The sequence below is a fragment of the Podarcis erhardii genome, assembly GCF_964252035.2.
Source record: "Podarcis erhardii genome assembly, chromosome: 1".
In the NCBI taxonomy this organism is placed as follows: domain Eukaryota; kingdom Metazoa; phylum Chordata; class Lepidosauria; order Squamata; family Lacertidae; genus Podarcis; species Podarcis erhardii.
This window is the reverse complement of record NC_138497.1, coordinates 42218593-42290681: the sequence shown is the minus strand read 5'-3', so window position 1 is coordinate 42290681 and position 72089 is coordinate 42218593. Positions and strand designations below refer to the sequence as shown.

Here is a 72089-nt window from a genome sequence, read left to right as displayed (position 1 = left end):
CTCCAGGAAATTTTGAACTCTAAAAAGCCAGTTACTGCATGCTCCCCTTGGTAGGTAAAGGTGAGTTTGACTATAGAACACAACCTGTAAGTTAATCAAATTCATTTTGCTTCTGCTAAGAGAATAGGCTGCGTGTACATTCAAAATCTAACAGAGACGGGGGAAATATTTTCCGCCCAGTATGGTCTTCTGTATATTCCTCGTTGTGCAAGCTTTCTTGCTTGGACAAATCTGTTTACCAAACTCAAGTTCAGTGGGTTGCTTCTATGCATTGACCTGTAATTTGAGATGCCTCCCGGCTACAATTTAAAAAATGGGAGTGTTGCTTCAAACAGTCTGCTTCAAATAGTAATCCATATGATATATGTCAATAAGAGCACAGCATTTCCCTCTTTTAAACTGGATACAAAAACAACCAGAGGCAATGGTTTACCTGAAAGGAAAAGTATGGCCACTTCAGCAGTTTCTCTCGCTTTCATGCCAAATTGGATTCAGAGGTTAGGAAAAACATATAGTATGCGCCACATCAATGTGAGCAGGTTTGTAGTGGGAGCCTTTGATCCTCCCGGCAGAGAGCAATCCAAGGTTTTGCAATACGTGACATTTATCTTGGGATCAAATCTATGGTATCTACAAATACCTTCCTCCAGAAAGTCTTGTACTAAACATGCATTCAGTTCTGAAGCATGGCTGCCATCTACCACTACTACTACTACTAATGATAATATTTCTTTATCACCCTTCATCCAAGGATCACAGGGGATTTTACAATATAAAAATACATTACATACACAAATCCATTTATACATACAGTGGTACCTTGGTTCTCAAATGCCTTGGTACTCAAACAACTTGGAACCCAAACACTGCAAACCTGGAAGTAAGTGTTCCGGTTTGCAAACTTTTTTCGGAAGCTGAACGTGCTCCGTTTTGAGTGCTACACTTCCGTTTTTAGTGTTATGCTGAGGTCTGTCTGTTTTTGCTATTTATTTTGCATTTCTGTTTTTGATGCTTTTTTGGTTTTGTTTTTGTGACTGTGTGGAACCCAGTTCAGCTACTGATTGACTGAGTGTGTGACTGCAGTACATTGTTTATTGCTTTCATTTTATGGATCAATGGTCTCGTTAGATAGTAAAATTCATGTTAAATTGCTGTTTTAGGGGTTGGTTTTAAAAGTCTGGAATGGATTAATCCATTTTGCATTACTTTCTATAGGAAAGCGCGCCTTGGTTTTGGAATGCTTTGGTTTTGGAACAGACTCCCAGAACGGATTAAGTTTGAGAACCAAGGTACCACTGTAAATACAAAGCTTGCAGGTGTTCTTAGATTTTAAAATGTGCCCCTGGGTTGCAAAAGTTGGTTTGGGATAGAAAGTGGCTTACAAGCAGCCTTGTTGCCCTTTTACCCCCAAAAGCGAACTGCATGGTGTTGCTGTATTTTGTAAGGTCTTTGCTCCTATAAATCAGTGCCAATGGTTGCTTCCACTTTGGTTCAGGGTAGGGATGGAAGGAGCTGTCAGTTTCAGTTCTCTCTGTTTCTCATTCTTTCCTATCTTAATTCAAGCCCTCCACATTTCTGCAGCAATTTGCTTAAAAACAACAACATCCTCATGAAAATTCAACAGCATTTTAATATGAATTTTCCCCAATAAACACATTTTTTTGTAAGCAGGTTGGACTAATATACAAGTTTCTCTATTGTAATTCACTTTTGTAAGCACTGTGTATGTTATTTTCACTAACATTCATTTTTATGCATTTCTCCCTAATAGATGTATTTTTGTAAACATTGCTTAGTTGGAGAACTGCATTACAAAATTCAGATAAGTGCAAATTTTGGCCGATGACTGTGTTTTGATTCTCATATTGTTTCAGAAAGGGTGAACTTGATAGATTCACCTGTGAATGCGAACTGGGAAATTGAATTCCTTCCACAATTCCTAGGGTAGTGCCAGCTCCCAGATTTGGAACAAGGGAAAGGGAAAGGCAGGGAGAATGCTTGCCTTAGTTTTGAGAGCCCTGAGAAGATGCTCTGGGAAGATGCAATGTGGGCACAGGAAATACAACTTTCAAACTGTTCAAATTAGAAAAATAATAATCAGGAAATAATTGGGAGGGGGAAAAAAACCAAAACACTTTTAAGAATGAGCACTATAAATAGCAGAGAAAAATAAATACTGATGGTAACTGTATGTGGGAATTTTTTTTTTATTATATTAATTCCAATCAAGAAGCAAAGAGCAAAGAAAATAACCATTAACCACAAGCAGTAATGGTTCCTTACAGATGGTTTCAGAATGTCATAATGAGCCACTGTAAGTTGCGGGAAATGTCTAAAGGAAAAGGAAATATTTCTCAAAGAAAAACATTTGCCAAACACTGTAATAGAGAGAAGTTAAAAACAGAGGTTTGTCTCTTGCAATTGAAAGAATGCACTTTTGGAACCTTTAATTAGTTGTGAAGTAATAAAAACAATAAATGGCACCCAAGGGAAGAGATTGATAACTACTTGAAATTATGGAAGGGAAGAAGGCGCCGGAATCGTGGAAGGAAGCCTTTATCACATTGATACCAAAATCTGAAGCTGAAAAGACACAACTCAAAAACTATCGTCCCATCTCCCTTTTGAATGTGGATTACAAAATATTTGCAGACATTTTGGCAAGTAGATTCAAAAGAGTGCTTAATGAAGTAATTCATAAAGACCAGGCAGGCTTTCTCCCAGGTAGACATATGTTTGCAAATACTAGGAACATTATTGACGTTTTGGAACTTTTGCAAACAGACATAAATACAAAAGCAGTGTTAATTTTCATAGATGCGGAGAAGGCCTTTGACAATATTTCTTGGAAATTTATGAAGGGAAATTTGAATGAAATGGGAGTGGGACGGGGGTTTGAGAATGGGATTGACGCAATATATTCAGAACAAAAGGCCAAACTGATAGTTAACAATGTGGTTACAGAAGAGTTCAAAATTGAAAAAGGAACACGACAAGGCTGCCCGATTTCCCCTTTGTTATTCATTTCGGTTCTGGAGGTGCTCTTGAACTTGATCAGAGGGGACCGGTTGGTGGAAGGGATTCAGGTCGGAGCGAAACAATACAAATTGAAAGCTTTTGCAGATGACCTAGTTTTGACTCTGCAGGAGCCAGAATCTAGTACGAAAAGAGTATTACAATTGATACAGGATTTTGGTCGGGTGGCAGGATTTAAATTAAATAAACAGAAAACTAAAGTGTTGGGGAAAAATTTGACAGATACAGAGTCGGAAAGGTTTCAGAGAGAAACAGAACTAACTATGGTTAAAAAAGTAAAATACCTAGGGGTAAACATAACAGCAAAAAACCTGAGTCTATTTAAGGACAATTATGAAAAATGTTGGTCTGAAATTAAGAGAGACTTGGATAGTTGGACAAAATTGAAGCTTTCTTTGTTAGGCCGAATTGCTGCTATTAAGATGAATGTATTGCCAAAAATGTTGTTTTTGTTTCAAACATTACAGATTGTGGACAAAACGGAGTGCTTCCGGAAGTGGCAGAAAGATATATCTAAATTTGTCTGGCAGGGCAAAAAGCCCAGAATTAAGTTTAAGATATTAACAGATGCGAAAGAAAGAGGTGGCTTTGCCCTGCCAGACTTAAAGTTGTACTATGAAGCCGCAGCTTTCCGTTGGCTAAAAGATTGGCTACTTCTCGAAGACACTGACGTGCTGGACTTGGAAGGTTTTAACAATGCTTTTGGTTGGCATGCATACTTATGGTATGACAAAGTTAAGATCAATAAGGCCTTTAAGAACCATATTGTCAGGAAAGCACTGTTCAATGTCTGGACGAAATATAAAGACTTATTGGAAAACAAAACTCCAAGGTGGCTCTCACCTCTGGAGGCTAAGGCCCTAAAAAGACCCAATATGGAGGCCAAATGGCCAAAATATTGGGAATTATTAGAAAAAGATGGAGACAATTGGAAATTGCAGAGTTTGGAGAAAATGAAGGATAAGGTGCGAGACTGGTTACATTATGCTCAGATTAAAGAAGTTTTTAAAAATGATAAAAAGTTAGGGTTCCAGGTGGAGAAATCGAAGTTAGAAACAGAATTGTTAGAACCCAAAACCAAGGTACTATCTAGAATGTATAACTTGCTGCTAAAATGGAACACACAAGACGAAATGGTTAAATCGGCTATGATAAAATGGGCACAGGATATTGGGCATAACATTATGTTCGAGGACTGGGAAAGGTTGTGGACCACTGGGTTGAACTTCACTGCATGTAATGCTCTGAAGGAAAATGTTATGAAAATGATATACAGATGGTACATGACCCCAGTTAAACTTGCCAAAATATACCATTCGTCTGACAATAAATGTTGGAAATGTAAAGAAAATGAAGGAACATTCTTCCACCTCTGGTGGACATGCCCTAAGGTGAAGGCCTTCTGGGAAATGATATACAATGAGCTGAAAAAGGTATTTAAGTATACCTTCACTAAGAAACCAGAGGCCTTCCTTCTGGGTATTGTCGGCCAGAAGGTGTTAAAGAAGGATCGAACATTTTTCATGTATGCAACAACGGCAGCAAGGATTCTCATCGCAAAAAATTGGAAAACTCAAGATTTACCCACACTGGAAGAGTGGCAGATGCAGCTGATGGACTATATGCAACTGGCCGAGATGACTGGCAGAATCCGAGACCTGGGAGAAGAAAAGATGGAGGAAGACTGGGAGAAATTCAAGATGTATCTACAAAAACATTGTAATTTGTTTGAATGTTAAGAAGGATGCTAGATTATAAAAAACTGGCCACCACTAAACTAGATTTAAATTTGATGATAAGTGAGACTAAAGAAAATATAAAAACTTTATTGGAAAAAGTGTTAAATTATATTGGAATGTGTGGACATGAGATTGTAAACAAGTTGATAATTTGTTTGGAAAAATTCTTTTTTTAATGATGTAAATGGGAGAGGGGGACGTGAGGGAGTCCAAAGAAGTGAAGAATTTGTTGTTATAAAAGTAAGATTGTTTGATGTGTGCATTTATATTTTAAAAAAAACCTTAATAAATATTTATAAAAAAAAAAAAGAGATTGATAACTACTGTGGGTCTAAAATGATCTAATGGTCGGAGGCAAGTTACTATGTTTAGACACTGCACTAGTCCTTCTGGCCACCATTAAATATTATAGGCTTTATGGTATGCAGCTGAGAAAAACAAAGTGAGGATTTCAGCATTCTCTGTCTGGACTGAAGCAAAGCACTCAAAAATGTAGCATCTATTCAAGAAAATCCTAGATCACTTTTCATCCTTTATTGCTTAGTACCATGCACAGAAGTCACCTCAACACAGACAGAATATGTGCACTTTGGCTTTCAAATATACTTCTTGTGGATTCATGGGGACATTCTATAATTATAAAGTAACTCAGTGATTACCCCCTTGTCTCATCCAGGTCAGATGCAATGGGACACCTTGGGCTCTCAGTCTCCCTGCTCCCTTCTGCTCTTTGGCATGCTGGAGGAGGAGGAGGCAGGTATCTACTTCTGCTTTTAACCAAACCCAGGACACATCCTCACCATATGTGTGGTTTCCCTCAAAGAATCCTGGGAAGTGTAGTTTATCCTCACAGAGCTACAGTTGACAGCATCCTTAACAAACTATGGGTCCCATAGTTCTTGGGGGGTGGGGAGCCACATGCTTTAAATGTACTTTGATTGTATGGTGTGGATGTGACACTGGTTACCTCAGATAAAAGTGGTTTTGCACAATGGGTGGTGAGAATGAGCAAGGCTCCAACCATTGTTTTAAATGTTCAGTTCTAAAACCGTAAGTGGTCATATCTTGTGGTGATAGATTCTGGTCAATTATGTATTTATGAAGTTCTTTTTGTCTTCAGTGTAGTGCAAATGAATCTACTTGCCTCCAGATGCTAGTTCTAGAATTTCTAGACATGTCTAATAGAGGAAGAGAACAACTGTTTCTTCACACTGTTCATTATTTTGTAGACTTCTATCATATCCGCCCCTTAGTCTCCCCCATTTATTCTAAAGTAAACAAGCCTTTGGGTTGTATCTGACTAAGTCACACTGTGTTCAGAACAGCAGATGCAGGATTGGATTGGTGGGTTATTTTTATTTTATTAAGGATTTTCTTGTTTTACAGAAGTGTAGTGCCTCGTATTTTTTTTTCCCTTCTTCTTCCATGTAACATTTTTACAAATCCGTTTCATTTGTTGAGGCATTAGGGGGAGAAGAAAACAGAAAGAAAAAAGAAAGGGGGGGTGGGGAGAGGGAGGATGGATGGGGGTGGGGTCGGGTGGCGGTGTTTCTATTATGCTTAATGTATGTAGTTTGGTGACAGCGTTGCTTGTGTTGTTCACTTGTGTTCCTTTGGTGGTGAGAGAGGTTGGGGTTGGCTTAGGGTGTGATTGTTTGCTTGTGATTGGCTGTGGTGATCTTTGTTTTCGTGTGTGAGTGAGGTGGGTGGGTGTTTTGGATCAGGTTAGCCATATTGATTTGTATGCTGTTGGTGGATTATTGTCATTGTCCTGTTGGGCTGTGTATGTGATAAAGGGGAGCCATACCGGGGTGAAGGCGTCTTCTTCTGTTTGTCCCCGTGTCAGTTTCAGTTTATTAGTTAATTTTTCTAGTAGGGCTGTTTCCCATACTATTTGGTACCATTGGTCCATGCTTACTCCTGACAGGTCTCTCCAGTGTCTGGTTATGATTGGTGGGTTATGAAAAGTGACTGGATTGCGCCCCTAGTGTGCAAGTGTACTTAATTGTTTACAGGAATAGTAACTCCGTGTGCAGAACCAATAAGGTTGCCAGAGTGGGAAGTGCTCCTGGAAAAGAACTACAAATGTGGACTGAAGTCCAGCGCCGAGGGCCTTCTGGCAGTTCCCTCACTGTGAGAAGTGAGGTTACAGGGAACAAAGCAGAGGGTCTTCTCAGTAGTGGCCATCAGATGTCAAGGAAATAAACAAATACCTGACTTTTAGAAGATATATGAAGGCAGCCCTGTTTAGGGAAGTTTTTAATGTTTGATGTTTTTTCGTGTTTTTAATATTCTGTTGGGAGCCACCCAGAGTGGCTGGGGAAACTGATGTGGAGAACTGATGTGCCACCAATGGACTTTGGCTAGCTCCTGGAATGTTCAAGTTGGAACGATCAAGCTCCTGGAATGTTCAGGCTTATCCCAGTATACCTGAAGGAGTGTCTCCACCCCAACACGCGGCTCAGACACTGAGCCAAGGGTGCCAAGGGTCTTCTGGCGGTTTCCTCACTGTGAGAATTGAGGTTACAGGGAACCAGACAGAGGTCCTTCTCGGTAGTGGCGCCGACCCTGTGGAACACCCTCCCATCAGATGTCAAGGAAATAAACAACTATCTGACTTTTAGAAGACATCTGAAGGCAGCACTGTTTAGGGAAGTTTTTAATGTATGATGTTTTAGCGTGTTTTTAATATTCTGTTGGGAGCCACCCAGAGTGGCTGGGGAAACCCAGCCAGATGGGTGGAGAATGAATGAATGAATGAATAAAATTATCATCATCATCAACAACAACTGGTATATGTGAAAATAAATGAAAACTTTACAAAACACCTTCGGCTTTCCAAAGGGAACCAAACCTGAATAAATGCTGTACTCCTGGAACGTCTCACCACATTGAGATCTGGAGTGAGTGTTACAATTATATACAACTGACCGTCATAAGGAAAGCACTTTCCATTTAAATTATTGCTTCTTGAAGTTCCGTATTAGTGAAACTCATCCGAGACAAATTGGTACTGCAATGAGCGTCACAGGAAATATGCTGAATGACCTCAGAAATTTATCTTAAACAAAGGACTTCCAAGAACCATCAGTCAGAATAAGTCTCTTCAATCTCAACATGGAACCGGGTACAGAAAGCTCCTAACCCTTCCTTTTCAAGTAGATATAACGCTGTGTGGAGCAAAGTTTGCAAACCACACTGAAGCAACATCGTAAAACTATGTGAGAAAACAGCTTGCTTTGCTCCCTCAGTCTGTGTCAACTGTCACTTGGGGGAGTGCAGCTGTTTTACGATTGCCCAGCTGAAGCTTTTAATACTGATCCCATACAAAGTCAGATTTTGTTCTGTACACATTGGTAGACGCTTAACTCTTTTAAAAGCATATTAAAAATTCTTGGCCTGGCGACATAAACATTTTGGGATTCAGAAACATATCAGGATAAGCAAGGCTATGGGCCTTCCTTGAACTTTTCTTCAGTTTTCCCTTTCCTAGACTAAAACAAACACATTTGGGCTTGTCTAAAAAAAATAAAACAGAGAATTCTGGCTTTCCATTTGGTGAGAATGTTCTCAGGGGAGGGAAAAACCACCCTGATTCTTTCTGGATTAAAAAACAACAACTACCTAAGCAAGTTCACTTTGTGTGTAATATAATAATCATAATCATCATGATTGCTCTTTAAGCCCACCTTTGCCAGCCATGTGCCCTTCAGATGCTTTGGGCAACAACTCACACCCAGAACCTGGACTCTTTAGGGTGCTTATTGTCTTCTTGAAGATCGGATGTGGTCACAACAGACTCTGGCTGTCTGTGCTGTCTGTAGGAATGCTTAGAGTGGTGCTAAAACCTATCCTAGCAGAGTCCAGACTTAGTTTTCTTTGTCTTCCTTTGCCTCTGCCTGAATCAAAAACTGCCATTTCACTTTGGAAGTACATCAGGATTGCAACATTCTTAGCGGCAGAGTTGCAAGGGAGAGTCTGCCTCCTTCTCCAATGGTTCTCCCTATTCAGAACATTCTTCAAAGGGCCTCCAGCAGTTTGTGAGTATTTTGCCGGATTCAGGGACATACCGGAACATTCTGTTTGCACATTTAAACTGGATTAAAGTGCTGTGCTGCCCTATCAAAACAAATCCACTTTTCCCCCTTTTCCTTTTTTCTCAAATGGACCCCTTGTGGTTTGGAAAGTAACGGCAAATGCATTGAAAAATGTGGGATGAACAAATGTTTAACAGGAAGGCATGAAGACACCCCACAGCAAATCAGAATGAATGTATGGTGAGTGTTGACATCCGTTTGTCTGGAAAGACTATGGAGTGTGTCTCTGGGGGTGAAGTCAAACTGCTGCATTGGTAGCACTGAAGTGATTTTCCATGGTGGGCAAGACTGGGCAGTGTGTATGGAGGTCCTGGGCTGCCCAGATGACAATGCCACACTCTCGGCCTTGCTGATGTGGTCCAAAGGAAAGCAGAGCAATATGGTTTGCACCAACTTGGCTATAGGAGTTGTTGGAAGGAGGTGTACAAAGCTCCATCCAACCATCTTAGGGACTCCACTCCGGATTTGTGTGGGGTTCACTCCATAGCCTTTTCTTATCCCAAAGATATCCCAAAAGGCAGCAGAGCCTTAGGATAGAATTTTCCATCTCCTATATGTGCTACCTTCCCAGTCTGATGAGCCCCCCCGCCCCCCCTACAGCACATGCAGAAACTATCTTCTTGACCATTGGGCCCACTATTGGTTCATCTGCTCAGTTTTCCAGAGCCTATATTTGCATGTAGGGGAAGTCCCTAACCCATTGGCTACCATCATCTGGTTTAGCCAGCCAGGTGAAGCTGTTCCCAAGGGATGCGGGTGGCGCTGTGGGTAAAACCTCAGCGCCCAGGACTTGCCGATCGCATGGTCGGCGGTTCGAATCCCCGTGGCGGGGTGCGCTCCCGTCGTTCGGTCCCAGCGCCTGCCAACCTAGCAGTTCGAAAGCACCCCCGGGTGCAAATAGATAAATAGGGACTGCTTACCAGAGGGAAGGTAAATGGCGTTCCGTGTGCTGCGCTGGCTCGCCAGATGCAGCTTGTCACGCTAGCCATGTGACCCGGAAGTGTCTGCGGACAGCGCTGGCTCCCGGCCTATAGAGTGAGATGAGCGCACAACCCTAGAGTCTGGCAAGACTGGCCCGTACGGGCAGGGGTACCTTTACCTTTACCTTGAAGCTGTTCCCAGGGTGTGTCCACTGTCGCATGCTGACAGTTTCTAGGAGCCACAGGTGAGAGCTGACTGCTGGGTGGGGACCAAAAATGGAGAAACTACCCCAGAAGGAGCATTATGTGTCCCCCAGCAGAGGTACTACCCCTCCCGTAACACCCCATACAACCCATATGATGAATATTCATTGTCATATAACTGTGACCCGTAAACAAGTCAGAATGAATGCCCAATAATGAATGGACATAGTCTAACCACTGCAGAAGCAAATTGAGATGCATGCTGAAATACAAGTCACTTGAAGAGCCCTCAATCTAGTACCAATTGGCTAATCCCCATGTCAATATATCACCTGTATCTTTGTCCAACAGAGGGATGTACCACTAACTTGGCTGTCCTGGGTTTGACAGCACGAGCTCACCAATAAGTGGCCACTTGCCTAAATTGATTTTTTTGCATTGATTTTTTTCTAACTCTTGTCTCACGTCTTGATCTCAACAAGAAATGAGTTGCTTCTCCACAATTCTCATACACTATATGCAGTTCCACTATTCTCAGATAGGCATTATTATATGCAGGATTATACTACTATACCATATTAAAAGGATATACACTCCAGGTTTCCTAAACAAGACATACATACACAAACACATACCACAGTGTATAATTATACAAAAACATATGTATTTATAAAACTATGCATATGATACATAAAATATATCCTTTCCCCAAAAATGCATTATATTATGGAAAATTTATTGAAAGCAGTGTGTATCTTTATCAAACCTCTCCTAAAATGCAAAATTATATGCCAAATTCTGCTACTGAAATATAGTACCAAGTGGGGCTTGACTCTTTTATACATATTGTAACTTGACATCGAGATTTTCATAAAACTCCATCCATGCTTAGGCTTTTAAAAACAGTGCCGCTGAACACAGGGATTTTTTTTACTAAGTCCCATAGCTCAGCTGAGCTCACAATCCTTCCACATAAAATTCCATTCCTGGGTACTCCCAAGCTTTCTTCATTACAGCAGAATGGAAGTCAGAAATGGTTGCTGATCTACCGAAAGTCACCCAAAGATCTACCAGCAGATAGGAGCACATCCTTCAAGGCAGGACAGGCTGGGTGCCTTGCAGATCCTAGTTCTAGTTTGTTTATTAGCTCCAAGAGTCTAGACTTCTGCATTTCTAAGCACCTCTGGGCCGAGCAGGTTTTCCGATTGTTCAATGCAATCTGATTGTGATCATCTCTGCTATTTCCAGCCTAATGCTGAACTGTGTGCAGACACAAACGGGCTGGAGCCACCTCCAAAGTAAATGAAGGGCCACCCAAGTGATAATCAAGTTAGCATGTTGACATGCAGTCAGCAGAGAAATCATTGGGGGTTGGGAAATTGGTGGCCTGTGCTGCATTTAAACACAAAGATGTCTGATGACTCATGCTTAGTTATTAATGCGAACCCAGAGATAAGGTATTTGACAAGAACACACGGTTGTGTGCACAGAAACGAAGAATGTTATTTAATACCAGGAATATCAGATGGGCCTTTTAAAAGGCTCGCTGAAATCATTCAAGGGTGGGAATTGAATGCCGGCTGCATTATCACTGACAAGGAGTCAAACAATGAAGCATTGTAGGCATGCTGTACAGCAAAGGTTAGTGTGTGAGGAAGACATCAGTTAAAGTCAGCCGAGTTAAATCTTTTCCACCGTGGCCGACTCTGTTCAGCACAATCTGATTTTAAAATAGTCATGTAGAAAATAATAATAATGTGATATTCATGCGGGAGAACGAAGCAAGTTACAAAGAGCAGTAAATGACATCTAAGTTGAGGCACACCCATATGGCAGGTTAGAAAGGTGTGGGTAGTCCGGAAGAGGGTACAGGGAACACCTTTCTTTCTACAAACAGCTTAGACACAGAACAGTTTTAGACTGCACTGGTCCTCCCAGAAAATGAAGGCAGACTTGAAAAGGTTGACTTCAAGGAACAGTGCCTGAAATACATCAGGGTTGATAGTGACGTTCTCCTAAGCCAGGCATGGACATATATTTTGGGGGCTCATAAAAGCCCACATCCAACAGATGACAAGCTTCTCCTCCCACAGAACAAAATCTCAGTGTAGGCTTCCACAATCCACAAATCTCAATGTAGGCCTCCACAATTCACAAACTGGCTGGGCTGTGGGAGAGCCAGCATCATATTTGTTGTTGTTTAGTCGTTTAGTCGTGTCCGACTCTTCGTGACCCCATGGACACCAGGCACCAGACTCTTTGTGACCCCATGGACACCCCATGGAGCACACCAGGCACTCATGTCTTCCACTGCCTCCCACAGTTTGGTCAAACTCATGCTGGTAGCTTTGAGACACTGTCCAGCCATCTTGTCCTCTGACGTCCCCTTCTCCTTGTGCCCTCCATCTTTCCCAACATCAGGGTCTTTTCCAGGGAGTCTTCTCTTCCCATGAGGTGGCCAAAGTACTAGAGTCTCAGCTTCAGGATCTGTCCTTACAGTGAGCACTCAGGGCTGATTTCCTTAAGAATGGAGAGGTTTGATCTTCTTGCAGTCCATGGGACTCTCAAGAGTCTCCTTCAGCACCATAATTCAAAAGCATCAATTCTTCGGTGATCATCCTTCTTAATGGTCCATCTCTCACTTCCATACATCACTACTGGGAAAACCATAGCTTTTACTATACGGACCTTTCTTGGCAAGGTGATGTCTCTACTTTTTAAGATGCTGTCTAGGTTTGTCATTGCTTTTAGAAGAATAGAATTATAGAACTGGAAAGCACACCAAGGGTCAAGTCTAAGCTCCTGCCATGGAGGAATCACAGGTGAATGGTGGGAAAAGAGAGACTGATCAAACTCTTGCTAATCCACTATATGTGACGGACCTGAGGAAATGCACACATGCTTTCAGCATGGTGGGTCACAAGATGTGTGCTGGCTTTTTACAGTTAACAATGGCTGATTTGCCATCAACAAACATCCACCACCCTAGGAATCTAAAGTGGGACATTTATGTACATTGGTTATTACTGGTGCTTCTTTTGGTTAAAAAAATGAGGTATGAGTACTCACATATTGACAACAGTGTTTTGGGTGCCAGTACAAAGTGTCTGCCAAGGGCAGCAAAAAAAGAGAGAGGTGCTGGCACTGCATATTGGTGAGTACTATCACACACACAAAAGCTTCCATTATAATGATATGCTTCAGAAATTTTGGGGAGATTGTGGACTGAACAATACTTGCCTGAAAACAGCCAGGGCTGCATTTGATTTTTGGAATACATATATCACACGGCTTGGCTGCTCAGATTGTTGTGTAATCAACCCCAAACCTATTACGTAGTTTTCCCCTCTTCCAGTTGTAACTTTGGAATGGCACAGTAGGGCGTGATGACAGATTTAATGCATTCTTGTCCTCCATCTGCTCCCCAGTATGTCAGTGATTCAGACATTCCAGTTCCAGCACGGCTCTCTATGCGCATGCATTATTAGAGGTTCTCCTGACCCAAACTCAGAGATTTTCCCTGCTGGAGAGCATCCACGTTGTTTTCAGTGACACATTGAAACAGTCAGACTTCGTGAGCTGATATCAACTTAGTTGGGAAATCCTCAGAATTAAGTTCCAAACTACAATACAGAAATGACGGGTGTGCAGCAAACTTGCACTCGGGATGTGATGTCAGGTTTAAATTTAACCTGTCTTACTTTGCTAGTTGGAGAGGGATCATCGTTTCCCGGAATATTAGTTAGGGATGCCAGTGAAGTTCTCGGTACTCTGAAGATCGCTTCAAAGGAGATGCATGTTTTATGAGCCCACTCAACGTGTAGCCAGCTCAGATTATCCAAACCCCTGTTTCTCACCTATCCAGCCCCCTCAGTAATCATTGTTCATGTACTATGATATTGTAGTTGAGGTGCATAAGGTCAGCTTGTATTCAGTTGAGCTTACTCCCAGGTTAGTGTGTACGTCGCTTGATTCCTAAGGAATTATTTTAGGCCTGCAGCTGCTGTGAGGGGACTGTGGAAAGGAAAGTCATCGGATTTCATTTTCAAAATGATTTCTTCATTTCTTGTTCAGGTAAAATAGTAAGGTAAAGCATAGTTACTATTTTTCCTAAGTGCTTAGTAAAAACACTCATCAACCCATTCCCACTTTCCAGCTTTCTGCTACAACAGCAAAAGCAGTAAAAATGTTATTTTATTTTATTATTAATAAATTCATTGTTTTAAAATTATTTGATTTTATACCCCTCTTGGATAAAATAACTTTGTGCCTGAATTTAAGTTTTGCCACTTCCTCACAGGAGAACCAAGGCTACAATCCTGTACCCACTTACCCTGGAGTAAGACCTATTGATCTCAAATATGTGTGCTTCTGAGTGGCTACTGTTATGTATAGCATTTTACTGTAATTTAATTATGCAGTGAATTCTTAATGCGTGTCTAGAATTCAACTCCTGTACAGCAGGAGACTTGCCTAAGCCTCTGTGTAACGTTTTCACATTTTGCATTTATTGTACATTTGCATTGTTTCTGTATTTGCAGAAAGTAACTTGTGAAGAGTACCTGATCTCAAGTGAAACCACCACAGGAAAGATGCAACCTGGTTGCTGGGATGAAAGGAAGGGCAAACTCAGGGCTGACTCCAGATTTTTGTGGGCACTTGGGAAACAAACTATTAGTAGACTCTCTTTGGTACTGTCCCTTGCTGGTCGAGATTCCGAATCTAAGTGTGGATGAAGGGTGGTATATAAATTTTATAAATAATGACGATGCTGAGGCTGAAGAAGGTGAGACAAACTTTTCTGGGGGGTCAGAAAAGGTCCGTTTTGAAAAGTCAAAACCCCAAGGGTGGGAAAGCAGGTAGCTCCAGTCATGTTGGGTTCAAGAATGAAATAGGTTAAGATGCCAGACTGAAGGAACCAAATTAAATGAAGAAAGAATTCAGTGTTTGGAGTAACATGAATTTTGCCATTTGTACACTATGCTGGTTTCTACATATACTCACCTCCCTCTCTATCCTCCATTCAGACAAGCAAGCGACATTATCAAAGCTTAAGGACACGTTCTAGCCAGGCAAAAATACTTGGGGTGCAAAGCAGGGAGAGTGAGGGGTGTGGCCAAAGGAAAGTTTCAAGAGGCACATTTGGCCCACGGTCTTGAGGTTCCCTACCTCTGCCCTACAGGCAGTTTGAGCATGTGTAGGCCTGGCCTTTTTGCCTCTTGCTGCCCTCAAGCAATGGGTTCCACCCCCAGACAGGCTGGATGCTTCAAAGGGAGAGCCCAGTTTTCTAAGCACACACTCTGTTTCTCTGTATAATGGCAACGCATGCTCTCCCAAAACAAATCTCCTAGAGAAGGCTATTTTCTTTTAAACTTCATGCCAAAACATGTTGCAACAGGTCACATTTGGGAAGAACGTGACAAACTGTTACTGGAAATAGTCTAATATATATCCTGCAAATGAAATATTCAGGATTTAAGCTCTTGACTATTAACGTGAAATGAAATGTGTGATTGGGAAAGTACAGGGATGGTTTGACATTTTTTGAACATGTCATTTAGTCAGGTTCTTCACTTTCCTCTACAGCATGAGTATGGATGGCTAAGAGGAAAAGAAAAACTGGGATTCTTTGTGCACGTCTGTCTGTTTAATATTTAATTTTTCAAGAGCCACATGTTCCCCATCTGGAAGGAAATGTCTTTCTAGAGTCTCTTCTGAGTCTGACTTGTTCCAAAACCAGTGGAAGCTTTAGATTTGGTTTTCTTCAAACAGCAGCCATCTACAAACTGCTTTTGAAACTTAGGGAGGTTTGAAACACAATTTGGGATATGATAGGGGAATATGGTGTTCACAGGAAATAAAACATAGCTTTGAAATCAACTAGACTAGTGCAGCTCCTTTGTACGAGACTCATGACACAATCGATTTGCTCTGAAGAAAGTCCCATGCCTATGCCTATTCATTTTTACACAGAAGTGAGGTCCAGGACTTCCTCCTGATTATGTGTCTGTATACAGTTGCAGTCTTAGATAAAATTTATATACATTTAAAGCAGTATCATACCAATTTAAACTTGGGATTCTCCCAAAGAATCTAGGAACTGTAGTTTCTTAAGGGGGCTAAGATAATGTTAGGAGATCCTAATTCTCCTCAAAGTCACAATTCTCAGAGTTCCTTGGGAAGATGGATTGATTCTTTAAACCACTCTGAGATCTGTAACTCTGGGAGAGGAATAGGGAATGCAGCATGCTGATGCACTCAGGGGCATCTTACCCATAGGTGCTAGGGGTGCGGGGCACCTGGGCACCAGGCTCTCAGGGGTGTCAGGCCAAGAGTCCAGGGCCTGAGAGTTGAGTCTGGGAAAGAGCCCGTCCGTTGGTTGGAGTGCCACGGCAGGCTCTTCTGTTGCAGGCGGCTCTGCGCCGTGAGTTTGGGGGCGACCGAGCCAGCGAGACGCTGAGGCAGCCAGCTGGCTCCACCCCCTGCATGCCTGGGACTGGGCAACCGGGGGGGGGGGGAGTCAGGCAGATCTTTGCACTCCGGCACCGTATATGCTTAAGACAGCCCTGGATTCACTGGCAATGCTCCTGTGGACTGCTGTACAATTTATTTTAAATGGTGGCAGCTGTTTTCTGAGTTGCAGTGCTGTCTGTCACTGCTGAGCTGCACAGTGATGACTTGTGCTGTTAACTGTTTTTTCACATCCTAATTTTATTATACGATCGCTTATTCATTTGCATTCGTTGACCTGTTTTAAATAGTTATTATCAGGTTGCATGCTTGTCTTCATTTTGGAAAATGGTAGAAGAGCTGGGTAAATTAGATCTGTATGAGTGAGAAAGAACCCTATGCATGAACACAAGACTCAACCTTCCCACCAGGAGCCCCGATTGGCCCATGGTCTTGGTCACATGGAGGAACCCTCAAAGTGTACAGCTGTATGTTCACAGGACCCTTTCTCAATATCACCAAGCATTTAGCCACCAGGGGGCACATCAGTATCAGGGGTCGGGCCAGTGGATGTGATCCTGCTCCCCTTCACACATTCACTGTACCTGAAGGAGCGTCTCCACCCACATTGGTCTGCCCGGACACTAAGGTCCAGGTCCGAGGGCCTTCTGGCGGTTACCTCACTGTGAGAAGTGAGGTTACAGGGAACCAGGCAGAGGGCCTTCTCAGTGGTGGCACCCGCTCTGTGGAACGCTCTCCCATCAGATGTCAAGGAAATAAACAGCTATCTGACTTTTAGAAGACATCTGAAGGCAGCCCTGTTTAGGGAAGTTTGTAACATTTGATGCTTTTCTCTGTTTTAATATTCTGTTGGGAGCCGCCCAGAGTGTCTGGGGAAACCTAGCCAGATGGGTGCGGTATAAACAAACAAACAAACAAACAAACAAACAAACAATAGCAGGTGCCAGATAGGCAGGGTTTTTTTTCAGCTGGAGCTCACTGGAGCTCACCTCTCAGGTGGGCACTATTGCCATTCTAAGAGAACAAGGTCTTGACCCCTTTCTAGCAGTGCTAGGGACCCAACCCATTCTAGACCTGATATGGGCTTTATAATGCTGACATTGCGACAGAGGCTGGAGTAGAGAGCCTGTGTTCATTTTAAAAGAGATAACAAATATCAATACCTGGGCACTGTCTCCAAATCGGTAACACAGCATGTGTGAATTTTCAGTTCCAAAAGCCTTACATTCTAAATGTTGCGGTAAATTATCCAGTCATCCCCCCAAAATCCTTGACCATGTTCTCTTATCCATCACACCAGTTTTATATGGCCATGTTGCCCTGACATCAATGGAATGCACCCTTCCTCACATCTGTATTTGAGTGAGATCAGCCTCATGCTACGAATGAGTGGGACAGGGTGAAACATTCAGATTGCAAAAGTAAATGTAATTGTTTCAGGATGCCTCTGTCAGTTGTAACAAGGCACTTCATTTGTCTTGCTAATAGTGGTAGGAAGTAAGAGAGATTTTTCTCCCATTTCACCATTGGTGCTTTCTGCAACATGTCAATAATGAAGTAGTAGGTGAAAAGAAAAGGTCATCGTGCACAAAATTTTTTGAAACCCACAATTTTCCCCCACTTGAAAATGGGCAGGATATTTTAAATAATATCCAGTAATAGAGTATATTCATCATTTTTGTATTTTCCCTTTAATGTCTCACCAGTTCCCATATTTCCTCAGCAAAGCATTCCAGTGTAACTATGGAATGCTGACATTTTCCTAAATGAATAGTTAAAATGTTTTGCATAGCATGGCAACAAGTCACAAACTTATGATACAGTGGGGGGATGGGGAGGTCCATGGTTGAAATCAAGGCAATATGTACGTACTGCCAGATGTGTGTGTGTGTGTGTGTGTGTGTGTGTGTGTGTGTAAAAGCAAGTCCAACATCATTTTATGTGTGTGAGGTAGCGTCTAATAGTTAAAAATGACACAAGGCAAGGAACTAGCACTTTAGAAAACTAACATAAATGTGAAGCATCCTTCTTATTGGGTCATTTGTACCTGCCCTTCTTCCAAGAAGCTGAAAGTGGTGATTACAGTGTAATCCTTTACATGTATTTTCTCAGAAGTAAGCATCGCTTGGTTTAATGAGACTTATTTCCAGGTGAGTGTGTAAGCACACTATCCTGAGGGTAAATCCCATTGAACCCAATGGCACTTGAACTCAGTGGGGCTTACTCCTGATTAGATATGCATAGTATTGCGCTGTTAGCCTCATAGCAACATTATAAAATTGGTTAGGTTGAAAGGTACTGAAAAGTCTTGCGACGTGATAAGACTAACACATTTATTATGGCATAAGCTTTCATGGACTACAGATAATTTGTCAGATACATGAAGTGTCCTGAGTGACATGGTCATTCCAGTGGTGAGGGAGTCAGAGGCAAAATATTGGTGGGGCCTAAAGATGGAAAGATCTGTCAGTTTTGGTCCTCTTAATTTCTCTTTTTTCTTGTCTTACATTCAGTTCTCCACATTTCCCAGCAATTTGCTTTTTTTTTTTAATCCTCATGAAAATTCATCAGCATCTTAGTGCAAATTTCTCCTAGTAGACACAGTTTTGAGTAATGTACACATTTCCCCAAGCAATTTCCCCTAACATAATGCATTTGTGTATGCTATTTTCACTAATATATTGATGCACACTTTCCCCTGATACATTTTTTTTGTTTGTAAACAAGGCTTGGTTGGGGAACTGTATTGTGAAATCTGGAGCAGTGCAAATTTCAAAGAATGGCCGTGTTCCAGTTCTCATACTGTTTTGAAAGTGTGGATTTGATAAAATCGCCTTTAAATTCAAACTGAAGCATATTTCTGCTCCATCTCTAGTGAGGCTGGAGGCAAAAGTGGGCAGAGTATGGCTGTGGCTTTGTACAACAGGCTGCATTCCAGTCAGGGAAAAGAAAGAGGCCTCTAGACACGAAACTCTCCTGTCAGATAAGCAGGAGGCATGATTACAGTTTCAACCTGGCACAACTCACGAGGAGGATGTGAAACAGGACCAGGCAGGGGTGTTGCCTGTGGTGAATCCAAAGGGTTAGACAGATGGGGTTGGAGGGCTGAATTCTGCCCCTGGGTCTAGACTTAAGGTGCCATAAGTCCCTTTGTTGTTTTTGTTTGAACAGATGACACAAGGGCCCCATTTATTAGCTGGTACTGAGTGTCTTTCCAGGTTGCTTCTTTGTAAATGGTCTGCATGTGTCTCAAATGATACTTCTGTTCAGCTGGATTTAGGTAAACTCACTTATCTGGTAAGCTACCCAGTGGTATTATATGTTGGGAGTTAAGAAACAATTGAACAGTTACTTGCTAATAAAATGATGGTAATTTCTGCCACCCTTTTTACAGCAGAACCAAGAAACCTCAAAAATGTGAAGCGAAACATGGAATCGATCATTTTTACATTGCATGATACAGCAATTTATTGAATCGTAAACTTGTTTTCTTTTAAAGATTTGATGACATGGACTTGACAAAATTACTGACTCACTGAGACGTGGAGGGAGCCTGTTTGCAACAAGAAGCAAGTGTTCCCTGACATTTTGAAAGCTTTGATGTCTTTATTTGGATTTTTAGCAGTGGGTGTGAAATGTGTTTGCTGTCCTTGAAAACACATGGATTCGGGAACTCATGCCATGTGTTATGCCTTAATTCCTAAATTAGAGACGGTGCTCAATGGTATTTGAAAGTTAATGCTCCTGTCCTCTCAGATGGCAGCCCTTTCCATTAACCATGGAGATGTTTGTTTTTCTTAGAGAGAAAACAGTGGCAGCATGCACAAGCTGAAACTCCCCATTGCAACAGCACTCCCCTCAGCAGCTGGTGTTCATGATCATGCTGCCTCTGGCAGTGGAGGCCAGGGATAATGGGAGGTCAGAGATAAGGGGCTGTGTAGTCCAACAACATGTATAGGACACACCATTGGCTACCCCAGGCTTAGATGAACTAATATTTTCTCCCGTTCATCCCTGATGATTGTTCATGCTGGCTGAAGCTGATGGGATTTGGAGTCTAACACCAGCAGGAAGGTGCTATATTGCCTTCACCTGAATTAAATAGACTAGGCTCAGTGATTGATGCAACTTGGGGAGGGGGGAATACTAGATGCTTTTATTACAAGATACAGTGGTACCTCTGGTTACATACGCTTCAGGTTACAGACTCTGTTAACCCAGAAATAGTGCTTCAGGTTAAGCACTTTGCTTCAGGATGAGAACAGAAATCGTGCTCCGGCGGGGTGGCAGCAGCAGGAGGCCCCATTAGCTAAAGTGGTGCTTCAGGTTAAGAACAGTTTCAGGTTAAGTACAGACCTCCAGAATGAATTAAGTACTTAACCTGAGGTACCACTGTAAATGTTTCATATTGCTGAAGAGAGGCTTTATTGATGTCATTATGAGTGATAACATTGTATGCTTTCCTTATTGCTTGGGAACCTGAATAATTCTAGATGCCTTTTCTAATAAGATGCCTTTTCTAATAGCTTGTCCTTGGAGTTCTTATTTATAAAGAGGTCCTGAAGATCAAGGAAGAGAGAGGTCCCACCATCAAAGGAGGTAAGTAGTAAGAGGGAGGTAAGTAGAAGGAATCAGAAGGAAAAAGAGAATGAATGGCACCTTTGGGGCAGATTCATACCATACCTTTAAAAGCGTGTCCAACACATTTTCCCCACAGAGAGCTACACTTCCCAGCACCCTTAAGAAACTACAGTTCGAAGGATTCTTGGGAGGGCAGTCATGGGCTTCCTTTCATGGATGCTTCTGCTGGATTGATGCCCGTTCCATGACTTGGAAGAGCATCCAAAAAGAATGTTCCTTGTATTTATTTATGCAACATTCTAGGCGTTTCCGCTTGCGCCACGTCTCTGTCCTGATTTGACATCGACCACAGATGAATGATAAATTTAGTGGTCTGTCCTCCTAATGGAAAGTGTACCCAGAAAAGAAAACACAGGAGTTAGACAAATATGAATAACATCACACAAGCAGGACCTTCTCTTCACATGAAAATCACTTAGCACAAGCGACGCAGGAACAAATGCCTCAGCCTCAGCGAGCTGGAATTTCCTTCATAGTGGACATACCGTGCTCAAAATTCGAATGATGGCCTGGTCATGTTTTTCTACTTAAAAAGAAGCCTGCCCTATGTGCTTGTGATTGAAATACCCTCGCTTCAAGGTAAACCGGCCGAAGTGTCAAATATATTTTTGACCTGAAATTTTTCATTCTGACTCTTTTTGAAATAATGGCTTCATTTCTTGTTATGGTTCTGCCTGCAGAATCTGTTTGCTTAAGAAGTAAATTCCAGGGTGAGCATTGGGACTCAATTGTCTCGCTCCACGTTAAAGAGAAGAAAGTGTATCTTCATTTAACGGCAACACAACAGTAAATAGTGGAAACATGCACAAATGAGCCACATAATAATTATTAGCTCTTTGAGACTATGGTATATCTTGAAGTTGTATATATTTTGAAATTAGGAAAGGAGGTTCCTCAGAGAAGGAGATGTGGGCTTTGGTGTCGGCGGTTCCACATAGCATGGAGTGGATCCATCTTCTCAGGGTTGCTGTTGAATAACTCTGCTTCTGTGGACTTCTGGCCTGGGCCCATGAAGATCTTCTAATTTCAATTTACCACAGTTTATCATTTCATCTGAACCACAGATGTGGTTGGCTCTAACTATGGTTTATTCAAGCAAGCCAGAGTCAAAATTCATTTGGAAGCGTTCTTTTCTATTTTCAACTAATTGCTCATCGTTTCCTCCAGTCTCCTCACAACTGTGTCAGAGGAAGAGAGGGGAGGAGTTAACACATGAGCCTGAGACTTGTTCATGTAGCACTAAATTATGTTTCAGTCCAAACACAACCAGTGCATCTATAAAATGGAGTCTCTGTGTGGGTTTGGCTTACTGAATAGCTCCCCCAACCCAATAAATAAATAAATAAATAAATAAATAAATAAATAAAGTTTGTATTTGTTTTTAAAATGTTTTGAAATGTGGTGAGCTTTTACATAACTCAGGTAAAGAATTTCACTTACTGCTGCAATTTCTTGTATAAGAACAGCAAGGTGCCTCATGTAAATACAAACCTTGCAGTGCAAGTCCAAAACATTTAGACTCAACAAAGTCTCTTTCTCTCTTAAGAAAGGTCTTTTCCAATGTCAATTCATGTAATGTGGAAATCTGGCCTCTAAGTTAATACTGTCCAGTTTCTGAAAAGCAAAGTCTCATTAGGAATATATGACTCCAGCATTTTTTTTCTGAATAGTTTTTGAATGGTAAAGTTGAGGTAAAAAAATGTAGTGCCTGGAAAGTGTACTGAAGTTCAATCAATCCATTTTCTTGCTAGAAATGTATTTTCAGCAGGATATATTAAAATAAGCACCATAAAAAACAGTCCATTGCTATTGAAGGATAACATTCCTAGAACTGGTACATCACACGGCTAATTTGTGGTGCTTTACTGGAAAAGACACACTTGTTTTCCTTCCCTTTTCCATAATTTGATAATTTGAATGGTCATAAAAGTTCAAAAGAGTGATATATTTTGCACAGTGTATCAAAGCATCTAGGTCCATTGCTTTTAAACAATTGCTCTTAAATTTAGACAGGGGTTTCCCAACTTTTTCAGGCTAAGGGGTCCAGCTGCAGTATTTTGCACCAGCTGGAGCCTCCAGACTAGGCACAAGGATAGGCCCAGAGAGAGCACATTGCAATAATCAAGTCTTGAGGTTACCAATGCACGAATCACTATCCCTGTTCAAGAACAGCCTTAGTTGACGTACCATCTGTAGCTGGTAAAAGGCACTCGTAGGCCCTGAGGCTACATGAGCCTCCAGTGAAAAAGATGAATTTAGGAGCACCCCAAACTCTGAACCTGTTCTTCCAGAGAGAGTGCAACCCTATCCAGAACACACAACTGGCCAGTCTCGTGTACACAGGAACCACCAACCCACAGACGTCTTCCCAGGATTCAAGCATAGTTTATTGGCCTTCATCAACTCCACCACTGCGCGCAGACAATTGTCCAGATCATGCACTGCATGTTCTGACTCATGTTATGGGGAAGTTGTGCTGCATATCATCAGTATACTGTTGAGACTTTGCCCCAAAACTCTGAATGATCACAGCCAGCCACCAAGAAGCAGAAGCAGATACAAATTCCCCCAGTCACTCTGGACGGCTCCCAACAAAATATTCAGTTCCCAAACTGCGTCTGAACCCAGCTTTAAATGGAACTAGATAACCAGATAGTCTGTATCCTCCAAAAATTCCACATAATTATTGATCAATTTGTGCCTGCCCTCAGTGCCACTGGGTTACTCTCCCAGTCTGCTGCCCCAACTTTCCTACCTAGTTTCCCATTGACAAAGAAGATGCAATTGCACCTTGATTTATCTTAATGATAAGTTGAGCCTCCAACAACTACTATAAACTTTTGAATGAAAAGAGAAATGTAGCTAGTTTTAAGTATACAGTAGTTTCATTCATCTGAAGTTGTTCGAGCTGGAGCAGAGAGCTGGAGCAAATATAATTATAATCATAACACGTTGTTTTACATTGCCAGGAAGGTTTTCCATAGAATCATAGAATTCAGGAGCCCTATGGAAATAAATGGGGTCTGCTTGGTTCCCATTCACTTCAATGGGGCTTGTGCAAGAGAACCAACGAGTGAATTGTGCCCGTGGCTGTTGTGTTTATTTCTTAAATATGTTAGGACACTGATTTGGACATATTTTGACTAATGGAAATGAAGCATTCAAACATTATACCTATAACTCTTGTTCAAAAATTACATCACATATTAAAGCTCACTGCTAAAACAAAACATAACAATCCATATTTGGGTGAAGCCAAACCTACTATAAATTAAATTTACAAAAATTATTTCAGTATAATTTATTGCCCTAGTACTGGGGAACAAAGCCAGTGACTTATCATATCACATGTATTGCAGAATGAAAACAAGGATTCTATGAACCAAGACCAGAAAATTGAGTTAGGGCCCATTAGATATTGCAAATACTATTTCCATTGCTTTCTTGCCATGAGAACAATTCACATGATATCAATTTAATTCTCTCTTTTTTATTCTTTAGGCAAAGAACCTGAAAAAGGTTTGGCAGAAAAAGGTTCCTGATGTAGATCTTCACTCACCCCATCTTCCCTGGTGGGGTACGGGGTGCAATTTTATGGTTCACTCCAGGTGCCCAAATGTCTTGGACCGGTCCTGTATGCTGCATTAATAAACTATTTCCTCCCAGTTTCATCCAAGCTTAAAATTAATAATAGTAATAAAATACAATCTGTTAACAGGGTAGGTTTATGACTGAGAAGCAAAATAGTGGCAGAAGCTTGGCAGGCATAAATGGCAGGCGTTGTTAAAACAGTGTTTGCTGTTGTTTTTCAGCTCTAGGAAAAAGTCCCTTAATTTCACCTCAGCTTTTTAGAATTCTGTTTCAACGTGGGTTTTAGCTGGTCAAGCTGTTGTTTCCCTAGAATTTGTCTATGTCTACATTGGAAGCTGCTCTGAGAACTTGTGCTGAAAGGTGGGGAACTTAAATGCCTAAACCAATTAGCCCTCTCACTTAATCTGCCTGTGAGTAAGACAGAAGGGCTGGTGCATGTCATGCATCATTTGGGCAAAAAGGTATTTTACAAACCCTGAATGTTTAGGCCAAAAAGTGTGGATCTGTCGCAGACCTCCCTACTTTGCGACCTTAAATCTGTCCATTTTGCAGAGCTGGAGTTGTACAGCGGTACCTCTAGTTAGGAACCTAATTCGTTCCAGTGGTCTGTTCTTAACCTGAAACTGTTCTTAACTAGAGGCCTGCTTTCGCTAATGGGGCCACTTGCTCCCACTGTGCCGCTGGCACACGATTTCCGTTCTCATCCCGGGGCAAAGTTCTCAACTTGAGGTAACTCTTCTGGGTTAGCGGAGTTTGTAACCAGAAATGTTTGTAACCTGAGGCGTTTGTAACTCAAGGTACCACTGTACCACACATCTCCTTGAAGTTTGTATGTTGTGACTCTGGCCAAGAGTGGACTGTGTGTGATGTGTGTTGTTCTGTCAGTTGCATTCACTTAGACAATATTCTTCACATTAATGGTATGGGAGGGACTTCTGCCCATGACAGCACCCTTTACAAACTGTCCATTTGTAAAGTTACGTGCATTTCTAGAGATGAACCCCACCTTTGTATCTCAGAAGCAAATCCAGCTGTTCTGCTTAATTCACCTCACGCTCTGAAAATGAGCTTGCCACCGACTTACCCCCATGTCTTTGATGCCAAACGGCTTGAAAGAAGAAGGATGCTGGCATTTTTAAAGCATCTTTTTTTTGGTCAGATTATCTTAGTAAGAAGCAGCGGGATTTTGCCAGACTTCTTTGTGGCTTTCATGGATGATAACCATAGATTTAACAGCAACCAGACATCACACTTCATTTAGATGGCCCAACTGTGTGTTTTTCCCCAAGCCTCCTGATCCAAAATGCATCAAGACATTTACAGTTTCTCCTCCATGCTGACCTTTTGGATTTTGTAAATAATAGGGGCTGTAATTTGCCTATGTCTTTTTTTTTTTAATCCCTCTCTATTTCTCAACAGTTTGCGGGTTCCATTCTCATAGGATTCCATCATCGACTTCAATATCACAGAAAACATTATGTCAGCCTGCCACAATATCAGTGAGAATCAGCCAGATCGTTGACGCATAATTTGGCCTATGTGGTAGCAGAGTGTTTCAAGAAACTCTCTATGGGATAAAGAGTAAATTATAATAAGTCTTTCTGCTTCTGCATGGCAGCCCTCATTCTTCTATGGCCAAACCTCCAAGTTAACCTCATTTGGAAGACTCTGCTATAATATGCTCATGATCTCTGATCTGGATTTGCTCATATCCTCGCTCTAATGCAAGATGAGTAGCTGACGAAAGACACTTGGCAAAGGAGATGTCCAGTCATAATTATTTTCCTTACACGTGCATAATCCCATATCTGCCTATAATCCACCTTCCTGCTACTTAATTCTGAATGTCATAGCGTCTCAGCTATTTATCCTCTTCAGGGCTCTCTTCCGAACACTTTCTATATTGACTAAGGTTACAGCAAAGATCAATGGGATTACATTACAGGAAGCGGGTTCCAATTAAATGGTCGGAAAGACCTTCCCCATTTTAAGGCTATTTAGGTAGTAGAATAAATTGACTTTGGATGTTTTGTCTAAGCTGGAGATTTAACAGAAAAGGCTGAATTAGCCTATGGATGGGACATTAAAAATGGCACAGCAAAGACACTTGACTAGTATGAATAGGCAGGGAATTCCAGAGAGTATTGCATGGACATTTATCATTTAAAAGATGCCAAATATGGGTGCATTCAGACACAGGGAATATTGCATTAGTTTTCTTTATTATAACGTTAGTGCTTCTATCCTGGTTTCTAACACTCATTTCATGCTGCGGTGCATGTTGCATTGTGGAGGTGTGGCTTTTATACCAATATACCGTCACTTCTGCTACTTGGGAGAAAAGCAATGACAAACCTAGATAGCATCTTAAAAAGCAGAGACATCACCTTGCCGACAAAGGTCCGTATAGTTAACGCTATAGTTTTCCCACTAGTGATGCATGGAAGTGAGAGCTGGACCATAAAGAAGGCTGATTGCCGAAGAATTGGTGCTTTTGAAGTATGGTGCTGGAGGAGACTCTTGAGAGTCCCATGGACTGCAAGAAGATCAAACCTATCCATTCTTAAGGAAATCAGCCCTGAGTGCTCACTGGAAGGACAGATCCTGAAGCTGAGACTCCAATACTGTGGCCACCTCATGAGAAGAGAAGACTCTCTGGAAAAGACCCTGATGTTGGGAAAGATTGATGCTGGGAAAGATGGAGGGCACAAGGAGAAGAGGATGACAGAGGATGAGATGGTTGGAAATTAACAGAGGGGTATGTTGGTGGCACTGTGGGTTAAACCACAGAGCCTAGGACTTGCCGATCAGAAGATCGGCGGTTCGAATCCCCATGACGGGGTGAGCTCCCATTGCTCTGTCCCTGCTCCTGTCAACCTAGCAGTTCGAAATCACGTCAAAGTGCAAGTAGACAATAGGTACCGCTCTGGCGGGAAGGTAAACGGCGTTTCTGTGTGCTGCTCTGGTTCGCCAGAAGTGGCTTAGTCATGCTGGCCACATGACCAGGAAGCTATACGCTGGCTCCCTCAGCCATTAAAGCGAGATGAGCGCCGCAACCCCAGAGTCGGCCACGACTGGACCTAATGGTCAGGGGTCCCTTTACCCTTTACCTATGTTGGGGAAACAAAATAAATGGCCATGTGAATGAAGCCTATATGACTAACATGCAAGTAGAAATCTAGCAGGCAGATACAGGCAAGACTATGAACACTGAAAACACTGAACAGTAAAAAAAAAAAAAGTCTTTATCCTCATTGTTGAAAGTAGCAGACATTAAAATTAATGTACCATCTCATTTGCCTTTCAATTTCAGTAACTTTCAGCAGTGGTCATTCTGTAAAAGGGGTATATGTGGATAAGACACATTGTTCCCAGGAAAGAATTTTGGATAATTAAGTTTTATGAAATAGAGATTCTAGTCTTTAAGCTCTTTCCCTGGCTATTTTGAGCAAATAATCAAATTATACAAGAACAGATTAACCCACTGAAAAGGGCAGACTAAGGCAACAATTTACTTATACAGAATGTAATAAATGAATGACAAGTATAAACTTATTACACATAGTAAATTCCCAGGAAAACCTTATGCTTATTTCTGGGGATCTAAAGTTTATGGACTTGGTTTTTCTATTTAGAAATGAGTGATTCAACTGGTTCAACATCATAAAATCATATCAACAAAAATTCCCCAGAGTCCAAACCAGTGACTATGCTTGGGAACTATCTGAGCATCTACTATTATAAATCACTAAGGAAGTTTGGTCTGGTAAATATTTCAGCCTATTTTCAGAGAAAGGCGAAACATCAAAGGTTCAGCCTTTTATATTCTAATTATTTGAGGATGCAGATCAATTTATAGATGGCATTGGCTGATAAACTATGTCCCTCTGGCAGCCTTTATTTGCATAAAGACTTTGAATCATCTTCTACTCCTGCATTTACTTTCCTAGACTTAGAATTGCTTAGGTGGGCCTATAGATTTCAGTCATGGATTAGCAATCTGGATTGCCTCTCAGCAAACTCCAATACTGTCCTTTCTGTCATGATTGACACACAGAGCATCAGTAAAGTGGCACCAGTTGTTCCTACACAGTTGTGGGCATATGGAGCTTGTTCATTGGCCTCATCAGATTGCAGCTAGCTCTGCTTAACACAAAGAGAGATAACCGGCTTATTTGATCCAGTTGGGTCAGTATGGAAAAAAGAACTGGAAAGTGTTTCTGCAACAAAAAGTGAGGTGGGGCGGGGGAGTAATTTTTATGTTATGGAAATTGAGATTGCAATGTTACGTAGGAATTCCACACATGGTATTTTTCTTTTTAAAACATTGTGAAATTTCCCGCAGCTCTTTTGTATTGATATTATACAGCTTTGTTAATGAACTGCCAATGACAGTGTTAAGTTGCTAAACTTGGGTAGAAACAAGAGAAGGAGCTAACACTGAAGTGAAATCTCCAACTGAGGAAAAACACCACAGTAAATTCTACAAAACCACATGCATTTTGTCCTTTCTTTGATAGCAATAGAACTGCATAGGCCTTCAAAAAGAAGGCAAATGAGGCATTTATCCATGTTTTGCATGAGGAAGAGAGTTGGCAGTTGTTTGGGGTGACAATTTCTTTTCTGCATGCTAAATAACAATGGGCACAGTTAGGGATGGATGAATCTCTCAGTTTCAACCTCTTACTGGTTCTCATTTTTCCTGTCTTAAGTTCAGTTCCACATCATTTTGCATTTAGAAAAAAAGCCCTCATGAAAATTAATCAGCATTTAATATGAATTTCTTCTACTATACACATTTTTCTATCCAATTTTGCCTAATATACATGTTTCCAAACCAAGTTTCCATATTTTGCATGTTGTTCTCTAACTCACACATTCATGTTGCCTTAGTAAATACAATTCTGTATACATTAGTTGCCTGAAGAACTGCATTGAAAAATTTGAAAAAAGTGTAAACCACGAAGAATCACTATGTTTTAGTTCACATATCATTTCAGAAAGTATGAATTAGGAAGGTTCACCTTTAAATGTGAACTGAAATAAAATTCTTCTCCATTCTTGGCACAACCCCATTGTCATGAAAGACCTCTTCCTTGCACTGGTATTTGTGCAAATAACCTTCCAGTGTTTTACTGCACCTGGCATATGATAGCAGCAGCCACAGAAACAAGACTAACATTGACAAAAATAACCTCATGAATTTGGAAAAAAAATAATCAAAGAGCTGTTGTAAAGTCATTCATAAACCACAAAACACTAAGTAGGAAGGAAAATGAGGAAAACAAGCAGAATAATGCACCATTAGGCACTTGATACAAACTTGTGCTAGATGCTTCGAGCACTCATGCTGCAAAATAGTTACTGAACTGGTCAGGAGGGAGAATGACATAGATTTATAGAGCTGAAAGAAAAGGAAGACCACCCCGTCTACGTTACTTTCACAAAGGTAATGTCTGCCACACATTATGTGAAATCATGTGGTTAGCGTTGTTTTTGACGGTAAGTGTTGCAATGAAGTACTGCCTAACTGACCAAACTATCACATCATTGCGGTCACAGTGCAAGGGTGCCCTTTCAGAAAAGTGCTTGCAGAGTAGATAGCTGTAGATTGTTCATGACCCAAGAAAGATGCTGTAGGAAAAGCCAAGCAAACAATACCAGAGTCAATGGGGAATCTGTACTGAACTCCCGCCTTAATTTTATAACATTAAATTAAGTCTCTCTTCATTGCTCAACAAAACCATGTTACTGATGCATTGTGTTTCAGAGAGCCCATTCGGATGCAGTTTCATTTGCCAGCAAGTTTAATGTCTCACTTAAGGCTGAATTTAGCAACATACAGGGTTGTGTAGAAAGTGCGGTTGATGGTACATCTACTTTCAGTGGCTGCGGCAAGATTTTCCACATCTTTCTCCAATTTAAGCCACAACTCAGTAGAGGCAATCTGCATCCAGAAACAGATTTCAAAATATATTTGCCTACCCGGGCAAAAGGTAGGTGGGTGAGGAGGAGACTTGTAAGAAGCAACCAGGGGCTTTGGTCCCATCAGAAAATGGTTGGCCACATTCTGCACAAGATGAAATTTTCCTTGGTTGTACAGTTAAAAGCACAACGTGCAAAAAGACATTGCAGGGTATCACTGGAGAATGGTCCATTACCTCCTAGAAATTCAGGTTTGTGTCAAGCCATTTTGGAGTTATTTTTTTCACCTATTGATTTACAGACATATGCTTCTCCTTACTTAGCAAGTCCCCTAAGTAAAATGAAGAAACTACTGTTTTGTTTTTGTGTGGTCCCATTTCACTTCCAAACTGATTGTCACTCAGTTGGCTGTTGGACGGAACAGTGATTCAGACTTACATTCTCCCAAATGTGAAGCCTACCTTGTCTATAGTTATCAGCGTTCTCTCCGGTATGAACTTGAATGGCATTTTGTTGATGGTGAGTCAGTGTCTGAAATATGAGGCACATATTCAAATCAGCTACTAGAATTTATTAAAAAGAAAATTGCCCAAGTAGGCTGTAGCCAAATACCTAATGATTAACAATTATTATAGCACATGATCCTTCTTTGGCAGAAAACATATCCCTTGGATTTCCTAAGAAATGCCTAAATGCGGCTATGGTTGCCACAGCTAAATGCTGGCAATCTTGTCTTTGCCTCAAAACATGGGAGGAGTGCCAGATGGCTTGCTTGCTTTCTATTTTGAAGCTTCAGCATTCACAACCTTTGTATTACATGTCTGTGTAAAGAAAATGTTCTGTAACCTTCAAGCAAATATTTATAACTGAAAATTCAAGAAAGGGCAGTGTCCCTTGCTCAACTATGAGGTTAAGATGGTAAAGCTATTATTTGAAAATGAAAACTCTTTAATGAATATTTACCACACACAAATTGCTTTAGCATTCTTTGGCGTTGATCACCTTCCTTTTTTTAAAGGGATGATCTTATTTGAATGTCAAAACAACTTGAAGACAAGGGAACAGGACGTCCCATGAAGAATACTGAAGCTCAGCAATCGTGATCGCGATCCCTTTGTGTTGACTTTAGCCTTTTGCATTGAATGTAATGAAGGATAGTTTGAAATAGTTGAACGACTGGAAGCCCAAACAATTACCTGTTATGCAGATAATCTGCAATGGCACTTTAGACAAATGTTAAGTTGCTCCAGCACTCCAGGGGATGGACCTAAGGATCTGAATCTCATATTCGGTACATTTTCAGAAGCCCCCAGGCTTCTGAAACTTGAGCACCAAAATATCAGGGAATAATAATAATAATAATAATAATAATAATAATAATAATAATATTTATTATTTATACCCCGCCCATCTGGCTGGGTTTCCCCAGCCACTCTGGGCGGCTTCCAACAGAACACCAAAATACAATAACCTATTAAACATTAAAAGCTTCCCTAAACAGGGCTGCCTTCAGATGTCTTCTAAAAGTCTGGTATTTAGTGTATTTTTCATCTCTGTTGGAAGCCGCCCAGAGTGGCTGGGGAAACCCAGCCAGATGGGCGGGGTACAAATAATAAATTATTATTATTATTATTATTATTATATGGTAGTTGTTTTTCTCTTTGACATCTGGTGGGAGGGCCTTCCACAAGGCGGGTGCCATTACCGAGAAGGCCCTCTGCCTGGTTCTCTGTAACTTGGCTTCTCGCAGCAAGGGAACCATCAGAAGGCCCTCGGCACTGGACTTCATGCTTTTTCCAGCATGTTTTCATTCCAGTTATTCAGATCAGTGAATAAGACTCTGTCTTTCTGTTCCTTCCTTGTGGAGTTGCACCTACAATTACAACAGCACAACATCACTTTAGAGTTTGGAAAGAATCATTAACACACTTTCATTTCAGCAGAAGTATTTGATTGGTTCTGATGGTTTGTTCTGATGGCTTATGTTTCTTTGAGGATTTCTTGACACTTCATTTTGATCTGGCAGAGCAAACACATTAATATCATTCAGGCATTCTGAAGTAAACATTTCCTTTCATAAGAATTTACTGATGTAATAGGTACCACATAGCTACTATAATAAATTTAAACTGTCAAATATATTTATGTGTGCTTTGGGTCTCCCTTTCCTGCCTATATCAGAGACAAAATTCCTATGAACTTTAGCAGTAGAGACATCCATAGTTTTTGACATCTGTGTGGCTGTCTTACAGATATAAATACTTCTTTGCTTGTAGCTAAGGCCAGCTAATGTTATATTTTAAAAAAACAGTTGAAAGTATAAAATTATTCATCAAGTGTTGCTTTTATTATTGCAACAGTCGGAAGATATAATGGCCTAGTGCCATTATTAACAACATCCACTGGAAGTCGTTCATAATGGCACTTGCTTTGTTTAACGATTTTCCTTAAACATCCCTAAACAAGAAGTCTGAGTGACACTTCCAATTCTGAAAAATAATGTATGTTCTGAAAGTATTGTCAGCATTTAACTGACACCACATTTTGCATTGTTATTATGACCAGAGTTACTGCTGGACAGTGTAACGTTCAGAATAAAATAAACAGAGCCCTTCTACATAGAACATTTCTTTGAACATCTATGATTGAAAATTGTGAATGTATTTTCTATCCACAAATATACTTCAGGCTAGTTCATCCTGAAAGTCATCTTTTCAATGTTAAATATTAATATTAATATTAAACTCAAACTTGGACCTAAAAGATACCATGGAATCTAGGATAGGCAGGTGGTACTTCAGAAATTGATGTATTCTGCAAGATTTCCAGAAGTGGATTTTACATGATGTGTGAAAGATCACATAAAATGTGAAAATTAACAGGTATGGGAATGCTGGGAAGACAGAATAAAATGCTTGGTGAATGCAGCCAGAGCCTTAATTTAACATTCTGACCTGACAAGGGCCAGTCATCTCTGTCAGCATCTGTGGTCACCCTTCTGCTATGTTTTGCTCAGAGGTTGCAAAATATAGGGAATACACAGACATTCTGAGGTTGAGAGGCCTGGGGAAATCTCTTCCTTTCTTCTCACCTGGGGTTTACTGCTTGTTAGTAGTTCATGTGCCCCCTTCATGTGTGAACACTCTATGACAAACAGAGCCTGCCTCCTAGATTTGCAATTTATCATCTGGGCTAGGAGTTCCGAGGGCAGACATCCTGTCAAACTTTGCAGCCTTTCACATCAATCTCACATTACTCCAAATGTGGCGCCTTCCAGTAAGGACAGTCATATTTTCAGAATCTGAATGAAGAATTTTGTTTTCAATCCCAGATTTTGTATCATTTTCATCTGAACAGATAGAATAACCTGTCCGTTTCTCTCTGGGGCATCAGATATTTGTAATTCCTGAATCTAATATTCTGCTCTCATTACCTTCCTGTTTTCGAGCAGACTGTCTGGGTTTTCCAGTTGTCTGAAATCTGCCCATTACAAGTCATTTTAACATGAGGTTGGAAGCTGCTTGCTTAAACTGGACAAAACTGTGCCTCTGTTTCCCCCTTTTGCCTCTCTTTATCCTGCTCAGGTTGCAAATTCTGGCAGAGAGCAATGCCACAGTTTGACAGCTGCTTCAATAGCTTTTCTTAAGAATTTGCTCAGTTGCTTTGAGCATCCTCAAGACAGGTACCAAAATCTGGCACTGAAGCAAATCCTTGCACAATAGTGTCATTCAAGTGCTTGATGATTGACAGAGTCCCTCAAGAGGTGTCTGAAGGATTGCAGAAATCCTGCTGGTGCATCAGAAATGAAATCTAGAAGCATCACAGGACACAAGTTTGTATGTGATTCCAGTAGAGGAAAATTTAAAATTTATTTTATTATTTCTCCATTTGAATATCATTCTGATACACAGCCTAGAAATAAGTCATTGGTACTGTAGCAAATCACTTATTCTCTATAATCTAGTTTGTTCCCATTTTTAAAGACACACGACTGTTCAACCTGTGATTATTAAAAGTAACTGTACTTTTAAAAAAAGAAATGAATCCAAATCAACTTATCACCAGGAATGTGCTTTCAACCAGCCTTTGGGGAAGTTTTTGCTGAGTTCTACACAGGAATGGTTAAATATTGTTTCCTCGGTCTCCTAATGTTCTTAATTTAGTTCTGGCGTTTATCGTTTTCCTCAGGCAGACAATTCGGCTTCCCTTGGGGATGAACCAAGCAGTCACACTCACAAGTAGACATATCCCAGAGCCACTTCTATTGAGCTGTTCCTGCTTTCATGTGACAGTCCCTGTGTCTATGTTTGCGTACTCTGGATTCCCTAGTAACAACCTCTCCCTCATTTTTGAAGAGGCATACAAAAATGCCAGAGGACGGCTGTCAGGGAACTGCCATCAGGGCCGGAGGGAGAGAGCAAGCTCCAGAGGGATTCCAGAGAGCGTCCCGGGATGGGGAGAGGCAGCCCATCTTCTGGGGAAGAGAATCAGCGTAGCACCAGTGGAGAAGGGGGGTAGATGGGGGAATCAGTGAGGCGGTCCCATGATTCCTTGCCAGGGACCAGCGGGGAGAGTAAGGGTCCTCCGCTGCCTACGTCCTCCTTGCGCAGAAGGCTTCCGCGCAGGGAGAGTAGGAGGAGACTAGGCGTCAAAGAGATTCTTTGCTAGAAGAAGTTTAAGAAACGCCCACTGACGGATTCTGCCAGCGATTGAGACAGCCACGGGTGAGTGGCTGTCCGGACAGAAAAGGTTCACTCAGGATACCCAGCCAGGTGTTGCACCGGCTTACGCATGAGCAACCCCTAGAACCATTACAACGGCTTTAATTTTCCCACATGATAACTTGGTGTTCCCTGCAGAATAACAACCGCTTGGTTAAGGGAAAATAAATTGAGAAAATTTTGATAAGGAGATATAGTAAACTACAGTACTGGCTGCTTCTGCATGTCTCGTGTCAAATATTGATCATTGTTTGGATATCTTCAAATCCACTGTAAAGCAGATACTTTCAAATCTGACTGCTACTAAATGTTTACTATCAGATACTGTCGGATACAAAAAAAGGTAAAGGTAAAGGACCTCTGGACGGTTAAGGACAGTAAAAGGCGACTATGTGGTGTGGCGTTCATCTAGCTTTCAGGCTGAGAGAGCCGGCGTTTGTCCACAGACAGCTTTCCGGGTCATGTGGCCAGCAGGACTATGCTTATGGAGCAATGGAAAACCATGACAGAAGCCAGAGCTCACAGAAACACCGTTTACCTTCCAACCAATGTCAGATATAGATGGTTGTAGGTATGATAATGTCAAACTCCTGCTGTTGAAAGAAACTTCTCCTCAAACTCTGTCTTAAATTTCCCCTGTGAGCCTATACCCTCTGAACCTCTTGGGACTGTGCCAGTCTCTCTGAATAGTCTCTTACAGGTAGGTAGCTGTGTTGGTCTGCCGTAGTTGAAACAAAATAAAATACATAAAATTTTTTAAAAATAAAAATCCTTCCAGTAGCACCTTAGAGACCAACTAAGTTAGTTATTAGTATGAGCTTTCGTCTGAAGAGGTGTGCATGCAAACAAAAGCTCATACCAAAAACTAACTTAGTTGGTCTCTAAGGTGCTACTGGAAGGAATTTTTTTATTATTTTATTTTATTTTATTTATTTTGTTTTGAATATCCTCTGTCACCTATGATCCGACACCAATCAGCTCCTGCAAATTTTATGCCTTCATTGCCAGTGGTCATCCAGGGTCATTATAGTTCAGGGGCCAGGAACCTGCTTCAATCCAACTCTCTTCTGGGCAAGCTTCCAAGGGCCGCATATCAGTTGTGGGCTGGACCAGACATGAAAGTGAGCAGAGCAACAACTGTAAATTTGACCACTGTGCAGTAGGCTGGTTCCTACATACACTTATGTACTCTGCTCCAGGCAAGCATTATCAAAGACAAATTCCAGTCTGGAAACAAGAGCATTTGGGAGTTCAAAGCAGATCCAGTGAGGGGGTGTGGTCTGGAGAGAGTTCAAAGGGCCACATTTTACCTCCAGGCCGGAGCTTTCCCACCTCTGTTATAGATATTGCTAGCTTGGACCACCCCTAATATATGTCAGTATTTAAAATCTCAAACAGTTTTGGGGAAGGAAAATCCTGCCTTGCTCTCTGTATGGCAGATCTTCCAATGGTCATCAGCTGCAAAGGATCTCTAAGTTGTAATTATTACCACTGTTACTATCCTGATTGATAGGAGCTCTGTTTTTCAGACAGGCATTTCCCAGACTTACTTGGCAATGCGAGGGATTGAACATGGGAACTTCTGTATGCAAAGCATTACTGATCTACAGCACTCCCACTAATTGTTTGGAATTGCAGGGAGCTAGGGAGGCTCCCCTAAGAAAGCAAAGTATTGAAATGAGAGAAAAATTCTAAGGTATATTGCAGGGGTCAGCAAACATTTTTAGCAGGGGGCCAGCCCACAATCTCTCAGACCTTGTGGGGGGCCGGACTATATTTTTTTGGGGGAAATGAACGAATTCCTATGCCCCACAAATAACCCAGAGATGCATTTTAAATAAAAGGACACATTCTACTCATGTAAAAACACGCTGATTCCCCAACCATCCATGGACTGGATTTAGAAGGTGATTGGGATGGATCTGGCCCTCGGGCCTTAGTTTGCCTACCCATGGTATATTGGTTTGGGAGAGAGAGACATGCACCTCTAACAACCTGAAGCACTCTTTGCTTGTCTGTGTAGAGGGTTGCTCATCATTGGGGCAGCTGCAGTTTCTCCTGTTTATATTTTGTCTCTTCTTTTGGCAAAGAGTTCAAGGCCACTCAGTACACTTTGAGGTTGAGAAGGAATTTGAACCCAGGTCTCCCTGGTCCTAGTCCAACACCAACACACAATCCTCTGTTGCACAACGGCTCTCAGATAAGATCCCAATCCTCCTCTTTCTTTAAGAAAAAGTCTTGGGGGAAGGGGGTTGCCAGATGTTTTCTCAAAGTAGCCCAGCTGCCTTTTATAGCATCCTTATGCCAGCATTTATGACACAGGATCCGTCACATGGAGAGTTGCAGCTGAAAGAAAGACAACAAGTGAGGGAAAGTTCAGAGAGGCCAATTTTCTCTCTCTCCTGAATTCTTTCTGAAGAGGGTGGATAAGACAACAATGCTCTACAGACAACGATTGGCAAGGAACAAAGAGCAATTTTATGTGCAATACTTGGAACTGTTTCCCCTAAAAAATGTAATAATTCTTAATAGACTTCAATATATTTCCTTTGTTGCTATTCCCCCCCCCCAATCAAGGAGTGTGCCAATGTAAATTTAAAATTGAATTCGCCCTGTAGGCAGAAAATGCACAGTAACTATTTTTATTAGGATACTGTGCTTATTACAAAAACGCAGACCAGGAATAGGGAACCCTCCAGAAGTTATTGGACTCAACTGCCCTAATCGCTGACCATTGGCCATGCTGGCTGGGGCTGATGGGAGATGACATTAACAGCATCCAGAGGACCACGGGTTTCTCATCCTTCCTGCAGACAGACAAATGCGAAGGAATCTGGGTGGCATCTTTTTAAGATGGGAGAATTGTCTTCTTCTTCAGCATTTCAAAATGTAATAACATAGACCTTTAGGCGGGCTTTAACTTTTAGAACATTCCTGTATCAGGAAGACTTTCAGTCATTATCGAATAAGAGCAGATGCCAAAAGACTGTTACAAGTCAAATAACACGTCAGAATCCGGAAAGGGTAATCAGCACACCAGAAGAGATTTCTGCACCCATCACTCATTTAGACCGTGTCACCATTCCTTAATGTATGAAGGTGTTTTTACACAGGGAAAGCCTCCAGCATGCCGCACAAAAATTCATGGAGGAGAAGGCTAGTGGTGGATACTATCCGCGATGGCTATGCCCTACCTCTGCAGTTGGAGGCTGCAATGCTTGTGCTCTTGTGCTCACATCCTTTATAGAGGACTGTCACAGTTCTTTATGGAGGCCTGACCTGCTGGGAGCCTGAAGGGCCCTGCCCTGCTTCTCTCCACCTGACAGGCTCCATAAAGGACTGCTGCTGGGCAGAGAGTGTCAGGAGCTCGTCCTACACTCGAGTAGGACCCTGGCAGAGACACATGCCCAACTGGCATGTTCTTTTCCTCCTGGTCTTTCGTTCAGGAGCTTCAGGAGCTTTCTTCAGCCCGAACATCACAGCGACCGGTGCCAACAGACATCGGCACACTTAGGGATTGGCAGAGTCTTCGCAGCTTGTGTGACAGAACTCAGCAACTCAGCATTTTGGCTAATCTACTTTATTTATTTACGTATAAACACACACGGAGCACTGCAACATGGCTCCCTCTCTCTCCAGCATCAGACAGCAAAGAGAGAAAGAACAAAGGACAATAGTCCCACTTCACGGAAAACAGTAACACAAACATCCTGTCTCCGTCACTTCCCACTCTGTGGAGTCAAAACATACACCGCCATGTGATAGACAACAATCCCATGACTGCAATCATGGAGCAGGAATTCTAACACAGAGGGCTCTGTTTTTGTTTTCTTTTTGTTTTTAAATTGCTTTTATTTTTTATCTAAGTCATTTTAAATTGTGATTGATATTAATGCTGTATTCTTAGTTTTCGATTTTATGATTTATGTGGAAATTGTTTTTAATTTGGTTGTGTACTTTTTGATGTGTTTTATTGTTTATGACTTTTGTTATGTTGATAATTATGTAAATCTTGTCATGTTGTAAGCTGCCTTGAGCACTGTTTTAACTATGGAAATGCGCCATACAAATAAAATGATGATGATGATGATGATGATCCTGCTTGTGTTTCCCGCAGACATCTGGTTGGCCACTGTTAGTACAGGATGCCATTGGACTGATTCAGCAGAGCCCTTCTGCTGTTCTTATGAATGTGCCAGAAACAGATGTCATTTCGGGAGTGCAGAGGGCAGTCCCCCTGTTTCACATTACCTGGATGCCCACAGAAGCATCAGTTTAACAGGGTGGTGCATGGCCCAGCTGCACAAGGGCTGGGGAGGGAACTATCGTCCCTCATTCTTTTATGGGGAACCTGTGGCCCTCTAGTCATCGTCTCTGACTTTGGGCCATGCTGGCTGGGGCTAATTGGAGCAAGACCCTCTGGAGAACCACAGACTCCTCATCCCTCTATGTTGCTATGGTAATGTATTCCGAGGTGCATGATTTGGAGGCCAAATCCATTATCGGAAGTGAGATATTACTCATGAAAGGGGTTGTAAATTAGACTAATAATAATAATAATAATAATAATAATAATAATAAATTATTTATACCCCTCCCTTCCTGGTTTAAAAACTGGGCTTAGGGCGGCTAACAGCAAATATAAAACATTAATTAAAATACGACTTAAAAGCAGCATAAAACAGCATAAAATAAAACATAAAATGCAGAATCAATATCAATAAAATTCAAAAATTCAGGGGTCATTTTTTTGGGAGTGGTAAAGGTATTAGGGTGACGCGGGCGGCGCTGTGGGTAAAACCTCAGTGCCTAGGACTTGCTGATCATAAGGTCGGCGGTTCAAATCCCCGCGGCGGGGTGAGCTCCCGCCGTTCGGTCCCAGCTCCTGCCCACCTAGCAGTTCAAAAGCACCCCTAAGTGCAAGTAGATAAATAGGTACCGCTTTATACGGGAAGGTAAACGGCGTTTCTGTGTGTGGCACTGGTGCTGGCTCGCCAGTTGCAGCTTCGTCACGCTGGCCACGTGACCCGGAAGTGTCTTCGAATGGCGCCGGCTCCCAGCCTCTTGAGCGAAATGAGCGCCAACCCTAGAGTCGGTCATGACTGGCCCATACGGGCAGGGGTACCTTTACCTTTACCTTTTTAAAGGTATTAGGTAATGTGTAAAATAATGAATTGTTGCAAATATATATGACAGAGGTTTGGTGTATTTTGTCAAGGGAATGGTAATCCAGAAGTAGTGCTGCTGATGGCCTGGGCTGTGGCATTTGGTATCTACATGCTCTGTTTTCATTTATCTTTCATTTACCCTGAATTGTAGGCTAAGAAGAATGCCATAGTACAGTACTGTAAGCAAAAAGTTATGATAAGAGTCTAGTCAACTGTTATAGGCGGGGAAAGAAGTGCTTTTTGCTGAATTTCCTTCTGACTCCCGTAATTTCTACAGACTACAGATTAGGAGGCAAACAACAGCATTGTGCCAACTGGAAAGCCAGAAACTGCGCTTTCATAAAGTGGCAGAAGAAACTTTTCAATTTGTGTTTGGAAACCTATCAAGTTTCACGTGCCGCAGAGAAAATAAAATAATCGACGTGATCAGGCCAGAGCACGTAGTTCCAAATTTACCTTGGCATATATGGATAAACCATGCTATACAGTCATTCAGTGATTCACTGCATAATATTGTACTGTACAATTAAACACTATTAAAATACATCAAGATAAGCCCTTTTAGTAATGATCACATGTTAAGCAAATAAACATCCTAGTATTTCTGCTACTTCTACTGTTGCTGCTACAACAACCAGTACTTTATTGAATGGTTCTCCACTCACACCATAGGCCTGGAAGAGGCTTCTCTTCCAAATAAATAAGGCAGAAGAATGATGAGGGATTAGGCTGGATTGTACCACTTCGGACAACAGCTGGTGGATTATGGTTTTCAACTCTCGTCCTCTACTTTCCCAAACTCTCCAGCAAATAGAAAAGAAACACAGCAGTTCTTTGCCTGCCATGCTGTTTTCTTTTTTCTGGAAGTTTGTTTGTTTGTTTTACTGCAGAGGAGCATTCAGCAAGGTGACATCCCCTCCACACACCTGCGGTCTGAAGTGGGAGAGTCCACCCTGTGGCATACAGTGGTACCTCTGGTTACATACTTAATTTGTTCCGGAGGTCCGTTCTTAACCTGAAGCTGTTCTTAACCTGAAGCACCACTTTAGCTAATGGGGCCTCCTGCTGCTGCCGTCCAATTTCTGTTCTCATCCTGAAGCAAAGTTCTTAACCTGAGGTACTATTTCTGGTTACAGATAGGTAGCCGTGTTGGTCTGCCATAGTCAAAACAAAAAATTCCTTCCAGTAGCACCTTAAAGACCAACTAAGTTAGTTCTAGGTATGAGCTTTCGTGTGCATGCACACTTTTACTATTTCTGGGTTAGCGGAGTCTGTAACCTGAAGTGTATGTAACCTGAAGCGTATGTAACCTGAGGTACCACTGTATATAGACCATCTGCTCTGAGGGCTACAGCTCTTTAGAAAAGCAAATGCTTTACATACAGCAAATTGAATTCCTAACATCTCCAGCTGAAAGCATCAGGCCGCTGGTAATGTGAAAGTTGTCTCTGCCTAAAACCCCAAAGAGCAGCTGCCAGCTGGAATACAGTACTGTTCTAGGTGGACCAATGGTCTGACTCAGTATAAGACAGGTTGATATTGTCAGGCTAGAGAGGATGTGGCCTGAGAATGAGGAATGAAGAAATGACAATGGGAAAAGGAAGCAAAGCAGGGTGTCTTCTACATTTTTTTCTGTATGCCACAACAGCCGTGAGAATATTGCTAGCGAAGAATTGGAAGAAACAAGATTTACCGACTATCGAAGAATGGCAGATGAAGATGATGGACCATATGGAACTTGCCGAACTGACCGGGAGATTCCAAGACCAGAGAGAAGAGAGGGTGGAAGAAGATTGGAAGAGGTTTAAGGAATATTTGAAAAAATATGTTAATATTTAAATCTTTGGAAGTGGATATAGGCGGCAGGGTTAGAAGTAAAATAAAGTGTATTTTATAAGTGATAAAATGTGAAGTTTTTTATGGTTAAAGAAAGTGTGGGGGGGGAAGATGGTTAGAAATTATGATATATGTAAACTGCTAAAGATGAAGTAAAATGAAAATCAGATAGGTGGGACTTGGGGAAACACACTTAACAATGTTTAGAAAAATAAGGATATGACAAGAATTTGTTTGTATTGTTTGTCTTTTCTGTTTGTGTTTTTTATTTGTGTTATAAAATGCATTAAAAAAAATTGGGGGGGGGGGAAGGGTGTCTTCTATATTTACTGGCCCTGCTTCTTTGTGTTTACTGGGCATTCTCAGTATTTTGTTAATTTGCCGTTTACAGTCCTTTGACTGTTTACTGTGGTTTTGTAGTTCTTGATTGATTTATGTAGATTCAAGTTGGCTCTCAGGTTAGCAAAAATGAATCCCCCAAATCAAAATAAAACAGTTGGACATGCTTTTTCCTCTCTCTGTTTGTGTTTTTAATTTTATGTGAAAATGAAAATCAGCAAAGAAATAAGATCAAGAACTGTGCAAACTTCAAACAGAAACCCACCATCAAACTAAATATTACGTTGCTTCCATTGCTTAGACAAATGTACTGGGTGGGATTCAAGTGGCCTGTTCTGCAAGTGGAAGCCAGTGCAAGGAGGGAAGCGCAGTTGCACTCCGCCCTAGCTCCCCAAAATCTGACCTTCAAGAACAGTGTGCAGGGGAAGGAGAGGGAAGATTGTTCTACTGGGCAAGGAGAAATGCTTGCATTGATGGAACAATCTTTATGAGCCAAGTATGTCAGCTCAACTTTTATCTGTTTAAGAGCAACAGAGCCACAAACACATTTATGTCAAGACTGGTAAGAGGAGATTTCTATAGATTACAGACCCAGGCAAGAGCTCCAATTATGCACCATATATCTTGAGAAGCTGCTTGTTTCTTTGCCACTCATTTGGGCACCTCAAGATACCATAACCAAATTTCACATTATAGTTCCTGAGATCATGCAGCAGGCTTTTGCCTAGGTTTAGATACAGTTGGGTACTATTTTGAATCAAGAGGGTGGACTGATCCTTTCAAAAACTGCCCTGATTTCAGTGGCGTAGCGTGGGTTGTCAGCACCCGGGGCAAGGCAAGTAATTTGCGCCCCCTAACCCGTGGATTTGCGCCCCCTAACCCTAACCCCCAGATGTTGCGCCCGGTGCGGCCGGCCCCCCTGCACCCCCCACGCTAAGCCACTGCCTGATTTTAGCCACTGATTTCAAAACTGAGGTGATTTTTCTGGTTTTTGTGTTTCTGAGAATCCCTGAGCAATGCTGGGAACAAGGCTGTTAGTGTTTTATAACACAAGTTGATTCCTGTGCTATAATGCACCATGCTGAAGCTATGACACGTTACACTACTCAAAAAGTCCTCTTGCTACTTTTTGCTTTGTGCTGCTATGTGCTTGACTCCACAGCTTGAAAACTTCACCACAGTATTGGGAACAAGCCATAAGGTGCTACATTCTAGGCATGATTAAAATTATTTTTTTTTTAAAAAAAAATTGTATTCTGCTGGACAAACATGCCTTCATACTGAAGACCAAACAGGGACTAGTGACTAGAACTGGCTTTTTGAGGCTAGCCTGGAGTTGCAAAGGTTGACTAATATCACATACAGTGGTACCTCGTTGAGCGCCCGTTCCATCTAACGTCCGCAGCAAACCCAGAAGTACTGGAACGGTTTACTTCTGGGTTCGCCGCTCGCACATGTACATTAGCGCTAAATCATGCTTCACGTATGTGCAGAAGTGCAAACCGCTCCACACATGTGTGCAGACGCAGCACTTTGTCCAGCGTCCTTTTCGGCTAGTGGCCAGCGCTCCGGAATGGATCCTGGTCACAAAATAAGGTACTACTGTATATTAAAAACATACCTTTCTTGTAACTGCTAGCAATGAAGGTGCCAAGAAGTGTGGATTATATTGAAAGTGCCAACCTCCAAGGTCTATGACACTGCTGCAATTTGCACATCTCAGAAAGACTTGATTTGCAACCCCCCCCCCATGTTGATTAATAATGTTTTTTTTCTACGGATTCCACAGAAAGTGGTGCATGAAGTAATAATAACAGAGGCATAGTCATTCCCATTTGTTTCAAACTGATCCAAGAAAAACATTATGAAATAACTTGGAACAGAGCCCATAAATCTTTCTTTTCTCCTGTTGCCCAATACTTCCTTTTCGCATTGTTTCAGGGCAGTGAATGCGGTAAGAACTCTTGTGGATTATGAAAATGACCACAGAAAACGGAATGGTAACACCCTGTCCATTCAACACCATTTTTCTACTGCTCTGTCTAACTGTATTGCTCACATCTTTTTGATTTGGGGGCATGAGCTTTATGCACAATCAACACTGTGCTAGTACAGAGTTATGTTGTGTGAAGTGACCTGCTGGTGCAGAGCGGACCTCCAGGGTTGCTTTGCCAGAAATATTGCTGGATATGGCGTCACTGGGTTGTTCAAAGCTATTGCCTGGAAAAGAATTTGTCAGAGGCATGAAGCAGAGATAGGACACAGCTCATCAACATATGCATTCCATTGAGGGATGCCTTTGAAAGTACAGATTGGGTTGGCTGATCCACACCTTCAAAACTCTTCTCACACTCTCACCCTGCCTCTCTCTTTTTGACCGCATCCCTCCATCTGCCTATAATTTCCCACAACTCTCTCTCCTCTCTCTCCTCTCTCTCTTTCCCGCTCTCTCTCTCTCCCAATCCACCCCTCTTCCTCTGCTATCTGCCCCTCTATTTCTCTGCTGAGCACACCCCTCTTTTTCTCTCGTACCCCAGATCTCTTCCTCCCTCCCTCTTGGGAAAGGCCTGGCAAGGGAAGGAAGCAAGCACCCCAACATGATGTGATGTTGGAAGCAGCCAAGCACTACAGGCCAAAGGAAAGTCAGCAGTGCATTGAAATTCGCCCTTGTCCTAGTCATTGAGGGATTATGCAGTTAATGTAATGACATCACAATGCTATATAACATAAGCCTGGTTCAGGAATTGGACTACATATGCAAGGGCTTGAATTGGGGATAGGGTAGAGGTCTGTACAGAAAGCCCCATTGCCAGGGTCCCTGGGCATGCAGGCTCCTTCTTAGTCCTTTCCATGTTTAGTTTAAAGGTCTCCCCTAAAAAGTGTTCAACAGCACATGCTCAGAAACCCTGTGCAAAATATGCTAGGGTCTCAGAAACTGATATTTAAACATGCATTTAAATATACATATGAAAAATTGGGTTTGCCAGTCCAGGAGGTTTCTAGCTGCAAAAAGAATCAGTTCATTAATTAACCACTAGACATCCATACAAAGGTCATGTTGAATACTTTGATTCTTACAACAGTAACTTTGTCCTCAACTGTATAAAACCACTGATGTCTGAGGGATTTGACATTTGAAAAGGTATACACCACACATAATGGAAAGTAGAGAAAAAGAACACTTTATCCAGCTGGAATTCAAAACGGCAAACCCAAGTGCAAAAGGGAAAAACCCATTCTGGTAGAAATTAACAATAAAACCAGAATTTCCCTCTTCGGCATATTTGCTTCAGCATGCGTTCCAATAAAAAAGAACTATTTCTCGCTTACTTGAGGCACAATCTTATGGTCTGTGGGAGGGCATCCTAGGCATGGTAGGGTTTTGCAGATCTGCTCTGCAAGTAGAGAAGAAGCTCCACCTTCACAGAGGGAGTTCTCTTAACTGAAGCACCTTCCCAGCCAGCATGGGGAAAATGGCCTTGGTGCTGCTGACTGTCAGTACTCTGAGAACTGACAAGGCAAAGGGGGTGAACCAGGATACAGATTGAGGGATACTTGGATCTGGTAGATCCAAAGCCTTCCTGCTTCCCCTGACATGTTTCCCCAAATAGGAAGGAGAGTAAATCAACCCTGGGCTACCACACTGATTTTTCCTCCTACTCAGAGGGATTTTTTAATTATTATTTTAAAAAACAGCTTTCACTGAAGAGAAACTATTTCTTGCATGAAGTTGAGTTAAATTAGGGTTGCCATATGTCCGGAATTTCCCGGACATAGCCTGGATTTGGCCATCAGAAACAGTGTCTGGGCGGAAATCGCTGAAATGTCTGGGAAAATCTGGACGTATTGGCAACCCCGTATTGGCAACCCTTGTTGGAAGTGTAGAATTTGGCAAATTTCCTTAAAAACAGCTCAAAACGTCTTTTCTTTTTCTTTTTCTTTTTCTTTTTTTGAGATTTTGCAACGCTCAACAACTTTGGCCCAAAACAAACATGCAAAAAACAACAACACCTCAACCACTTTTGTTTCCGGATTTTCACTTTTAACAAGAACAGAAGAGGCAGTTTTGACCAGGAGAATTGTGGGATGTGGCTGAGATAGTGAGAATGGGAAAACATTACAGGAACATAGGATGCAGTCAGGCCATTGGCCCATCTAGCTGAGCAGTGACTGTCAGTGACTCTTCAGGATTTCTTATGGGTTCATTCTTGGGCCTAACTATACTGTAGGTAATGGCAATTGAACCTGTGACCTTCTGCATGAAAAGCAGATGTTCTACCACTGAGCAACAGGCCTTCCTTAGTTCTCCTAACTTCTGCCTAGCAGGTAGGCTGGAGCTAGGATACTTGAATTCTACCTTTTGATGCCAAACTGTTGGCCAGTAGAAATTGTGACCTAGCCATGAATATTTTGCATTTTAGCCCTGCCTGAGCATGCTGAACTGCTGGTTTGCCTCTCAGCTTCTAAGTCCTAATCACAAGATTATATGCAACAGAATGGTCCCTTGTGCACTGCATCCCCAACATAAGGCAGATGGACTGGGCTCTACTTTTGCCAAGAATGAACAATACAAAGATCATCTTAAATGGATGCGGTACTGAGTTGGGTTGAGCAAAGCTGAAGGAATCTTAAGTATGTTAGGAGCTGTGGAGAATTGGCTGTGCAGAGAAGCTTTTGGATCCATGGACCTCCTCTGGAAGAGGATGAGGAATAAAATATAAATTGATTGAGAAGAAATCATTGTGGATTTGGAACAACTGTAAAAAACAAACAAACCCTGGGCGTATTCCAGACACATATGTTCTTGAAAGCGGGGTGCTGTTATGTGGCACCCCCTCCCAGAAATGTATGGCTCTTTAATTCCACCTCTCACGCCTCTTCCTCTCCATCTGGATTGCTTCTTCATTGATTTCCTCATTGATTATTTAATGTATAGTAAGTGCTTTCCAAGAAATGAAATTCACAACTGTCCCAGCTTACAGTTTTACAGTCTAATAAACTCACCACAGTAGTCCAAACACTGCAACCCTGTACACTGCAACCCTATGTTAAATTGTAAAAGAGAAAATCTAAGAAAAAAATTATATACAGTGGTACCTCGGGTTAAGAACTTAATTTGTTCTGGAGGTCCACTATACAGCTGAAAATGCTGGTGTAAACAAGTTTTGATGGATGCAAGTTTTAATGGAATACTGAAATGTATAATTTTTGTAAAATATGCAGGGATTTATGGTATGTAAAATGAAGCATGGAAAGATAAGAAGGGAAGTTATTGATATCTCAAGGATGTAAAATGAGTATGTTAAATTGTAAAAGAGAAAATCTAAGAAAAAAATTATATACAGTGGTACCTCGGGTTAAGAATTTAATTCGTTCTGGAGGTCTGTTCTCAACCTGAAACTGTTCTTAACCTGAGATACCACTTTAGCTAATGGGGCCTCCAGCTGCCACCATGCTGCCACCGCACGATTTCTGTTGTCATCCTGAAGCAAAGTTCTTTAGAGGTATTATTTCTGGTTTAGCGGAGTCTGTAACCTGAAGTACCTGTAACCCGAGGTACCACTGTATTTGCATAGAACTCTACTATTCAGCAGTTGAGTGGCTGATGTACCGTAATCAGCATTTGCAGGCTAACACAGACCTTTCTGTAGGTAGAGTGTCTCTATGGTTGTACCACTTGAATGGCACCCACTCCTCCTTCACTGTTTGAGAAGCACATGAGTGCTCCTTCTTTTCAGCTGCTACTTAAGAACGGCAGCTTGAATATAAATCCATCTTGCCTGGTTTACTGTTATTTTGAGTAGTAACATGCAACACACTGCATTTCCGTAAACCAGAGCTCTTTAGGCTTAAAAAAAAAAATGGTTCACTGAATATTTATTACTCTTTTAATAATCCATGGAACCTTCTTCCTCTTCTGGGGCTTTCTGAAAAATGACAGTCAAGAATATTAGCACCCCTCTTTCCCAACAACACACACTCAGGGCATAACTGAAGTTGAAATTCTTTCTTCATAAAGTGTCAATAGTATCTAAAACAGTTTTTAAAACACGAGAAGCCGTAATGATTTTTAGATGTCAAGCTAAGCATTTTAACAGAGCATTAAAGTACTTGTGGAGTTCAAAACTCTCCTATGAAAATAGCACCAAGACAACTCACCAAAGTGCTTTTTTCCCTCCATGCCATGTTTTATTGCAATCATACAAAGTGAGAATGTGCCCTTTAACTGATATGTTTTGTAATGGGGTCTATTGTGAGTTAAGACTCTTTGCCTCTCCTCCTGCCCAACAACCACACAATAGAACTGTAAGCCAGATGGTCACATTAACATGTTGTCCTTTTAAATTCTGCTTATTTATAGTTAGGGATGGACAAATATGTCAATGGTGGTTTCTCATTTTTCCAGTCCTCAGTTCTCCACAGCCCTGCATCAGTTTGCAATTGTTTTAGTCCATATTTTCCACAATATGTACATTTTTTCATGCAATGTCTACCAAAGGAACACATTTTCTAAGTTATTTTTGCTCATAAATGCATTTTTATGCACACTTCCCCAAATGAACACATTTTTGTACACATTATTTGGTTGGAGAACAGAATTGCAAAATTCAGAGAAATGTTCCTTTCAAAGGAGAACTGTGTTTTGGTTTTCATATTGTTTCAGAAAGTACAAAATTAGATAGGTCCGCATTTAAATATGAACAGGTCCAAATGTCTTCTCCACCTCTATTTCCAAGGAAGGCCTCAAAGTGAGTTTACAGTGGAATCTTTACCGCAGTTTTCTAGATCTAGGAACAGTGGTCCCTATAACAAAGAGGGGAAAGAAGATGTTTGCCTCTTTAGGGCTACAAATGGCAAATTGCTTTAACGATGTAAGGGATATTGGTTACTGTCAGGGGATAAGGAGGACAGAATAGTGGATTAACTTGACAGATCCATTGTATCCCATGTCTTTTGTCCAGTACAGGCCTTGTTAATGTATTTCTTTTCTTCACACGCACAAAAATCTCCAGTAATATTAGAGATGTGCTGATACTGCAAAAGCCACCTGCAGAACATACTGATGTGCCCTGCTTCTCACAGGTATCAGATTGTTGGTTACCCTCAAAAAAATCAGATCAGGTGTCTCCAGGTCTACCTGTATTCTCCATCTCTTTTCTTTCTTTTAAAAAACTAATCAGGAAAGACAGGTGCTGGCTGGGTTTTTAGCAGAAATTTGGCGAAATCACTGAGAGACATTGACAGAACTAGGGGGTGGGGAGGGGGAATTCCAGGACATCACATGACCCTTTAAATGTTTGTGTCTTTTGATCAACAAGAGTTTTTTCTTGACAGGTTAAAGGTTACAGCAGTATAGTGGAAAATGAATTTTAGAATGGATGTGGGGAAGTCACTCACCCACTGGCACCATGTGCAAAAGGAATCTGAACCGGGAAGATAACGAAAAAGCCATAAATATGTGAAACATCTTCATGTCCCGCTGTGTTATTTAATAGTGCAGAAGCAAACACAAAACACACGCTCCTAACTCGATACTGTAAGTGACAGAAAGCCGCAGGAATGTTTCAGGAGGCCATTGGGTTGAATCCGGTCTAGGTCATTAAAAACAGGAATGGTGAGGAATGTGCTAGATGGATTATGTAACTTGATAGACTTTCAAGGCGAGAGCCATGTCACATGGTTAGCAGAGCAGACTCTGGGGAGGAAATGGCTTCAAAGCTACAGCCACTTCAAAGTTACAGTCAAATTAAGGTGTATTTGCAGAGTCTGCATCACTGTTTCCTAGCCTTTGTCTTTTCTGCAGATAAAAATATAAGAATTCTGCCCCCCCCCCACTTCATTTGATACAGATGTCTTACTGTACAGTCCTTTACGTTATAGACTGCTGGTCCCATTTTCTGTTTTTAATTGTTCTTGTTTTTATCTGTAAGTTGCCTTGAGTCCTGTCAGGTAAAAAGACTGGGTATGAATAGATGATGATGATGATGATGATGATGATGATGATGATTACTATTATTAATTTCACCAGTGGTGGGACAGCAGATCACCTGCTAATTTAAATTGGGTGTGTATGCATGTGTGTACTTTAGAGATATTTAAAGATGTAGTAATACCATGACAGCAAAATCCTGTTTGTGTGTTGAGTCCCACAGTGCCACCCCCCAATAATTCACACTTCACACTTCAATTTTTGTTTAAGGTTTTTGGCATAATTTTGGCCAACATAAAAATTATTCAAAAATCATTCAAAACTTTATTCAAATACAAAAAATGTGAGTGGTTGCTTAGGCATTGGTTATGACTATCTGTCCTTGCCCCCCAAGGACAGAGCTGGCACTTCCGGACACCAACGGAAGCCAGCGTGGGAAACAAGTATTGGGTGAGAAATGAAGCTGGGAATCAGACCCACACTTCTCACCCTCATGTTCCTGTGGGGCTTGCACGGCCCAAGTCCGGCTCCACGGACAAGGACGAAAAGAATGGCAAGCCCCTGGATTCCTTTAACAGAATTCCCTTTCTGCATCATTTGGAGGGATAGGCACTTACCCCTCCAAGCACCAATTTAACCAATGCCTAACCGCCAACCTTACAAGTTGTGACGATTTGCTACGCAGTAGGCAAAAACCAAATGGCACCAGCCAATCAGGCAAATGGCAAAATTCCTACCAGGCCCCCGCTCAAAGGCGGACGACCCCATGACAGGCATAGCAAGGTCAAGTGAACCAAAAAACCACCCTATAAAAGGGAGGGGGCGGGTGATCCGGTGCAAAACGGCCAAGAGGACGTCCCATCGTCTGGCCCCTATATTTAAAGCCTCTGACCCCTCCTCCGAATTGGCAACACTCAAAAATCCCCAGCAACCCAATTAACCCTTTAAAGGCTTGGGTTCCACCAAATTTGCCTAGTCATGACACAGTGGCCTGTTCCCCCAACCGCAACACGTGCTCTCTGTTAGGGAGAACACGCTTTATACTCAGAAGTATGCCCCACAATCTTCATCGGAGCTTACTGTCTAGTGTGTTTAGGGTTACAACTTTAGGATTCTTAAGAAAGAGAGAACTGAATTCATCTTATCTATTTACTCATGAAACTTATGTACCGTATTTATTTATTAAATATAGATTCCCCACCCCCAAAGCTGTGCTAAGAAGGTCATTCTATCAGCGCAAGCATTTCACAGAACAATCTCCCCTCTCCTCCCCACCTGTTCTTTTCTGAGGGTTCTCCTGAGAACAGGGGAAGTCCTGTTGCCCTCATTGGAATCTTCTGTAAATGAGTTGTTTGTTGATTACAGCCTTATCACAGCAATGCTTAATATAATAAAAATCCTTAAGCAGTTAAACACACACATCACAACATTCAATAAAATTTCCTTAAAATAAGATGAAAACAAAACAAAACACAACCCTATATCTCAAATAAAACTGGGTCGTCTACAAAACAAAACAATACAAATAAAGAGTCAGAGTCCAGGAAAGCTTGGGTAAACAGGTATATTTTTAAGTCATTTCTGTCTTCACCTCATGAATTACCCAAGGGAGGGCATGCCAGGCATTTGGTTGCAAAGACTGAGATATACTATTTGCATTTGCTCAGCTCAAAGTTGCCAGTGGCAAATATTTAGCGGTAATGTTGGCTTTAATATTTTTTTCCCTAAATCTGCATCATCATTATCATCTCTACTTTCACTACAGTAAATATACCCATGTTTTTAATGCCTAGTATTTGCACAATGTTTTCAACTTCTCAAAGTGTTCATACACATTATCTAGTTGTAATCCTTGCAACAACCCTGAAGCTAAGTCTGTATTATTAGTCCATCTGCAAAAAGCGTCTTGCTTCTCCCATAGCCACAGCCTTGGATTCAAACAGAAATAAAATATTGCTCTCAAACGTTGCTCTTCCTCTCCAGCTTGCTGTTTTACTTCTAGGTCCCATCACTGCAAAACTTTATTCCAAACTCTGGCATTCTCTGCTCAGGGAGGAGGCCCACCCATTAGCAGTCTCACACCGACCCCCTTAATCCACCACCACCTCACCAGGAAGCTAGCTTGGCTATTTTGGGAATTAGAAGGCTTGATTAGCTTTTAGCACTTGGTGGATCTAGGGATTAGAGAGGTTTGGCATATAGCCTACTTCCCCAAACTCATAACACTACATAAGATGGCACTATGACTATCTAGTATGCTAGATCCGTTAGCCCCACCCACTCTTTTGACCACTGCTCCTGCCTATTTGAACACAGCATTCCTGCACCTGTTTCCATTGATGCATATAGCCTCCACCTGTCCTCACTCATGGTTGTACTGCCTTTCTTATTTAGTGATCATCTGGATTTACCTTCCTGACTTTGACGTTGGCTTCTTGCCTTCCTCAGCATCTCCTGCTGCAACCAAGGGCAAATCTGATCTTCTTCATAACATGTACATGCTTCAATACTGCTCCAGACATATATCTGGTTCAGATTAACTGGTATCAAGGATGATTTATGATTTGCTAGTACTGAACAATTACAATGGATATTTCAAAATGAGATGTCCTATAATAAAGTATATTTATTTGACACACCACATTTTACTGAGCAATAACATATCTCAGGATCCCTCTATTGATTTTGAAGTATGCTCCCCCCCACACTTTTGATATAAAATGAGCAATCCAATTCCCCCTTTTTTCAATAAAACATGGAGAAGCTTAGCCAACTAGAAAATATTTCTAATAGGAAATAGTTTGTATACATTTGTCCAGCAGCATTTGATTTAAATCTGCTAAAGTCATTACCTTTTTTGCCTTTTAGGTGGAGCAAACCCGAGTTTCCAAAAATATGACTACACTTTTCTGTTTGCCTGTTGATCTTTTGTGGTAGACACCCCAACTTGGAAAGCATCTGAGCCAAATATCCGTTGGTATCTTCTAAAATGAAGAAGCAAGATTTAGAAATCCCATCCCCCTGAAAATATGTCTTGGACGTGAAAATCTCCAAGACTTCTACAGTGTCAATTTTGGCATGCTTACTAACCACACAGGAAACAGAATAGTATATGAATTCATAAAATGAGGGTTGAAAATTACATATATTTGACATAAGTAGAATATCAAAACCAAAACCCACAAAATATGCAAAGGGTATGTTTTTGTCATCTCATTAGCAGAGACTCTGTTTCAAAGCTATTCATCTTTTTCATGCTTATGTTCCTCTCCATAGCTCTCTCTGGTCCATTGATGGTTCAAACTGTTTGGTTTAATTCTAAGCCATAATTTACTAGTAATACACCCCACACCACAATGATAGAATTTCCACCATAAATTGGTAAAATGTGGGATCCAGAAGCACATTGACTCATGGCCTATGTATTCAAGAAAGAGCTGATCTTTCATGGTTTAACAGCATTGGTATGTACACACTCTTTTCACAGCTATGAACATGCATGACCCCACTATGCATGACCCCACTATGCATGCAATCACTTACTCTCCTAGGTGGTTAAACATAACATTAGAGTTGTGAAATCATGGATGTGTTTCTATTAATACAGCAGCACTTACAGTCATACCTCATGTTACATTCTTTTAGGTTACGTCCCGTGGTGACCCAGAAGTACCAGAAAGGGTTACTTCCAGGTTTCGCCGCTTGCGCATGTGCACTCTTTTTGTGTTGCGAAGTGGCCTCCGGAACGGATCCTGTTCGCAGCCAGACGTACCACTGTATTTCTACCTGCTATACTCTAAGGCAGTGGATTTCAACCAGTGTGCCATGGCACCCTGGGGTGCCTTGAATGATGGTCAAGGGGTGCCACGGGCAGAAGTGACCTCCCCCCAAAAAACCTTAAACAAATTGATTTCCTAATTTTGGATTAAAAAAATAGGGGTTGTCTTATACATAGGGGCATCTTATACACAGAAAAATATGGTAAGTGTGTGAAATGACCCTCCTTCTGTGATATGAACCTATAGAATTCTGACAGAAATTTAGAAAGCTGAGAATCAACTTAACTGGCACTCCTGACTTTTTACATGTCCCCTAGACTTTTCAGATTTTTGCTGTTACGCTTCTAAGCTTATTTCTGTAACCAGGTTGGTGATATCAAAACCAAACTTTCAAAAGAACAAAAGTTGATTTTTACAGAGCCCGGCAAACTCTTCAGGTGCCATGAGAGAGGACGGTGAACCACAAAATGGTGCTTTCTTCCCCGCTAAGAAAGAAGGCGTGAGTGAATATCTATATCAAAAACAAGGGGGAAAGAAAGATGTGCTGCCCCTGCGGATCCTGCTGCCTGGGGCAGTCACCTCACCTGGCCTCATGCGTGGGCTGGCCCTGGGAGGGGCTGTAGCACAGTGGCAGAGTGCATTCTTTTGATTGCAAAAAGCTCCAAGTTCAGTCCCTAGCATCTCCAGCCAAAAGGATTTCAAGCAGTAGGCCATGAAAGGCACCTGCCTGAGACCCTGGAGGGTCAGGAGAGACAATAACAAGCTATGAGGACCAATGGTCTGATGCAATATAAGGAAGCTTCATGTGCAGGTGGGCTGTCATCCAGATGCAGTTTTAGGGAATGTTGAGCAGTTTCCTCTTCCTTCCGGACTGCTCTTAAAAGTGAAATAATAGTAAAGAGGGAGTAAGGAGCTCTTGGGGAGTAATTAATTCAACATCACATTGTCATCACACTGTATTTAATGTGATCTGGGGAACTTTATATTTCTCCACGTTTTTATTCAGTAGAAAGGCTCAGAAAGCAGTCAGTGTTGTCTTTCTACCCATAACTTCCACAAGAGGAAGTTATAGGTCATGGCTTTGTTGAGATATGACACTGATTGCAGATCTAACCATTGGCAAATATTTTTTTTCCTGGAAGCAGCAGAAAGCTGCTCCTAATATGTCTGTGACTAATGCGGAATCCCTACAAACCAATATGCAATTTTTCAGCCTTTCCTTTCCTGCTTGTTGTAACCAGTCCTCACCTATCTGGTAATGGGAAGATAGTCACTTTCCTCATACGTCCAAAGGCATGGCTTTTATGGAGACTTGAGTCTCTCAGCACCGTTCACTTACGACAGCATTAAATAGTCTCATGCAAAATGTTGTGTATAAGGCCTTTGTGCAACTGTAAACCGGGTTTTGCGTGTGTGTTGGTATGCCAGAGTTATGGCCAAAGTGAATAAGGAAATGAATTATTTTTTTTTAAAAAATAGCATAAATGTGAAGTTCCTTGGCCCCAAGTTCAAGCCCGCAGAAGGAAATGTGGAAAGGCTGTCTATATTTCTTGGAAAGTGACTGTGGCTCCATGGAAATAAAAACTGTTATTCCTGATAAGTTATCTAATTGTTTGGTTTCATTAAATGCTAGAAAAGGGTGGCATGTATTTTTGAAGCTGGACTTGACATATATTTTGGCTTTAGATAAATTCATTGCAGAGATGTTGTAAAAAGGTTTTAAGGCTGCAATCCTATGGCCAGTTTCCTGCGAGTAAGCCCTACTGAACTCTGTGGGTTGGATTCAGACTTCCTGTGAGTAGAGAGTGCCTCCTGCTGTATTTTCTTACCTGATTCTCGAAATCCTTGTCTGAAGCCCTGTTCTGATTACTTTCACCAAATGAAGTGAGACAGTTGCCTGCTAGAGTGAGGGCCTTTTCAGTGATGGCACTCCAGTTGCATACCCTCCAACATATTGAGTCTGAAACCAGATGTGTGTCTTACCACCTATGCAAGATCACGGAGCCCAAAATGGCTGCCATGCTTTCATGTGAGAAAATGGAATATCCCATATTTTCCAGGACACCTGCAGGGTATGAGGTTTGGGGACAATCTCCACAGAGGGGTTTGCCTTAAGGTCTTTTTGGCACCAGATGAAGACATTTTTATTCATTCAGGCCTTGAAAACTACCTACATTTTAAATCTGGTCTTCTTGAGCCTATGAGTTTGTCAGAAAGTACACAATTTTATGCAGCTTTTGTTTTGTACATGCAGGGCCCACTATTGAACACCCTCCAAGTGTCCCTATTTTCCAGGGATGTCACTGATTTGAGAAGCCATCCCGATTTCTGATTTGATCCCAGAATGTCCCACTTTTCTGTAGGATGTCCCTATTTTCACTGGAGAAATGTTGGAGGGTATGGAGTTATATACCTGTGTATATTGTATTTTGAATATTGTATCTTTAAAAAACATTATTGTGAGCCACCCAGAAAACATGTGTGATCCATACAAATATGAGAAGGTGGGAATTCACTTAATGAGACCTGTTAGCAGAAGCCCTGAGTAAGGACTTCTGCTTGTACAATGGCTGCTTCTGCCTTTGGGGTATACATGTCTAGAATTGTGCTGCAATGCAGTCAGATTTGAGCTGCATATAAACACCTCCAATAATATTTTTTTAAACACTTTATTTAGAACATTTGTAGGTCTTCTTGTGATAGGACCTTATCTGTTGCAGTTTTACCACTTCTGCCCTTCTTGGTGATGTGCATCCGTTCATCTCATGATTAGCACTTAGGCAGAATTCAGAAACACCCCCATTCAGCATTTGATGGCTGAAAAGATATTGTGGCTAGAAACCTTCAAATTATTTAGTGGTGAGGATACGTGATAGTTTTTTTAATGTTTGTGTTGTTTTTACAGTTTTTACAGTTTTTACAGTTTTTGTTTAGTTTTGTTTTGTTTGCCAGCCTGAGAGAAAGGACAGTATATAAAAATCTAAAAAAATAAATGGATCATTCTTCAGCGAGGCTCATGGAGTTGCCCTCGAGAAAAAACTATATAGCTGCATTTAAAAAGGAAGCTTTTCAATGAAAGTCTCACTAAAATGAATGGAGATTGTGCAAGAAGAGTACTAAAGCCTGTATTATATAGCACCCATTTATTTCAGAGATCTAGATCAAACAGATAGTTTTAGCATTGGCTTGGGGATTTCATCAGTGGTTTGATCTTCAGAAAGTATCCGTGATAATGACAATACAGGAGATGATGGGCTGTTGACAACATTTATTTCCATTTGTATATTTCAGGGATGGAACATGATGGGAAGCATCCTCCCAAATATAAAAAAAATTTCAGTCCCTTGATCCAAAGTGAAGAACAGAGATTTCCTTCACAGTGTTGATGCAATAAATTAATATGATGATATGTTGATATGGGATATGTAATTATGGGATTCCAAAGCAGGAGACAACTCATCTTGACTTGCTGACAACTACCAGGATATGGAGATATAATGACACAAAGACATGCAGGAGCCTATCCATTGGAGGAAAATGATTCTATTTATTTTGTAATTTAACTTAAATAAATCAATAGCATACATACTAAAGTAAAACAAAACCTCTTTTGTTGCTGCTGCAGGATTTGTTTCAAAAGAGCTGCAAAAATCATGGCCTATGCCATTCGATTTATGTTTGATCTTGTCACAGATATATAATATCAGACTACCCTTGGGCATTAGCAATGGACAGTTCCACAATGGATAAATATTCCATGTATCAATGAAGATTTCAGATTATTATTTTACCGATGCTTATCTTGGAATTCCCCTGCTTACCTTGCATTATTATTTAATGTAGGCTTAATTTTCACACAGCTTTTAATTGCTTTGAGAAGGTGCTTTATTTTATTATCCTGTAATATAACAAACTGGATTATCTAAAATAACAAGAAAGGGTGTGTGTGTATTACTTCCTTGGAAGAGCGTGTCTATCCTTCCATACAAATTTTTGTGGTCCCCATATTGAAATGAGTTGGTCATCTTGGCCCTGCTCATTCCTGATTCTAAGAAGGAAATCTTTCTTTTCCCTTTGAATTCAGTGGGCACAAAACCACACCACTAGCTTACTAAAAGGGTTTTCCATACAAAATAAATTAACCAAACATTTTAGAGGAAATATTTTCCTCATCGTTGCATGAATACACTCGATTGCTTGTGCACCCCGAGCTGTTCAGTAGAGAATAATCTATCTAGAAATAGCAGCAGATCCCACTCTCAATTATGGCAACTTTCTTCTCTCTGGCTTTCCTCTTACCTTTCTCCAAAACTTTGTTGTCAAATTATTCACTTCTCCCATTGCTCAGAACATTGCACCTCCTCAGAGCCCTTCACTGACTTCACGTGCCTGTCCATGTCCCACACAAACTCCTTTGAAGCTATCCCTAGCTCCACTGTATTGTTATACCATTTCCCCCTCATTTACTGTGTTTGGATGTAACACTAAACCATGGTTTGTTTAGCTTATTTCCAACTGGTTTGTACCCAAGTCTGAACTCCTGTCATTAACATACTTTGCCCCTTCTGTGCTCATCTTCTGTGCTCATGCCCCGCCCCCCAATTTTCTGGTGCCAACACTGGCCTGTACAGTTGTACCTTGGTTTATGAACTTTATCCATTCCGGAAGTCCGTTCTTAAACCAAAGCCGTTCTTAAACTGAGGTGTGCTTTCCCTAATGAGGCCTCCCGCCGCTGGTGTCCTTCCACCGTTCGGCTTCTGTTTGTAGACTGAGGTAAAGTTCGCTAACCAGAACACTACTTCCTGTTTTGCGGAGTTCGTAAACCAAATAGTTCGTAAACAGGGCTGTTCTTAAACCGAGGTACCACTGTAAAGCTATCCCACTGTTTATAGTGTGTCTTCTATCAGCATAACTAAATCTGCATCCAACAACAAGTCATTATCTTTTGCCTTCAGTCACATTTATAGATTCACATTAATGCATTCAGCCATTTCTATAGCAATGTAGAAGAGCTGGAGATATATGCATGCATTTCCTAGTTGTATAATAAACTGTTGAAAACACATTGATTGTGTCTTCTCAGAGTTAACAGGTTTAGTATGAACTGGTTTAAAAACTGTGGAGTACTAATTTCTCCTCAGAAAAGTGAAGCAAAATTTATGTATGACAACTGACAAGTTTTGCATGAAACTCCCATGTTGTCCACAATGATCACAGAGCCTGAGACCAACACGAGATTTTCTGTTTCAAAGGAAAAGAAGTAGCTATCCATTGAATATGCATAAAAGACGGCCTGCTATTTATCCCTTTGGTTTTGCGTAACAAGAACCTTGACTTCAACAGCTTTTTTTTTTTTTTAAAAAAGCTAACATTATGATCAGTAGAATCATAGAATCATAGAATCATAGAGTTGGAAGAGACCACAAGGGCCATCGAGTCCAACCCCCTGCCAAGCAGGAAACACCATCAGAGCACTCCTGACATATGGTTGTCAAGCCTCTGCTTAAAGAGTATTTCACACCTCTGAAAGAACGAATCAAAGATCTGTAATAAATGAAGGACCTAGTATGGCTTCTTTCCAGTTATCAGGTAAGAATTGTTTTACTCTTTCCTCTTAATGCCTCTTTTTTTGTTTCCTCTTTGTATTTATTTTTGGCAGACACCCAAGACCATGAGAACTGCCTTGCTGAATCAACAGCAGCCGGTCAGATATCTCTGAGAAGTTCGCAAGAAGAGCATGAAGATAACAAGCTTCCACCATTGCATATGCCCATCCCCTACTGTTCAGTGAGTATGACAGTCCCACCTAGCGATGGCATGCCTAGTTCTTATATCAAGGTGCTGAAACAGTGTAAGTGCTGTGCATTCCACTGCCCAGATCAGATGTGGCCTTTATTTTGATCTCCCTGAAAGCCAAACATCACACCAAGTTCTATTGAAAGAAAGTCTGGGAATTTATGATGGCGCCTTCTGTTTTCAGAGTCCCCAAGAGCATAATCCACTCCAATATTTTATTGGGTGAAGTACAGAATTACAAGCAGGAGCTTGCATGTAGTAAAATTTCAAGTACCGTACCCATCTCAGAATTTGTTCCTAACCTGTTTGCTTGGAACCAAGTGATTATCTTTTTCACATTGACTCTGATTTAGAAATGGAGCTGCACTCAAAATTGAATGTGCTGAAATTAATAACCAGTAAGTGTGGGAGCATGTGGGAACATGTGGGAGAGTAGTGTGCATGGGAGTTGAGGGTCTGTGGTTGAGGAGATGGACTGTGGCTGGATTGGGGAACCCATGGTCCTCCAAATGTTGCTGAACTTTTAACTCGCATCAAGCACAAGCAGTCTGACCACTGGTCAAGGATGATGGAACTTATAGTCCAGCAACCTCTGGACCACACATTCTTTATGGAGATCAACCATATATATATATATATATATATATATATATATATATAGGATATATGGTGAGAAAGCATTCCTACTCTTGTTACCGAAAGAGCAAATGATCATCTTCTGAGATACTGAGGGCAGGATTCAACTAGTGGGTCTGTCAGAAGAAGCCCTGTGCAAGGACTTCTGCTTGCGCAATGGGGCTTTTCCCCACTCCCTCACACCCCCTGAAATTGGCTTGAGGTCAGGAGCACCTTCTGAGCAGCACGCAGCAGGAAATGCTTGCCCTGACCGAACAATCACATTAGTGTGACCTTGAATTCTTCCTATAAGCACAGCGACTAGTAAACATGTTTTATTACACTCAAGCTGATGAAAGAAGGAGTATTTCAGCCTTACTTCTGCTCTCATCAGAATGCAGAAGGTATTAGTGGTCTCCTTAGGAAACCAGGAGAAGAGATTCTAGAGAGGAGATTCTCACATTGCAGTATCTGAAAACCAAACCATGTGACGCAGCCCTTAGAATTGAGGAGTGCAAGGCTCTTTCGCACATGCATGTTCACCAGCATATCCAGGCCCACAAAAGGGTTTTGTGCCCCGGCCAAGATCCAACAAAATTTGTTATTTAATTAAAAAAAATAATCATTGGCTGATTTTGTAGGTCCCCTGTTGTGATGCCAAAACGTGTTTTGTTGGTGGTACCCCAACCTCATAACCCCATTTTAAAACTTAAAAAAATAATAATTTAGTCTTATTTATTAATTTATAGACAATTGAAGGCCAAAATAAGCTTCTAAGTAGTTTATTGACATAAAAAATTCAGTTGATGACAATTTTTTTTAAAGAAGGTTTAAATTAATTTTTGTTACAATCTCTCCCAAATAAAGTATTATTTGGGTACCAATCTAGACTGCTCAATAGTATTACTCTTAGTGATAGTACTATAGTTTTCTTTGTCATAACTTCTTTCTTCTCAACTCTGTGCTTCCTAAAAATTCATTTATTTTTTGCAGTCTTTTTTGGCTACTAATACTAGCTGTTTTCTTTTTAATTTGTTTGCAATTGACCGAGCAATTGAAATTTCATTCTGAATTGAAATTTTATTTTACTTCTAGTTTTTGAGATATAAACGAGTTGGCTAATTTAGCGGTACAGAAATTGGGATTCTCAAGAATTCTCATTTCCAGGTTGTTGTTTTTAAATAGCATTGTACTATAGAAATATGTTATTTCCATGCCATTTACACATAAAACAGTCTTTTGAGAATTAAAGAATGGATTTCTGAAGAGATGCTATGCTACTACAGATGGTTAAACACAGATTTTAAAATGCCATTGGACTGAGTACAAGATCTTGTTTTATTCCGCAGATGAGTAACTTTTCAATTCTTTATTGTTGTGAAAAATAATATAAATACCACATACCAGGAGAATCACTTTCCATGGAAAATGATGAGACTCAGTGGTCATTGCTCTGCTAATATTGACATGCTTGTTAAGAGAAAATGCACGGATTCTGCCAGGATTCAACAAATGCGTTCAAGTCAAGCAGAAAACCTGCAAAAATGCAAGTTCATCTGATAAGTTGAAGCTGGCATGGTTAGCCTTCAGCAGCCCCGAGTAGTTTTTCTTTGTTTCTTTCTTTCTCTGGAAAACCCTTTGCAGTGAGTCAATAACTGCAAACCTACATTGAGCTAATATCAGCTTTCTGCATGCTCACAGTGTTCTTCAGCCAATGGGTTACATTCAGCTAAGTCACTCTGAGAGTAGATTAACTGAAATTGATAGATTGAGGTTAGTCAAGTCCACTGATTCAAATGGATTTACTCTTCGTACAACTTACGGTAATTCGGCAACATGCAAGACTCTCCTGGAGTGAGGTGTGAAAGGAGGAAAGCCAGCAGGACTGAGACCATCCTGCTGCAGGATGTCGGGTGTGTCCTCTGATTCCTCCTTGTCTGTGTCTGCGCTCACAATGAGACACTCAGCCTCCAGTCCTGTCCTGGAAGGGCCTTCTTCTTCTGAGCCCCCCTTGATTGCTCCAATCTCCTGCTTCTAGCATCTCCCAGCTCGTCCCTTCCCCAACCTCCTCTCTATTGTCCCTGTCAACATGCAGAGGGCTGCAAAGGCCAGCTGGCTAGCCCCAGCTGGGCTGCCTCCTTCCAGCTGTCCCGCTACGAAGACCCATTGGCCTCTGCTTCAGCATAAATCAATGACCCGGGCTTCAACACCAGAGCACACTATCAGCAGATTGAACTGTGCACACAGGATAGGCGTGAGGCTTGTGGAAGTATACTACAACTACAGATTTATTAATCATAAATCAGGACAAAGAAACATGTCGTCTCTCTCTCTTTGTCTCCTCAGAGACACAGGGAAAAGCAAAAGCTATACACACAACAGAAGTTCCCAGCAAGCTGTGCTGGAATGTAAACAGACATGTGACACGCAACAGTTCCACACATCTGCTCCTTAAGGTGGAATGGAAATCTCAACAGTCCTACAATCAAGACCTGGAGTTTAAGTCACAATATTCCCTGTTCTCCTTGGGAGGCTCCTGGATGGAAGGTTCCTGCCACTCCCCCTCATCCAGCCAGCCCCTGACAATTATTTAGATCCATCTAGTTTCAGGCCTGGGCATGACACTGAGTTGGCCTTAGTTGCCCTGATGGATTTTGCAGAGAGTGGGACAGGGGAGTGCAACCTTGCTCCTGCTTCATCTCTCATCAGCGTTTGACACCACTGACCATGCTATCCTCTTGGACCAGCTCCAGGGAATGGAATTGGAAACACTGTATTACAGTGGGTCCAACCCTACCTTCAGGGCTGGGTCTAGAGAGTAGCACTGGGAAAGTGCCTTTCGGCCTCCTGGCAGCTATATCATGGGGTGCCGCATCTCGACTGCTATTTAATACCTGCATGGAGCCATTGGGAGTGGTGGTCATTTGGTGTTTTGGGGTGAGGTGCCATTCTGATGACCCTCAGCTTTATTTCATGATAACATCTGAATCAGGAAAGGCTGTGCAGTCCTTGGACCATTGCCTGGACCAAGTGCTGAAATGGATTAGGATAAACAAGCTGAGCTTGAATCCTATCGAGATGTGCTCGGGTTCTACTCAGTCTAGGTGAGCAGTTCCTGTGTCCAGGAAACTGGACATTTGCCTACCCTGGATAGGGTTGCACTCCCCCTGAAGGAGCAGGTTCACAGTTTGGGGGTGCTTCCAGCTCAGGTAGCCTCAGTGGCTAGAAGTGCCTTTACCAACTCCAACGGGTTTGACAGCTATGGCCATTCCTGGACCGGGAAAGTCTTGCCACAGTCGTTCATGCATCAAGATTGGATTATTGCAGTGTGCTCTATGTTGGGCTTCCCTTGTGCTTGATCCTGAAGCTGCAGTTAGTGCAGAATGCTGCAGCACGATTGCTGGCAGTGCTGCAGCACTGATTGCTGATTTGCTAAACTCTGATTTGGAGTTATTAATGTACTTGTCTGGGCTTTTGGTAATTGTTTCAAAGTGCAAAACTCTGCAGCCCTGTGAAATCATCCTAAAATGTCTAGTATATTCACAAAATGCTACAGCTGGATTTCCTTAAGAACTCTGATGCATACCTCTTTTGAAGACAACTGAATGAAATATGTTCTTTTATCTGAAGGCACACACAGGTGTTGGCTCATGTTCTTTCCAACCAATCAAGAGATTACCTTATTGTGATTTACTTCCTCATACAGCTTGATAAATGGGTTTACAATATATTGAAAAACACTGGAAATAGCTGTATTTGTGGTTCTTTTTCTTGTTCTGCATAACAGTAGTGATTTTCTCTCTCTCTCTCTCTCTCTCTCTCTCTCTCTCTCTCTCTCTCTCTCAGTTTCTCGAGTTCACAGATGAGTGCTATTGCTTTTGCAACCAAATTCATATAACCTGCACACACGTGGGAATGAATGCTTGGTGGGGCAAACCTAACAGAAGGAAACAAACAAACTCTCCCCTCACCAACTAGGGCAAGAGACTGGCAAATGTGTGGGATGGGGAATATTGTGGAAGAAGCCATGCCTTACTGACTAGTGAACAGCAGCCCTCCACATTGTAACATTTGGTTGGAGGTCCTACTTTTATTGGAAAATCATGGAAGTGAGAGACCACCTTATTCCTTTACATACCACATAGGTCACTGTGGTCAACAGCAGGGCATCTGTTGCAAGTTTCAAGGAAATCAGAAGTTTGTTTCCCAGTAACCCAGACTAGGACTTTCAGTATGGCTGCCCTAGCCACATGGAACAGCATTCCTGTCAATATACATCAGGTGCCCATTGTCTGCACCTTCAGAAAACAAACAAGGAGGTTTTTGTTCCAAAAAGCTTTCCCAACTGCCATGGGTATCAGTGTATTGTTTTTAAATTTATGTGCTATTATTTTCCGTGGTGTTTTTAAATTGTTATTTTTAAACACACACACGCACACACAAAAACCCCACAACAACACAAAAACCCATTTTTATTTATTTTGCTGTTCTGTATGCATGGCTTGCTTGCCAAAACCCATGATGCACACAGCTGGAGGATATATACTTTACTGTTATTTGTATTGGCTTTAGAATGACTTTATACAAGTCTATTGACATATGTAGCTACTAAATCATCCAGTCAAAGTTCAGTGTTTATTCTTTGTGGCCTGATCAAACTAAGGTCTACTTATAAGATAGCCTACCTTAGTATCAAACATGAATGGAGATAAATGAATCAAAATCTTGATGTGATTGCACATAAGGAAGAAGGGTTTCCAGCTTTCTAATAATGTATGATTAAAATCATGGGTGGGGAAACCTAAGACATAAAACGTCCTCAAAACCATTTTTCATCATATATTCAAAAGAATATTACTATTTTGGGTTGGGGGGAAACTGTTAGTCTATGCGATGTTGCTTTTAAAACTGCTGATTTTTAAAATATGTCCTAGTGTTCATATAATTGCAGACCCCTCTGAATGCCTGCTTTATAGGGTTGCCAGCCAGATTGAAAACAAGACGGCGGGCATACAACTTTAAATCTCCTAATGTAGCAGGAGACAAGGCAGTTGTGGTTTCTCCTACCAGTTCCCTCCACAAGTGATATGCTTGTTCAACCAAGTGGCAGCCCGGCAGCCCAAATGCTTTATAGCCGCTGCCAAACATGACGGCCTACCACTTAACCAGCTATGCCATCTCTGAAGGGCTGATATAACATTCATAATTTTTTTGTTTTGTTTGCGTGCTCATTCTGCTAATTGCCTTCTCTTCCTTTGAGTATCTCAGAACAGCTTGCATGTTGCTCACAGGCACGGTAGTAAAGACTTACTCAGCTTCTACAGCAGAATTGGGAACACTTTTTCAGTCCTAGCAAGGGCCACATTCCCTGGTTGGCAACTTTTGGGGGGTGGGCGGCTTTTAGATGGGCAGTGCCAGAGGCAAAAATGGCTGGAGCGGCAAATGCAGATTTGATCTCTGAACAGAAGGCTAGTTCATTCAGACTTCCCCCCTTCCAGGCAAGCAAGAGGCATTATCAGAGTTCAAGGACACATTCCAGCAGGGCAAAAACATCCAAGGAGGGGGCAAAGCTGGGCTGGCGAAGGGTGCCGCCTGGGGAGAGTCCTGAGGGATAGACAGAGAGGCTGCGGGGGGTCAGATGTGACACACAGGCCTGAGGCTCCCCAGCTCTGCTCTGCCTCATGGAGAGTGCAGCAATGCAAGGGCAAAGCATTCATTGGCTTGTACAAAAAGTCATAAAATTGGGCCCCTAGATATACAGTGGTACCTCGGGTTAAGAACTTAATTCATTCTGGAGGTCCATTCTTGACCTGAAACTGTTCTTAACCTGAAGCACCACGTTAGCTAATGGGGCCTCCCGCTGCTGCCACGCTGCCGCTGCACGATTTCTGCTCTCATCCTGAAGCAAAGTTCTTAACCCGAGGTAATATTTCTGGGTTAGTGGCGTCTGCAACCTGAAGCATCTGTAACCTGAAGCGTCTGTAACCCGAGGTACCACTGTACAGATTAAAATCTGTTTGTATCAAGATCCAGGAAAGTCCTCTGAGATTAAAATGAATGTTGCGAGGAGGACCAAAGTGAGGAGATTTCACCCCTCCCATACCCAAGAATCTCCTGATGATCTCCTGAGGTCTCTGCTGACTCTACAGAGAGGAGGAGCAATGTACTGCTCTCTACTTAATTAGTCAAGTGAGTGAGTCAGTCTGTGTGTGTGAGAGAGAGTCAGTCAGTGTGTCGGAGAGGGAGTGCAAGAGATCGTGTTTATAGATAAGATTGCTGCTAAGAGCAGCTGCAGGCACTCAGAATATAGCATTGATTTATGCTCAGAATATTTAGCTCTGTATATAGTCTTGTATTATAGCTGTAGTTATAGAATAAAGGAGGATACTTTACAGAGCTGCTCTCCGAGTGGTTTATACTCTGCAAGACTCTGCAAAACGCTGCTGCGCAACGACTGTATAATTGAGACAGTGAATCCGGTGCTCTCAGCTCCAAGCTGTGAGTCCACAGCACTGTGACCTGTTCCTGTGGGAAAGGAGGTCTCTGGCAGTGCTACCCAGCTCGCCTAGCCCAGTCGGGGCTGTAGTGCATGAGTCCAGTTGGTACACTGGCTCAAGGGCGATGCTGACACAAAGTGTGTTGTTGTTGTTGTTTGAAATGCAACTGCTTCAAAACGTGCAAAAGGATTTGGCTAATTACTTCAGCAGATCGGACGAAGTATGCTACTTATCGTAGATGCCTTTCAGCTGAATAAAAGGAAAGAAGCCATACTAAGATGAAGTGCACTGATTCACTGGGCAGCGGTGGTTGGAGACGAAATGACCTCCTGCATATTTTAATCCTGACATTCCAGAGATGTCTACCTTGATGAAAAGAAGCAGAGGCCCGCACAATGGGAGAGGGAGCAACAATCTGCCTTCTGTCACTGAAACAGACTTTGCAGATGACTTGCTGTTGGCCACTGTGACAAATTCTTTTTCTTCTTTTTCTTCTTCTTCTTCTTCACAGAGCAGTCTGTAAATGGAGAAAATAAAGAAAGAAACAGCTGGGTCAGAACTATTTCTACAACAATTGCCTCGAGGAAAGCAACAATAGTTTGGCCTGTTGAATTGGGCCTGCTGGCATGTTTCATTTTCATAGCACTGTTATTGCTGTTTCTGTTTTTTTGGGATTGGAGGATTTGTGTGCTTTGTTACATTATTAGTAAGGGAGTAGGGGTTTTTCTCTACTTCTATTTTATTTTTATGTGTTCTACTCAAGGATGATCAATCTTCTTAAACCCCAAAGAGCTGCGTGCAACAATTTCCATCTGGCTGAAAACTGGGCACGGCTGCTTCTGTTTCTTTCTCTTCACTCCAGCCTCTTCTCCTTTAGCTCCATTCTCGTTTTTCTTTTCCTCCTGCTTTTCCCATTTCCTCAACAAACCTTTACTTCCCTCTTCACCCAGTCTCCATGTCCTCCCATTATTTCTTTCTGTCTTCTCCTATGTTGCACACTTGCTAAAAGTTGAATATGCACAGGAGCTCTCTGTACCCATTCTAACGCATATGCGATAGTCAGAGGCAGCACCTACACCACAATGCTGCCCTCCCATACTTAATACCAGCAAAGGGACCTCTTTGTTCATAAATGCACTATTCCCCCCCTTCTTTGAATCATAATAATCACCAGAAGTATTATTATCATTACAGTGGTACCTCGGGTTAAGAACTTAATTCGTTCTGGAGGTCCATTCTTAACCTGAAGCTGTTCTTTTTTTTTAAAAAAAAATAATTTTTATTGGGTTTTTACATTTTATAACAACAAACACACACACAAAGACAAGAACACACAAACACACAAATACAATCACATACCCTAATTTTCTTTACCCACTTTCATTGACTTCCCCCCACCCCCTCCTCTTACATCCCAGTTCCAAAATTAATTCAGCAAGTTCTTACCTAACCTCTTAAACATATTCATATTGTTTTTAAAAATTAAATTCTTTTTGTTTATCTATATTCAACTTATCCAATTCTCTTATAATCATTAATTTCTTTTTTTTAAGGTCGATCTAACTTCCCCTCCACAAATTTTCCCTTTATTATATTAATTATAGGTCACATTGACCAAGTAAAACAAAACATAACATTTTATAGTTCTATTCTCTCTCCCCCCCCGCCCCGGTTTCTGTCCCTTTCCAGACAAATGTCCAAAAAACAAACAAAAAATAGTTCTTAGCCCGGATTCCTCACGTCCGAGGCGTCTGATTCTCTGTCAGTCCCTCTCTGCCAACTATATTGGTAATCCTCTTTGTTGGTCCTAAGACCCCGAAGGAGTTCAGTCAGAGTCACATCATATTTTCTTTCATCCAGAATGTTAAAGAGTGTTTGCTGCGAAAGACCATCTAGTTTTCCATACTCAAGAGGAAAGTCCCAATCATGTTGCTTTATTCTTTTTAGTTTTAATATTCCAAGTACTCCAGGGACTTCTCTCTTCTTCTTTCTCATCTTTCGCAGGTTTGTAATCCAAAGGTCTTCTTGCTCATACTCTAACAATGCAGATTCCTGGTTGATATTTTCCACTTGTAGTGTCTGAACTCCTTCTTTCTTCTCTGTCAATTCCAAAGGCATCTCTTCCTGCTCAGCTGCAGAGTTTTTATCATGCGTCTCCTTTGTGCATTCAGCAGAGTTGTTTGTTTCAGAATTCAAGGTCATAAAAACTTTACTCAGAGCCATACTCTGCTCCTGCAGGATTCCCACGAGAAAGAACATTTTTTCTATCTCCGCCAGTAATTTTCCCTCTGCAGCCATTGTAATGTCACTAATTCCCCCTAGGGGGCTTTCAGTTATTTAGTAGTCCTTTTCCAATAATCTGTTACTTTGTTATTATCAATACTTTGTTTCCAATCGCCTCAGTTCAAATGTATTAGCTTTAATTCCAAGAGTTGTTAAATAACAAAATTCTTTACTTTGTCCGCCCGTTTGACAGCTTCTTTGACAGCTGTCAAACTCCTTTCATTTCTTCCTCCGGCACCCAAATAGGACACTCCTGGGTTTTTGGGGGGGATTACACACAAAGTTCCAAAATTCCCTTTCTCTCCAGCACAAAATCTTCTTCTATCAAATTTGTGAAAAACTTTTAAATCATCAAAACAGTATTCATTCCGCCTTAATTCTCCGTTCCTTGCTTTAAATCGTCTATAAGTAGAGGGGGTGCGGACTTCCCTTTAACACATCCCCCGATCGTGCCGAATTCACAGGATAAAATTTTTAAAGTCCAAATTCCACTACTCACGGGTCCTTTGTTATTCAGTCCAAATTTTGGGAAGAAAGTCAGCGCTCTCCGGCCATGGCTTGCGGCTTCACTCCACTGAAGTAGCGGTCTACTCTCAGCACCACGCCACTCTCCGTACCCTCTCCGCAGCCTTTAAAAAGGCTCTTCGTGGGTCGGGGAGGGCGCTTAAGGTGCCCACCGAGTCACCAAGTCCGCAGGCTTCCGCGCCTGCGGTTTCTGAGGGTCCCCGTGTCGCCGGCACGGCAAGACCCGTCTTCAGTAGAGCCGATTCCCTCCGGAGCTCGGAGGGAATCCGCCATTAGCCGTTCGCGCTAACCCGGAAGTCCTAACCTGAAGCTGTTCTTAACCTGAGGTACCACTTTAGCTAATGGGGCCTCCCGCTGCCACCGCGCTGCTGCCACACGATTTTTGTTCTTATCCTGAAGCAAAGTTCTTATCCCGAGGTACTATTTTTGGGTTAGCGGTGTCTGTAACCTGAAGCGTCTGTAACCCAAGGTACCACTGTAATTTGATTCCTTGTCCACCCTTGACCACAAGGTTGCAAGGTTTATGGTGGAGTGGGGTAGGTTTTGCCCTTCTGAACATACTTTTGGATGGGCACTTTTAGGAAATTTTCATTTTGTACGCAATTCTTTTTTTTTATTTATTTGGTTTTTTTTTAGTTGATTTGGTTTGTATTTCATCCTGTTGTTAAGTCACTTTGAGAATTATTATTTTTTGTATAAAGTGGCAAACAAAGGCAGTACAATCAATCATGCTGTCATGCCATCACAAGAAGCCTGGCTGTGTACCTCTGGCAGATCCAACTTTCCAGTCATCACAATGTCTCCAAAGGTGGAAATGAATGCTGTGGTGCTGAAATCTGTTCTTCAGTTTCTTGGACCATTTTTGCATTCATGAAGGAGGCTTCTGTTTTTCCACCTCATTCTCAGGACACTTTAAAATTTCTTTATAATTTGGTGGGGGTGGGGTTTAGCTTGTCTTGATTTTGTGAGAGTGATGTGTACATTTTCTTCCCATTAAACATTCCTCCCCTGCCATGTAGCCTCCTTGTTTGTCTGTGCTTTGAAAGAAAATAATAACACACCAGTTACCTCATGAGGTTTTTCCCTGTACAGTGGTACCTCAGGTTACATACGCTTCAGGTTACATGCACTGTTCTTAACCTGAAGCACCACTTTAGCTAATGGGGCCTCCTGCTGACGCCGTGCTGCCACCACGCAATTTCTGTTCTCATCCTGAAGCAAAGTTCTTAACCTGAAGCACTATTTTTGGGTTAGGGGAGTCTGTAACCTGAAGCATATGTAACCTGAAGCGTATGTAACCCGAGGTACCACTGTACTGACATGTTTCTTCTGAAATCTCTTAATTCCTAATGCCAGCATTGTTATATCTAGAGGAGTGAGAGCCATTTCACCTTAGGGGGCTACACTATTTTAGTTGCATTCCATTTCTATTTAAAAAGACAATTATAAAAATTGCACTGTGGTATGGGTGGAGATTGGATACAACTGTTACTTAACTGATCTTTCTTATGATATAGAACTGCAATAATGGCAATGAAGGCAAAACATCTTGTTTAAGCTCAGGATTGAGGCATTAGGTTATGACAAACATTAATAACTTAAATGAAAAACTGGGCAACTTATATTCTAAATGTAAATCATGGTAGCCTAAACATTATCTATAGCAAAACAGCAACTTCATGGATTTTAGCTGGATTAATATACATATCTAATTTTGATCTGCCCATGATTTCTTGGTTGTTTCAAAAGTATCCTATCATTTCTGCAGATTTTTTTTGAGGGGTGGGGGTTGTAGCACTGCCTCATGTTGCATCCTAGAGCTAAAGCTTCCATGTTGATCAATGGAACAATATAAAGTTTAGGGTAGGACTTGCTTCAGTTTTGCATTTTTTGCTTTTTGGTGGGTTCATGCACCTGATGAAATGGATTGTGCCATAATGCATGTGTTAGTCTTTAAGGCACCAAAAGGCTTTTTG

General features: G+C 41.5%; 2 long non-coding RNA genes across 2 annotated transcripts; both read right to left on the bottom strand.

Annotated features, from left to right (window-relative positions):
• Positions 1-21370: 21370 nt before the first annotated feature.
• On the bottom strand, positions 21371-53502 carry LOC309345638. The gene is made up of 3 exons (XR_014158334.1): positions 53471-53502; positions 31086-31155; positions 21371-21429 (listed from the first exon to the last, which is right to left on the bottom strand). It is a non-coding gene; the product is annotated as an uncharacterized lncRNA (long non-coding RNA).
• On the bottom strand, positions 37675-44889 carry LOC309345641. Its single transcript, XR_014158335.1, has 3 exons — positions 44825-44889; positions 38078-38152; positions 37675-37691 (listed from the first exon to the last, which is right to left on the bottom strand). It is a non-coding gene; the product is annotated as an uncharacterized lncRNA (long non-coding RNA).
• Positions 53503-72089: the final 18587 nt, after the last annotated feature.